This window comes from Gymnoscopelus microlampas (assembly GCF_963454915.1).
Source record: "Gymnoscopelus microlampas genome assembly, chromosome: 11".
Taxonomy (NCBI): domain Eukaryota; kingdom Metazoa; phylum Chordata; class Actinopteri; order Myctophiformes; family Myctophidae; genus Gymnoscopelus; species Gymnoscopelus microlampas.
Window position 1 is genome coordinate 46,575,648 of NC_139948.1, and position 72,089 is coordinate 46,647,736.

At 40.6% G+C, this 72,089-nt stretch overlaps 3 protein-coding genes across 6 annotated transcripts; 2 read left to right on the forward strand and 1 right to left on the reverse strand.

The window, feature by feature from the left end:
• Positions 1 to 16,666: 16,666 nt before the first annotated feature.
• On the forward strand, positions 16,667 to 37,943 carry zbedx (zinc finger BED-type containing X). 4 transcript variants are annotated; one of them, XM_084071404.1, is made up of 11 exons: positions 16,667 to 17,005; positions 18,592 to 18,639; positions 20,252 to 20,392; positions 21,144 to 21,287; positions 24,124 to 24,505; positions 25,719 to 25,900; positions 28,281 to 28,325; positions 29,101 to 29,334; positions 31,192 to 31,346; positions 33,683 to 34,001; positions 36,687 to 37,943. In XM_084071404.1, the coding sequence occupies exons 1-11, from the start codon at positions 16,796 to 16,798 to the stop codon at positions 36,882 to 36,884; spliced, it is 2,058 nt and encodes a 685-aa protein (XP_083927530.1). In that variant the 5' UTR covers positions 16,667 to 16,795; the 3' UTR covers positions 36,885 to 37,943. The 4 variants fall into 4 exon arrangements, with proteins under 4 accessions (XP_083927530.1, XP_083927531.1, XP_083927532.1 ...); XM_084071405.1 differs by having other exon boundaries at positions 20,252 to 20,389; XM_084071406.1 differs by lacking the exon at positions 28,281 to 28,325.
• A 13,723-nt stretch (positions 37,944 to 51,666) lies between these two features.
• On the forward strand, positions 51,667 to 56,845 carry LOC311054800 (transmembrane protein 272-like; the record flags this gene model as incomplete). Its single annotated transcript, XM_084070803.1, has 4 exons — positions 51,667 to 51,688; positions 51,789 to 51,839; positions 55,034 to 55,213; positions 56,667 to 56,845. The coding sequence occupies 4 exons, from the start codon at positions 51,667 to 51,669 to the stop codon at positions 56,843 to 56,845; spliced, it is 432 nt and encodes a 143-aa protein (XP_083926929.1).
• Positions 56,846 to 58,683: 1,838 nt separating this feature from the next.
• aimp2 (aminoacyl tRNA synthetase complex interacting multifunctional protein 2) lies at positions 58,684 to 65,092 on the reverse strand. Its single transcript, XM_084073061.1, has 5 exons — positions 64,847 to 65,092; positions 63,154 to 63,393; positions 62,499 to 62,733; positions 60,849 to 61,130; positions 58,684 to 60,142 (listed from the first exon to the last, which is right to left on the reverse strand). Exons 1-5 carry the CDS (start codon positions 64,958 to 64,960, stop codon positions 60,027 to 60,029), a joined length of 987 nt encoding a protein of 328 aa, XP_083929187.1. The 5' UTR covers positions 64,961 to 65,092; the 3' UTR covers positions 58,684 to 60,026.
• Between the last annotated feature and the right edge of the window lie 6,997 nt (positions 65,093 to 72,089).

Genomic DNA, 72,089 nt, shown 5'->3' on the forward strand with positions numbered 1-72,089 from the left:
CTTTTCCATACAAGTCAACCATGAGGACTCCAAATCTGACACAATTTTAATTGTAAGACCTTGTTTTGACTCCGAAATTCAAGATGGCCGACATCCAGTAGAGTAAAAACTTATACCCAGGGGGCAAAGGGGGGTATGCTGCATTTGCCCTGCCATAAAAGGTTGGCCACCAGAAATAATATCTATGACCCAGTAGGATCACAACCTATATGGACAACCCGGTCACCTTGCTGCTGGAAATCCAATATGGCCGCCTCAATATTATCAGAAAGTAGCTTTGGCAATAACTTTTGAACCAGATGGGCTAGAAATAAAAACTTGGTGTCTATTTCATGGTTTCAGAGCATGAGAAACTCAATGGAATACTTATCTTTATGATTGGGTGTGTCTGGACCTTTCATTTGCATATTTCCAAGATGGACGCCACGCGAAAATGAGTTTTACTATGACTTTTACAGTGACAGCTGACTGTTATGGCAACAAGTCTGCTTTTTAAGCAATATGAACACATTTGGTCAGTTTGAGCTTTAATTTATATGTTGTCAATATGGCAGACCCACACCATGAGTCTGGTCAGAGTCGTGTAATCCGGGACACAGAGATGGTAGTCAAGGTCATGGCAGCAGTGGAGACTAACCCATGATCAACATATCTACAGGACAGTGTGCTGATTCCACAGTCAAGGACGACTTGATGAGTGTGAAAGAACTGGGAGGCACTGAAGGCACTGTGTGAGTCACTGTCCAGTGAACAGAAGAAGACAAGCATAATGAAGATTAACACTTTCTACACTCAAAACACATCATCTAAAATATCTAAGGGGAAAACCTCAGCACCTGGCAAGAGCAATGAAATTACTGCCCTCCTGCGCATGACCCAAATCATAGCCAGTGGTGGAGAACTCAACCTTGTCTTTATAGGCAACCACGAGTGCAGTGACTTCCCCCCTTCCCTCTTCCAGGAAGATGGCAGGATGAGAACAGGTACCAAGGCAAGCCTTGTTAAGGTCCTGAAAGAGGAGACCAAAGTTGCATGCATCCCTGACCTGCCTACAGAAGACATAAAAACAGCAGTAGTTATTGATGCCATGTATGCCATGCGCCATTGGTCGTTCCTGAAAGGTGAAGCATTTGGAACAATTGCTGAACGATACCAACGTCTGCTGTTGAATGATGTGCCTGCTGGCACAGAGATCATTCACTTCTGTTTTGACCGGTACAGTGGACCTAGTCTGAAGACAGCTGAGCAAGAACACAGATATGCTTGACCAAAACCTGCCAAAGAATATGAAGTCAGTATGCATTACACAGCTCCAGATCCTCAGGAGTTTTTTGCTGTGTCAGCTAACAAGGCAAACCTATTGAGTTTCCTCTGTGACGAATGGTGTGAAAATGAGAAACTTAAGGCGGCCCTTGGTCCAACACATCTTTACCTGGGTGGGGGGGTTAAAGAAGAGACAAGGAGTGTGGTGATCAATGAGGGGTCTATTGAAGATGTCCCTGCACTAGAATCCACACAACAGGAGGCTGATACAAGAATAATACTCCACACCCTGTACAGCGTCCAGAATGACAAAGTTGACAGAGTTCTCATCCATGCCAATGACACAGACAACATCATCATGTGCCTTTACTATGCAGCAACCCATCTCAGATGCCTTCCAGAGCTGTGGGTGAGAACAGAGCAAAATTCATACCTTCCTCTCCATCAAATGGTATCAGCACTGGGGCTCGCACAGTGTCGTGCCCTGCCCTTTATCCATAGTTTAAGTAGCAGAGATACTGTACCACCAGCTATCCCTTCTTCACTGGGAAGAAGGCATGGTTCAAGGCCATCATGCGTCTGGATCTCTGCACTTGAGGAGTTTGGTGAAAACTCTTATGATTCCCTCTCAGATGACGTCCATAAATCCGGCACGAGACCTCACAATTGCTGTATATACATCCAAAGAGGACCACCAGGAGGATTTTGACCTGAGTAAGCTTAGAGTGTACAAGTTCCTCAATAATAGATCAACCCTCTTAAAGCTGCTGCCCCCGACAGAGAATGCCTTTGACCTGCACCTGTCTCTCAGTGCTAGCAATGCAGTCCCCCTTGCATCTACCGAGCCAGCCTGGCCTGTGTCAATGAACAAGGCAATATCATGCAGCTGTATCAAAGGCTGCCAAAAAAAACTGTTCCCGTGCAAAGAAGGCAATTCCATGCTACTTAGGATGCCGTTGCCAGGGACTGGAGACACGATGCAGCAGGATCAGTGCAACACATGACAACAGTGACAGTGAATAGCATTGTACCATAGTATCATTGGCTTTAGAAGCAGGCAAGACAGCACCATAGAGGTCAAAATGAACCTTTTGTAGGCAACCTCAATTCCGCCTTTACTCTATTTGTCACTAAGTAGTCTATCTTTTGTTATGTTACTTGAATGCATACCACTATGTTAATTTGTATAGCCCTAAAGTTGAAGTTTATGGCAAGTCTTGGAGTGTGCATGTGTCGGTTTATATTGTATTTAGTTTATTAAAATGATACATAAGATACGTTGTGGGCTTTTTCTCCGATTCTCTCTGCAATCATCCCCACAACTATAGATCTATAAATCAATAAATCTGAGGGGAAATGTAATACCATACATTATTTATGACTGCAGCCATATTGACAACATATAAATTAAAGCTCAAACTGACCAAATGTGTTCATATTGCTTAAAAAGCAGACTTTTTGCTGTAAAAGTCATAGTAAAACTCATTTTCGAGTGGCGTCCATCTTGGAAATATGCAAATGAAAGGTCCAGACACACCCAATCATAAAGATAAGTATTCCATTGAGTTTCTCATGCTCTGAAACCATGAAATAGACACCAAGTTTTTATTTCTAGCCCATCTGGTTCAAAAGTTATTGCCAAAGCTATTTTCTGATAATATTGAGGCGGCCATATTGGATTTCCAGCAGCAAGGTGACCGGGTTGTCCATATAGGTTGTGATCCTACTGGGTCATAGATATTATTTCTGGTGGCCAACCTTTTATGGCAGGACAAATGCAGCATACCCCCCTTTGCCCCCTGGGTATAAGTTTTTACTGGATGTCGGCCATCTTGAATTTCGGAGTCAAAACAAGGTCTTACAATTAAAATTGTGTCAGATTTGGAATCCTCATGGTTGACTTGTATGGAAAAGTGCCTTCATACATGATTCTAGGTCATTCAGATCAAAAGTTAATTTTTAGAGATGGCGCCGGGCGCCATTTTGAATTTGGCTGTCTAGCAAAAAATGCCAGGATTTTTGGGAGGGACCTGGGGGCTAAATCTTTTCTAAAGGGTCCATAGAGGTCAAATCAATCGTCAAACCTTACTTGCCAAAGGATGGTCACGGAACCTCCATTTTTGACTCTACTATTAGCAATGCTGGACACAGCTTACTTTAAGTTAATTATGTATTGGTATCACAATGAGAACTCAGTGTGTTCAAGTGATTAGAGCAGCAGTGGTGTCTGAACTGTCCTAACGGAGCAATATTTGAAAATATGAAAATACTGTAGGGCCGACTGTCATACTGTATGAATGAATGAATGAATGACTTATTTAATTACTCTTGTCATAAGACCCATCCCTTACGGCAGAGGTTCTCAACCTGTGGGTCAAATGATTTTGGGGGGTCCAACCGAGTCAAACTAAATGTAATGCCTCAACTCCAATTCCAAGTGCATGTCAGGTTGGGGGGATCCCCGGTTCACATAATATGTGAATAATAGGCCGTAACCCCCCAAAATAATAATATTATGATTATTTTGGGGGGTTACGGCCTGAAAAGGTTGAAATCAATGTCTTACGGGACTATAAGGAACCAAAATAAAAATGAAAATATTTGGTTAATACCCACAAACAAAATAAATATAGATATCACATATTCTGTCTCCGTTTGTCCAATGCTTTCTCTAAATATTCTGCAAGTTCAAGTACCTTCTTTTCAATAGTCTCTCTGCGTCGCTTAAACATATATCAAATCTAGGTTGTTACACCTATTACATAATGTTTGACACATCTCATGATATAAAAAAATGTAACTCATTCCCAATATCATTCATGTGCTGGGCCTCATGGCACTATATTAATATAACTGTTCTTTAAAAGGCCATTTGGCTCCTTATGGTTCCATATGGTTCCATATGGTTCCAGATGCCAGTGGTTCTCAAACCTTTTTTTTTCTTTCAAGGACCCCCAGTTTGATATACATTAGTGTCAGAAACTGCAAGGTTAATTTCCCCTCCGCTCCACAAGGAGACACCACAATGGGATTCAGACTGGTACCTGTGGTGGTGACCTCACTTCCTCCCACTATAAAAGCAGGACTGGATTCCCATTTTACCCCTTGTCCATTGTTTCCAAACACATGCAGCCGGCCTGTGTTTGCCGTGTGCTGCTGATGTACCACTGATGTTTGCCATGCGTCTGTTAAGCCTGGTATAATGTAAGTTCCAGTGTTTTACTTCTAGTGATATGATTATATTGAAGAATTGATGAACTTGAGTTATATGGATATTTAGATGTTTAATATTATGTAAATACTAGTAAATGAAATACTTGGCTTATTATTATTTTGATGATATACCTTAATGTATAATATGATTTAGAGGCCATATTTATGTCTGATATTTTATCTGGCATTATATTATAATTTGTTTTTTTGTGTCTTTGTTTAGAACCATGGCATCATCATGAAAACCTATGGTCATACTATTCATCAGTATCCGCCTAAATAAACTGGATGTTTGATTGCAACCTTGTTTCCTGGTGGTTTGTGGCTCCAGTATGAACTTTAAATCCTAACAATTAGCCTGCAGACCCCAACACTTTTTATCTCTAAATCCAATCTAAATGTTTAAGTGTTCATTTAACTCTGATACAGACCAGTGTCTGTTTGGTTCCTATATAAATCCTTTAGCTGGGGACACCTGGAATGCCCTCAACGACCGGACCCCACTTTGAGAACCACTGCCACATGGTTCCGTAATGGAATTATGGTTGCAGCTTTATGTCCAACATCTTGAAAGTGAAAATGATTCATATAAAACCCCAAAAATAAATGTATTGATTGCAGCATGGAATTCACTGTTCATCCACCAGGTGGCTTGGCCGAAGTCATTTTTGGAGGAATATTATATTTTTGCCTATCTTTGGCCTATCTCCCTAGAGTGACTGCATTTTTTTGGGCCTAAATCACATGGTTTTGTGACTTAGGCCAAAATAAATTGTAAGGTTTAATCCTATTTAAACCTTTTTAAATGTTACATAACTGACAGACAGGTTTATTTTTATGTTAATAGTCATAATTTGTTATAAACGTTTTGGGTGAAATATTTAAGAAATATCATAGTTTTGTTTTGGATCAGTTTTTTTGTTTTGTTTCTGAAAAACTTTAATAAAAATGACTTAGTCCATTACTTTAGGAAGGTGACACAATACATTGAAAGGCAAGCTTTGTGTAGAAATGAATACAAGGATATTTCTAACTCTGTTACATGTGTATAGATGTAGATACCCTAGTCTTTTCTTTTGATATATATGTTTTCTTTTCTGTTTCGTTTCTGTTCCTCCTTGCTCTCCCTCTCTTGGCCCCCTGCCCCCCTTTTCTTTCCTTAAAACTACAATTAGATGGAAGATATTTGGAGTACAAGGGGAAAAAATGGAGCGGACCAAGTCGAGACCCCTGGGCTATTTATTATTAACCTAACCTAACCCATTAAAATAAAAGGTTCTTTAAAGCAGTGGTTCCCAAATACTCTGTTACAAGTATACAAGTATATGTGACTTAAGTAAAACTTATTTTAAAAATATTACTCCTTCAGATTTTATTAAAAAAAAAAAGATTTATTTATTTTTTCTTATCAGTTATTTTTTTGCTATGTTGATGACTTGAATACGTAGGACCACAATGGAAACAAGTCCCCAGGACTTTTTTTGTGTTCTTTTATTCCAAATGTCTGACTGTACTTTGTGCTGTTTACATTTCTGTCTATAGTATTCCTGCATACATACCCGTTCAAAGTGCATTCCACAGCCAATATTTGTCTCATTGGCTGAACCAGTACATTTCCCGTTATTCATCTTTGTACAGAAGTGAAGTCAGTTCTTGCTTACAGTCACTGTTCAAGATGTCTGCTGTCTGGTTCACTCTCATCACCATCTCCATTCTCTCCTGCACAGCACTGAGTGACCAAGGTAAGAAGTATTCTACCAAACATCTACTCAAATACTTTCAGTGCAGTGTAAACTAACATTTACTCAAGTACTGTACTTAAGGAACATTTTGAGGTATTTTTTACTTTACTGGAGTATTTCCAATTTTCAATACTTCTACTCCATTACATCTCAGAGGAAAATATTGTACTTTTACTCCGCTACAATTATTTGAAAACTTTAGTTATATTACAATACGTTCATTAACAATTTCAGCCCTATATACATTTTGTTCATTTGAAAACAGCCGATCTACAAGCTCACAATGCGTCGCTGTGCGACTTGTAGATCGGCTATTTTCAGCATGCCAAGCGTAAAATCAGCCATTGCGACGCCATCAAGGCACCGCCAAAATACATTTTAGTCGACTAAATCAACTGTAGATTTAGTCGACTAAAATCTTATATTTAGTCAACTAAAACTAGACTAACAGTAAAACATTTCAGGTGACTAAAATATGACTAAAACTGCATCAAAATTTGCTGTCAAAATCAACACCAGTAGCATCAAAACAGTCATTATCTATTTGTATTAGCAACTTAATAAAAGAGTTTTTAATTGTCATAGCTGTTCCAAAGTGTTCTCTTCTGTAAGAATTGTCCATTTTGTTGTTGTCAGAGTGTAAAGAGTTAAATGAACACTGGATGCATTTATTTCACTGTGAACTATGTCTTCATATATGTGTGTTTCTGTATGTGCCCATCGTTTATCTGTGTTTATTTCCTAACTAAAGGCAGCAGTGGGGTGACATGGAAAACAACTGGAACATCCATCACCATCACCTGTAGCCCCTCCATGGAAGAAGACCCTTTGAATTTGGAGGGCGTAAGTTTGAGGAAAGGTCTGGAGAAAGAGGTAGAGGTTGTCTCTTTGGACAAGTCAGGCAACGTTTCAATTAAACAGGACCTACAGACCAGAGTGAACACCAACGGCCAGATGAACCAGTTTAATGTGACCATCACCAATCTGACCAGAGCAGACACAGGACTGTACCAGTGTGTTTACGACAAACTGGATGAAAACGTCACTTCCATACAGACAGAAGGCAGCAGCCCTGTCCTCTTGGTAGTTGAAGGTGAGTTTTACGGGAGTACAAATTCTGCATAATATTTTTTAACTTTGAGAACCAGTATAATTGTGATACTTTAGATTAAACGTTTTCCATATTGGGTCGAGGTAAATACGTTTCAAAGACATATGGAAGTACAAAGGAAAAGTTAAAAAATAAAGTGCCTTTATAAACCCATTTGCGTTATGAAATAAAATAAAATAGCCTATTTACAAGCTCACAGCGTGTGAGGAACCCAGACCCTGAGATCTGGATAGAACTCGGGGTAAATACCATCTCCTGCAGCAGAGCCCAAATTAGTCTCTGAGAAGTGGTGGATTATTTACTTAAATAATAATAAAACTTAAGTAAAAGTACCAATACTGCAATGTAGAAATACATTGCAGTATTGGAATTCTAAATTCACTTGAGTAAAAGTACAAAAGTGTTGGTATCAAAATGTATTGAAAGTACCAAAAGTAAAGTACTCATTATGGCCTGGTTTGATGAAGACATACCGGACAGTTTTGTACAGGTGGAAGGGTTTTCACATATACGCTCTGATAGTGAGGATAGCTCTGAGAAGCTAACAGGAGGAGGTCTCTGTGTGTATGTTCATCAGAGATAATATACTGTATGTAACCCTGATTTGGAGCAGTTTTGTATCACGTTAAGACCACATTATTCACCGTGGGAGTTGTGTTGTGTATGTACCACCTGATGCGAGGGCAGCCAGTGCAGCTAGCCATATCACAGACTGTGTGTACACCGGGAGGCTTGATGTTACCAATGCACTTGTCCAGTATGTTGTTATTCCTTGTAGCACACTTCACATATTGTTGGAAGCCTGGCAGATATTTGTCAAGAGGACAGTGCATTGGTAACATCAAGGAGGCCTATACAGCCAGAGCCAGGCCGCCACTAGCCACCTCTGACCATAAGGCTGTCCATCTCACCCCCATATAGGTTGGTGTGGTGTTTAAGTCTAACAAACCAGTCACCAAGACAATACGTGTGTGGTCTAGTGATGCTGTGGAGGAGCTGAAAGGATGCTTTCAGTAGCCATACAACTGGAGTGGACAGGTTTGTAGGATGGTGTGATAAACATCACTTCCACGCCCCCCATCACCCCCCAGGTCATGTTTGAGCAGTCCACCATATTGGGCAGGCTAAGAGAATTGTGTCTGACCCCTCATGTATTATACCCTGAGTATGAGGCACAGGTTCCATGCATGGAGCTGTACAAGTACTCTTTTGTCCCTCTGTCAATTGCACTCCTCCATGAATAAAGGCAGACAGCGGGGTAGAAGGTTTTGAGGTGGTGCTAAGGTGTTTCTCTTGTTGCACTGGGTATGTTGGTTGGGGTCTTTTATTTATTATGCTGGAGGGTTATGCATAGGCCTAAATAGGTTGTATGTGTCACTGTGTGCCTTGTTGTTTTTGTTTTTGTACTGTATGGTATTGTATTTTGTATGTATGCTGCTGTTCCATGTCTCCAAGACAAATGTCTCCACAGGGACACAGACTAAAGTAAACCTTGAACCTTGGTCTCAAGGCAAGGCAGTATTGTTTGTACAGCACACACAAGGCAATTCAATGTGCTTTACACAGAACATTAAGCAAAGGAAACTCAATTATAAAATTATAAAATGACATTAGGATGCATAGCACAAAATAAGTAAAAGTTAATAGAACTTTTTCTCTTTGCACGGACGGCCAGTTTGACACAGCCTGCAGACCCCCACTTCACATAAGCCTTTATCTCTGGAAATCCAGTCTACACTGTAAACTGTTAATTTATTTATTTGTATTATGTATTTATTTATTTACCAGGGACAGTGCACATTTGTTTTCACATCCATGTAAATGAGCCAGAGTTAGAAGCTAATAGATATCTTAGATTTTTCTTTTGATTTGTTTTCTTTTCTGTTTCTCTCCTCGCGCTCCCTCTCTTTCTGATTATTTTGGGGGGTCCCCAGTTCAAATATGATTATTTTGGGGGGTCGCGGCCTAAAGGTTTGGGAACCCTTGCTTTAAAGACCTTTAGTCTGACCATTTTTATTTCTGGAGCCAAAAAAGGTTCTTCTATGGCATGGCATCACTCTCATTTGACACCTTTATTTTTCTGTGTGTGTGTGTGTGTGTATAGGCACCGTGACGGCTGTCCCTCTGCTGAGCAGAAGCTGGAGCGCGGGAACTGTCCAACGTTCTGGTTCAGCTTCAAAGGTCGCTGCTACAAGCACACACCTGCAGAGCTGAGCTGGCATGACGCAAAGCGGAACTGCCAGTCTGAACATGCCAACCTGGTGTCCATCCACAGCAACGAGGAGCAGACCTTTCTCCGAACCCTGATCCAGAACTCTGACCCACGGCAGCCATACACCTGGATTGGACTGAATGACCTCTACTTCGAGGGTAGATGGATGTGGTCTGATGGCTCCAATGTGAACTACAGCAGGTGGTATAGTGGTGAGCCAAATGGTGATACAGGTGAAAACTGTGTGCTAAATGGTGGTACAGGTGAACACTGTCCGACTGGGTGGTGTGACTATCCATGTTCTTGGGAATATCCTTCTGTTTGTGTACTTCGTACATGAACATGTCCTTGTCGAGTGGAATGTTTGATTCAACCCATTGACTTGTACTGGGTCTCCACAATAAAAGGGCATGAAATATAATCCATGTGTTTACTGGTGCCATCATTTCAGTGTGTCTCACACTGAAAGATCACAGTGAAGTGACAATTTTAAGGACTTTTAAGACCTTTTTACTACCTCGAAAAAAAGAGCATTACTGCATCAAAAGTAAACAACAAACTATACCATAAAAACTGGTTAAACATTGGCCAAATTGTCAAATAATATAAAATGCACACTCCTACAATTCCAAGTGTTCATCAGGGAGGGGGGTCCCCAGTTCAAATATGATTATTTTGGGGGGTCACGGCCTGAAAAGATTGAGAACCACTGCTATAGAGTAATGATTGTACAATAAGTCTCATTTTAATCCTGCTACATGCATGATACAGAGCTACTGGGAAATGCCCTCTGTCAATCAACTGTTTGTGTTGTCATGGTTACAGGCAGTGGTGGACAAAGTACTCAACTCCAGTACTTCAGTAAAAGTACTGGAGTATAAGTGTATGAATATAAGTGTAGAGTCTATATCACTGGTTCCCAAACCTTTCAGCTCGTAACCCAGAAGAGAGATTTGATGTCTCCCTGGAACCTGCTATTGATCTGCTATTTTCGTCAAATGTTCCCCCATAAATAGGCTTGCTGGGTATTAGTCAGGGAATATTATGAGAAAAATGGCCAATCCTGGAATATTCTACAAATGTCTTCTAAATCCCAACAATTTTCTGAAAAACTTGTGTTTCTATATCAGTGGTGCTCAATCTTTTTCATGTCAAGGACCCCCAAAATGATGTGTATTTGGCCGCGGACCCCCATCTCAAAATATTTTGTTCCAGGGACCCCCAGAAGCAAAGATTTGAGTTAACACTTTTCGCTTTAAAAGAATGTATATATTCAAAGATTTGCTCACATTTTCCTGATTTTTCAAAGATAGCAGATCTACAAGCTCGTAGCACGGCACTCGGTGCCGCGCTACGAGCTTGTATATCTGCTATTTTTGAATAGCCAAACTGTAAAAATGTCTCAGCAATCACGGTCACCTGGATGGCCTGGTACCGTCCGGAGGCTTCCCTCAGAGTGTAGCAGGGCTAGGGTCCACCTCAGGAGGGTGGAGCTAGTGGGCCGGTGCGAGAGTGTCTGTGTGTGTTTATGTTTGTGTGTGTGCGCGAATGCGTGCATGCTCACAATCTTGTAGATCAGCTATTTTCATTTTTGTATGATGAAGTAGGGCATTAATTTACAAAAGAAACAGTTGAAATATAGACAGGTTTCTGCCTGACAGTAATGCTATACAGTAGCCAGCTATCCAAGAGGATGTTTATTTATTCAACTGGACAGTTACTCACACACAAGCCACACATAACATATTAAATAGTTAACATTTATTAAATGTATTACAGTTTTTCCACAATTGTTAACACACGTTTCTCAAAACAATAACGGCTTTCTCAAAACTGCACGTACAAAACTGAAACCCTCACACACAAAATGCTAAACCCTACACTCCCTTCGCAAGATGACTCTTTGCCATCAAATCTCTTAACTGTTCACAAAATGGAACTCGTGTTTTCATTTGGTACACACAGCCATATTTTCAAATGACACACACATATCATTCATTACAGTACACCCAACTAAGCATGTGCTGCACACTACCAAGAATTTACAGCACACTGCAGGGCAAAATTTTAAACACAATCATATAAATGGAACGCACCATATGAATGACAATGACTCTGGAGAATGAGCCATTTCTCCTTTTGTAAAATGACTCAGTGTAGGCCTACTTTTTTCATAGTCAAACATAAAACAAAACACAAATCATGCCTCCGGTTCATGTCTGGCCAGAGGGCCTCATCCACATCATAGGCAATGTTCTCCCTGTCCAAGCAGCGTTGGAAGAAACGCCTCAAGTGGTGCATGAAGCCCTGACAGACCTCAAAACAGTGACTAGGGCTGGAATAGATTTTCATGATTTTTGTATAATGACATTTTTCGATTTTGAATTGGAAAAAAACATATTTTACTAATCGAGAATCGTTTGTTTTGAAAAAATCGGAAAAGAATCGGAATCGTGCCCCAGGAATCGGAATCGAATTGAATCGAATCGTGAGATAGCAGAAGATTCACACCCTAACAGTGACGTCGCCACAAGCCTCCACCATGGCCTGGAGCAGTGGGACCCGGCTCTGTGGGTTCCGTTCATTTACCTTCCACCTCCAAGCTCAAAAGAACTCCTTAATGGGATTCAGGAAAGGAGAATAAGGTCGAAGGTACAGAACGGAACGCAAAAATTCTATTTACATAGTCAAACATGTATTCAAACCATGTGAATTATGAAATGTTTTGATGTGTTATTGACATAACTTGTTATATGTATCCATTAAAAAATGTATTCTTCAAAAGCATCATATCACCCCCCCCCCACCCTTTGTCTCTCTGTGTGTGTGTGTGTGTGTGTGTGTGTGTGTGTGTGTGTGTGTGTGTGTGTGTGTGTGTGTGTGTGTGTGTGTGTGTGTGTGTGTGTGTGTGTGTGTGTGTGTGTGCGTGCGTGCGTGCGCGCGGGCGGGCGGGCGGGCGGGCGGGCGGGCGGGCGGGCGTGCGTGCAGAAAAAGGTGAAAGGTGGTCAAATGTATATGTGAACACCACAGCTGTTAGGGTTAGGGTCATGACCAATGAAATGATGCCAGCTGTGAAGACGCCCTCGTGTGGAGCAGATAAGAAGACACACACAGTCAGCAACACACACCCTTCAAGAAGACCCCGACCCAGGCTCCACGTACACACACCCTTCTAGAAGACCCCGACCCAGGCTCCACGTACACACACCCTTCGAGAAGACCCTGACCCAGGCTCCACAGACACACACCCTTCTATAAGACCCCGACCCAGGCTCCACAGACACACACCCTTCTATAAGACCCCGACCCAGGCTCCACAGACACACACCCTTCTAGAAGACCCCGACCCAGGCTCCACGTACACACACCCTTCTAGAAGACCCCGACCCAGGCTCCACGTACACACACCCTTCTATAAGACCCTGACCCAGGCTCCACAGACACACACCCTTCTAGAAGACCCTGACCCAGGCTCCACGGACACAGAGACCTCAGGCTGACATGCTGCTGATTCCTCAACTCCTGTGCTTGCTGGGCCTCATGGCACTAGGTATATTAATATAACTGTTCTTTTATTGTTCCATATGGTTCCATGCAGTTTCATTTACTCACTCAACAGTAAACAAACCAGTATACAGGATCATTGTATACAGGGTTATCTGCACATTTTTTAAGTTACAATTTAAGGATGTTTAACACTTACATTTTTTCCGACATAACTCATAGGAAGGAATTTCACACCACTTCAAACCTGTGATGTGACAATAGAACTAATTCTGATTCCACAAAGAACCATTTAATTTAATGAATGGTTCTTCATGTTCCTCATATATGTGGTTCTACAGAAACCTTGTTTTAGTTTTTTTTAAACCAGAAATGGTTCCTCAAAGAACACATTTCTGATGGCACGTTTAATCACTTAAACCTTAGCATCCTAATTCTGGACATGTCTTAATAGGTGAACATTTGCCAAAAATAGCACATTTACAAGCTCACAAGGTGTTGCATCGTGAGCTTGTAGATCTGCAATTTTCGACAAAGATATGTATTGGTGTAGAGTGAAAAAGGAGTGGACTAAGTATAGCCCACTGGGAGACACCGGTCGATGAAGTATCTACCGCCGAAGGCATGGTGGAGAGTATGTTTTCGTTCCGTTTTTCGCTGTGTGTCCAAGCTAACATTGGTCAAGCTTCACGTGACACGTGACAATATGTTGAAAGGGTGTGCTTTGATTGGCTAGCGAGACGCATGACGAAATACATACCTATAAATAGGTGAGTCACTTCGAAACATTGCAAGTTTCCTGACTAAATGTTAGCCAAGCTAACATTTAGTCAGGAGATATTGGCAGAAAAAGTTCCAATCTTGGAATAAATTCCTTACCAAAAATCCTGCTGCTGGCGGAGACTTGTGCTCCGAGGAGCACATTTTCTAGTTTTTAATATTTTTTTGGGAAAATGAAAAAAATTAAATACAATAAAAAGATTAAATAAAATAAATGAAAAAAGTTATCGAAAAAACACGGCCCCCTCGCGTATTAGGAGGGCAGGGTGAGTCACCAGAACCAAGGACGGGTGTTTTTGATTAATCTAACATGTTAAAAATGTTGTTTGAAGTTACAATGGGCTTGTATAGGAAGGGGGCGTGTCTGATAAAATGAATATCAAATGTCTAAATAGTGAATCAAGCAACTTAAAAACGGTCTGGGGGGCTCACAAAAGCCTGAGAAGATGATAAAATGACCCAAAGTTTTTTTGAAAGTGAAATATCCCTTTAATGTGCAACATTGTTTTCTCCCTCAACAGTAAACAAACCAACATACAGTATAAGTGTTTAGGCTACAGGGTATCTGCACATTTCTAAAGTGATAATTGAAGGACTTTTAAGACCTTTTTAATACCGCTAAAATAAACTAATAAGACCATTGCTATGTCAAAAGTAACCATAAACATTTACTATAAAGATTTTGGCCAAATGTTCCTAATATTACCTAAGAAAGAAACAAAAATTGTGAAAATAGCCGAGCTTGTATACAAGTTCAGCTCTTGACACCAATAATAATAATATCTGCTGGGATTTTTCCTAATCGCATGTGTAGACCTATATCTGTTATAAATATATCTTTTATGTAGGGGTCTTTGACATGAAAAGGTTTGCGATCCACTTTTTAATGTTAAAAACAACATTATTTTAAACATTAACCCCCTGACAAGCACTTGGACTTGTAGGAGTTGAGGCATTCAATTTTGTTTGACTCGGTTCCACAGATAAATATTGTGAAAATAGCCGATCTACAAGCTCACAACGCCTCATATTGCCAGGCGTTGTGAGCTTGTAGATCGGCTATTTTCAAAATGTTTGCCTCTTTCTTAATTTTTTTACAATTTGGCCAATGTTTGACCATTTTTATCTTATAGTTTGTTGATTACTTTTGATGCAGTAATGTTATTTTTTCTTTCTTTCTTTCTTTTTTTTATTAAAAAGGCCTTAAAAGTCATTAAATTGTCACGCAACTGTCATTTGGGGACCCCCCCCCCAAAAAAAAAAAATCATGTGTGGACCCCCCTGGGGGTTCCAACCCACAGGTTGAGAACCACTGCTGTAAGCAACTGCTTGTTGCAAACATCCACATTTAAAGCCACTCAACAACCACTAGTTAACATTCCTGGGGCTGTATCTTAATCTGCCCTCTGGGTGGCGCCCAATCCCAGTTTTGCAGAGCCTCAAAGAAGAAGGAAGGCAGAGGAGGAAATGGAAATCCGACTGGCGGCGCGAAAGATCCTTAAAAAAAACTCCAAGGTAAAGTCGATGACGTCACTACGCCATCCATGCTTTCATACGCAGACACTCGCTGTGCGCATGCCCAGACGGGGCACAGACGTCATCGTTTTATCCTTATTGGACTCCTCGCCCCGCCCAAAAGATCCTAACAAATAGTGTTGCCATGTCGGCTTATTCTAAGCGACTTTTGCGTTTTCTGTAAGGTTGCTTATTTGGGCTTCCTTTCCTTCCTAATGTTGTTTAAACCAGTGGTTCAGAACCACTGGTTTAAACAACATTAGGAAGGAAAGAACCACTGGTTCTTAAACGTTTTCATGTCAAGGACCACCTAAATTATCATATATTTGTCAGGGAACCCCCAAAATATGTTGCACCACCACCCAGGGACCTCTATACAGTGCAAACTTATGTTGTTAAAATGTTTTTAAAATATTCCAGATATAATCATATTTCCCATTTTCTTGTTGTTGAAAACAGAAGTCGCACGCGACGCGTTGTGAGCTTGTAGATCTGCTTTTTTCAAATTGTGGTAAAAAAAAAATGTTATATATTTTGGGCCTTGTTTTCTTTAGACCCGACCGACCCGGGGCTTGTTTCTCTCTCTCTTTAACTAAACTTGGCAACGCCGCCTAAACAAAGACCTGCCCCCTTTTACCACGAAAAAGACTTTTAAAAAATCGTTTTACCTCCATGACGCGTTACATTACCTACTTATAGATTACTACGTCGAATCGGGGTACTATTCTCTCGTTTTGCGGTATATTAATACCTAATATTATTATGGCGGACATAGAGGTGGAGCACGGCGGCTCGGCGGGAACAGTGTGTAGGTCGGCATGGTCGATGTGCGCATGCCCAGACCGGGCATGGACGTCATTGTGTCATCCTTGTTGGACTCCTCGCCCTCCCCGCAAAAATCCCAACAAACAGTGTTGCCACGTCTGCTTATTCTAAGCGTCTTTGGGCTTGTTATCTGTTGAGTAGTAGTTGTGGGTTTTTGGGGCTTGTTTCCAAAGTGTAGTCTAAACCAGTGGTTCTTAAACATTTCCATGCCAAGGACCCCCTAAATGAACATGTATTTGTCCGGGGACACCCAACTGAAAATATGTTGCACCACCAGGCACCCCCATACAGTACAAGACTTGTGTTGAAATGTTTGTAAAACATTTCCCCTTTTTTTTCAACCCTCCACGTGAATAGGGTTCAAGTGGGGAAAAACACAACTATTCGTTTCTTTATGGGGCTAGTTTTCTTAAGACCCGACCGATGGGGGGCTTGTTTCTCTCACGAGACCTGGCAACGCCGCCTGAACAAAGGCCTGCCCCCTTTTAACCACGACGAAAAAAGAGTAAAAAAATCCTTTTACCGTCACGACGCGTTACATTACCTACTTGTAGATTACTACGTCGAATTGCGGTACTTTTCGCTCGTTTTGCGCCACATTATCCACAATATTAAACTCACATTTAATATATGGCGGGCATAGAGGTGGACGCGGCGGCGGACGCGTCCGGGAACAGTGAGTGTAGGTCGGCGTGGCACGCGTGGAGGTACCGCCACCATTTCTCGTACAAGGCGGACCAGGGCAAAAATATCATCGTGCAATGTAATCTGTGTTTACCCAAGGTTAACCTGCTGTCCTCGTCCAAAGCCTCCACGTCCAACCTCAAGAAGCACTTGGACGTGAGTTTATTTAAGTAGATGCATTATTTTTTATTACATTTTATTATGTAAAAGGAGCCGTGGTTTGGTATGTGGGTGATGGACGCTGGGGCTTAATGATTGAAGAATGGCTACCTACCCTCCTACCTACCGCGTTACATTTTTTTTTCTAACTACATATTAATCGTCGACTCGTCTCGTCTCGTCGCCCACCAGTTTTCGGTTAATCGGGCGGTATAAATAAAGACGGGTGTCTTTTATGTATGCCGTCCGATTAACCTAACACTGTAATATATTTGTAGCATAAAAGCATTAAAGAGACAAAAAAACAACAATAAATAAATACAATTTAAACAAAATCTAAAATATGACTGCAGTCTCTTTAGAGACTACAGTTATTTTTCATTTTTTTTAATTGTTTATTATTTATTTTATTGTAATTGCACTGTGACAATGGGTGATTGTTCGGGCTGCAGCCCAGCTCTGGTTCCATAGCGTTAGAGAAGGAGTTCTTCCTTGACGCCATGTTACTTACGAGCCGTTGCCCGGTAGCGCCGCGGCCGCAGCCTCTCGTCTTCAGTAAAAAATACAAAATACACTTTCGATACTCACCAAAACAAAGACGGGTTTAAGATGTTGAAAGCCTACTCTCCTTGGTGGGGGCACTCTGAGCCCCCTGCCTCACGTCTAAAACACACCTTTTGAATAGAAAAGAAAATATTTCACCGGAAGGAAATATTACTCCACTGCGCCCCCTACAGATCTGGTCAATGGAATTTTTCTATTGACCAGATTTTTCCTTCCGGGGAAATATTTTATGTTCTGGCCAAAAAGTGTGTTTTAGACGTGAGGTGGGGGGCTCAGAGTGCCCCCACTAAGGAAAGTAGGCTTTCGACATCTTAAAACCGTCTTTGTTTTGGTGAGTAGCGAAAGCGTATGTTTGTATTTTTACTAAAGACGAGAGGCTGCGCTGCTGGGGCTGTGCGGGCAACGGCTCTAGAGTAGCATAGCGTTAAGCAGAACCCCTTCTGCTATGGAACACAGACAGCTAAATTGCACCGTGACAATGGGTGATTGTCAGGGTTGCAGCTATCGATCCATCTTGGCGATTATTATGCAATCGATTGCTTTTTAGATCCATCGACACGCGTTTTTAATAAGCCTATATATATATATAATATATATATATCTATATGGAGGAAAACATCGTTGTACAGCCAGTAGGGGATATGTGCCTTTTGTTTTGTTTTGTTCTGTCGGTGTCTATATTGTATATTATCAGCAATACCAGTAACCAGTGTATAACAAATGTGCTTTTTGAATATTGTAACTATGTCTGAAAAGGTGTCTTATAATCCCATGAGGGATGGGCCACGAGATGGCATGACAAATAAAATAATTCATTCATTCATTCATATATATTTATTATTTTTTCTACAATATTTTATTTGTAAACCAATGAATTGATTAACCCTTTAAGCTCTATGTATAACATTGTCGCACAATGGTGTCTGCAAAGAATTTGAAAATAGCAGATCTTACAAGCTTCAGAACGTGAGATTGGCTATTTTCATTATTTTTTGAACAATTTCTTTTGAACTTTTTAGAAACTTCACAAAGGACAATATCAGTCACCAGAACCAGGGACATATGATGTAAGTTACAATGGGCTTATAGGAGGGGGGGCGTGTCTGAAAACAAATATGATCAAATATAATTGAATCAAGCAACTTAAAAAATGTGGAAAAATGGTGGGCAAATGTTTTACTTAAGTAAAAGTATCAATACTGCAATGCAGAAATACTCTGTTACAAGTAAAAGACTTAGTAAAAGTACAAAGGTATTGGTATCAAAATGTACTTAAAGTACCAAAAGTAGAAAGTACTAATTATGCTGAATATCCCATTTCACAAGTTTTCAAATGTGTAAAATTCTTTTGAAAATAGCAGATCTAAGATGCGACGCATTGTGAGCTTGTAGATCGGCTATTTTCAAATAGCCGAAATGTATATAGGGCTGAAGTGCTTAATGTATGTTTTGTAATAATAAACAAAATCTACAAAGTAACTGATAACCAAAGTATTCAAATAATTGTAGTGGAGTAAAAAGTGCAATATTTGCATGTAAAATACCTCAAAATTGTACTGAAGCACAGTAAATCTACTCATTTACTTCACACCACTGTCTAGGGGTGCACCCAGAAGCCTGAGTAGACGTTGAAATGACCCCAGACTAGGCCAGTCACAATTATTACATGATGATCGCCTAATTGCAATTATTTGAGGTAATCGCAATTAATTTTGCATAGTCGTCATAATCCTTACTTTCCATGTTGTCAAATGTTCATACACTTTCAAAAAGTTGTGGAAATCACAGATCTACAAGCTCTTTGTGACAGCCATATACTGTATGTATATCCCAGATGTGATTTAAAATGAAATACCTCTTTTTTTAAACGGATAGTTCACCCAAAAAAATCACTTTATTTCTATCGATTAGTCACCCATTTGTTTTGTTCTTGTCGCATTCCTACCTAAGCCAATCATTTGACGGGGTGACTAATCGATTGGAAAAAAAGTCATTTTGAGGGGTGAACTATCCCCTTAAATATCTGCAACGGTAGCTTGAAGAGCAACCGTCGCTGTCGGGTGGAAACCTTGTATGTCCAAAACCTGTTACTTTTCAACAAATGAAAAAAAATACCCTGTGTTCCCATGGATCTAGTGTTACTGTATTATTTAGTCACAAAGCCCCTTTTAAAGGCATTTGAAATATGGAGTCACAAGGTTTGTAGCGCGACAGCAACGATTGGCTGATTGTACCTCTGTCATTTTTTGCGAACTGTTAATAAAGTATTCAGTGTCAAGTTATACAATAATGCTAACAGGATAAGACAAAAAGCCCTGAGGGCGTGTTTCCATTGCTTCCAATATTATTATTCTTATGGGGTGGCCATATCTGAATGAATAGAAAGGCCGCCTGGGAAACGGAAGGTCCCAGGTTCGAGTCCCGGCACCGGCAATGTGCCGAGGTGTCCCTGACCAAGACACTTTAGTCCTAAGTGCCCCCCCCCCCCCCCCCCCCCCCCCATGCGCTCAAGTCTGGAACGCTTGAGCAGCAATCAGCTGGGTGAAGCTGAAAACAGAATTTCCCCTGTAGGATCAAATAGGTCTAATTATTATTATTATTATCATCATCATTATTATTGTTATTATTATTATTATTATTATTAATAGTGTTTATTTATTTGTGTTTATTTCCTTGCAGAGGAAACATTTCGGCGCTGAAGCGGGCAAAGAGGTGACCACCAACCGAGGCCGTAAGAAGGCGGAGAATGGCGAGAACAGCGGACACCTGGCGCTCAAGAAGATCAAAGCGGAGATCATCTCCAAGTGCATGACCCAGGTAGTGGTGGACAGTAATTTAACCCATTCAATCCGTCAACGCATCTCTGTCATTTTAGATGTCTTTGGCTAATCAAAAATAGCAGATCTACAAGCTCATAGCGCGGCGCCGAGTAGATCTGCCATTTTTGAAAAATCATGAAAATGTGTGCAAATATATATATATTTTTTTAAAGCGGACATTTGTCTTTGCTTCTGGATGTCCCTGGAACTACATATTTGACTAATGTTCGCTTTAAAAACTACATATTCAGAGATTTTTCACGATTCACGATTTTTCAAAAATAGCAGATCTACAAGCTCATAGCGTGGCACTCGGTGCTGTGCTATGAGCTTGTATGTCTGCTATTTTTTTTGAATAGCCAAATAAATCTAAAAATGAATGCGTTCCTGGTCTCTAAAAGGATAACCCCAAAAAAGTGTTGAAGACTTGTTTCCATTGAGGTCCTGTGGTCCTATGGACAGTAATTTAACTACATATATAGCCCTATGGACAGTCATTTAATTACATACTGTATATGGTCCCATGGCCAGTAATTTAACTACATATATGGCCCTATGGACAGTAATTTAACTACATATATGGCCCTATGGACAGTAATTGAACTACATATATGGTCCTATGGACAGTAATTTAACTACATATATTCTAACCATGCACTGGGATGCAAGCTAAAGTGGGACAACCTGGTATTTCGTATACTTTTGAATACTTTGAGTATTTACTTGGGTATATGTACTTTTTTTTTGTCCAGACCAAAGTGGACAACCTGGTGTACAGCTACATCGTGGCGGACTGCCAGTCCTTCTACCTGCTGGAGCAGCCCGGCTTCAAGAAGATGATCGAGGGTCTGAGCGATGGAAGACCACCCATGGACAGGCCCACCCTGTTCGCCAAGGTGCGTTCTCCTCCATTCTCTTGGAACGATGTTTTTTTTGCACCAGTGTTGATTTTGACAGCAAATTTTGATTTAGTTTTAGTCATAGTCTTTTGAATGAAATTCCATTTAGTTTTTGTCATATTTTAGTAATTTGAAATGTTTTAGTTTTTGTCACATTTTAGTCTACTAAATATCATAAGATTATAGTCGACTAAATCTACAGTTGAATTAGGCGACAAAAATGTATCTCGGCAGTGCCTTGATGGCGTCGTAATGGCTGATTTTACACTTGGTTGCATGCTGAGAATAGCCGATCTACACGCTCACAACGCGTCGCAGCGCGACGCGTTGTGAGCTTGTAGATCGGCTATGTTCAGCGCGCAACACCCGAGTGCAACCAAACATAAAATTACTTGTCTTTTAGTTCTACTGGATCTCTTCTCCACTTTAGTCCCTCACTAACATTTCTACTTTTTATTTGTTGACAAAAGTTGTCAATATATTTAGTTGTAGTTTTAGTCATCGTAGCTTAGTCTTTATTTAGTTTTCGTCAGTGAAAAAAGGTAGTCGACGAACATTTTAGTCAATGAAATCAACACTGTTTTGCACCAGTGGTTCTCAAAAGGTTTCATGTCAAGGAACCCTAAATTCAAAAAGCAGACATACAAGCTCATAGATCTGCTAGTTTTAGTCGATTTATGTGTACGTGTATGTATTTCGCAGGTTGATAAACTTATTTGATGCTGGGAACCCCCTCTTGGACCCCTGGGGGGTCCCCAGACTGCACCTTTACTCAAGTAAATTTTGAATCCCGGACTTTCACTTGTAACAGAGTATTGATATTTTTACTTAAAGGGGAATTTTGGACCATGTTTTTTTTTACCTTTTTCTATGATGTTATGATATCTTAGGATGAATGGTAGCCTACAGTAGAAAAAAACTCCATCCAACAACAAAAAAAAAAGAAGTCTCGTTAGACGAGATTGAAATCTCAAGATTTCAATCTCGTCTAGCGAGACCTTTTTTTTCTGGTTGCATAGTGTTCTGTCACTATGAACGTCAGATCTAAAAAAAATAAAAAAAAATAAACGCAAGGCCTATTGGCGCACGTTTTAAGCTGTGGCGGACCCGGGATGGAGTTATGACATTTTTCTACTGTACCTTTAGTACCTAAGATATCATAACGTCATAGAAAAGGTAAGAAAACCGTGGTCCAAAATTCCCCTTTAAGTAAGACATTTGAGGTCTTTTTCCACCACTGCTAAAAAGGTACCACTACCAACGGGTGCATTTCGCCTTTCCGACATGTCGCCTTTCCGACGTTAACGAACCCTATACCTAACCCTAACCCTAACCGCACGCGGAAGCCACTAGTCGGAGTGGCGAGATGTCGGAATGGAAGGAGCACCCCACTACCAACATGATTGAATGTCTCTCTTGTAATTGACTTTTGTTCTCACTTGCAACCTTTCCTCTTCCCTCATGCAATGTGCATAATGGTTCAAATGTCTACTGAAGGGGTTCAAATGACTACTGAAGGCTACATGTGTATAAGTGTCGTTCCTCTGGGGTTTAACACACTGCTGCTACAGTATGCACCATGTAGCTGTCAAACCCTCTACAGCCTACAGTAATAGTTTTAAGATAATGAGTGTTTGAATTGGCCATACTAGCAATAGAATTCAGCAGAACTTCAGAAGCTGCTTCTATAAAATTTCACAACGTTTCACAAATCACATATTCAGGACATGGTCTGAATATCATTATCAGTCTTGGGCTTGTTTTTGGCTTTAATCCCTGCACATACAGTACATACATAAAAACAAGCGCTCCACTATCTTGCCCTAGACTAATGACCTTCTATAGGCGAACCTTTTTCTAATAGACATGCTTTTGTCTGCTGCTTAAAAGACCTCAGATTGGTTGTCAGTTTGACACTGGTTTCGAGGCAGTTCCACTTTGTGGCTTCTATGTAAGTAAATGATCCCTGGCCAACTGTGTTTTTAAAAGCAGGATGGCTCACATGTTCTGCTCTGGTGAGGACATGTGTATGATTAACTTATTATTATAGCATACACCTTTACAGTACAGTAAACATTTACATGTAAAGTGTCTTGTCCGGCTTGTACAGTGTTTTTGTTTTCTGTTAGTTTTTTTTCTCTCCATTTTGATTGTTTTACCTTTTTTCTTACTTTTGTAAAAAGGTAGGCGTAGTAAGCTATGGCTTCAGCCCTTTCGGTGCCCAAAGGTTATTTAACCCAATGTGGTTATTTAACCCATTAAGACCGGGAACGAATCTGTGTAATTCTTTAGATTTCTTTGGCTATTCAAAAATAGCAGATCTACAAGCTCATAGCGTGGAACTTAATGCTATGAGCTTGTATATCTGCTAAAAGAAATGATTGCATGAAAATCTTTCTTTTTTCAAACGAACATCTTTAACTTAAATATTTGCTTCTGGGGGGGTCCCTGGAACAAAATATGTTCAGATGGGGGTCCGCGGCCAAATACAATTTTGGGGATCCTTGACATGAAAAAGTTTGAGCACCACTGATATATAGCAACATACATTTTTTACCAAAAACTGTGAAGCAAAGATTCGAGTTACTAAATGTTCGCCTTAAAAAGTATATTTTAAAAGATTTGCAAAATTTGTATGTTTGCTATTTTTGAATAGCCAAATAAATCTTAAAATGACACAGATGCCTTCCCGGTCTTAATGGGTTTAAAAAAATGAATAAAAAGGTGTTACCATTGAAATCTAAACTTTATGCTACTACAAATAAATGTACCAAACTAAACTATGTACACGTTTTTTTCCCCCCATTTTTTTCCTCTCGTTTTCCTTCCCCAGGTGGACCACGCCTTCGCCGCCATGCGTGACGAGCTGGTGGTGAAGCTGAACGCCGTGCAGTACGTGTGCACCACCGCCGACATCTGGACGGCCAACAACCGCAGCTTCTTCGGCATGACGTGCCACTGGATCGACGTGGACTCCCTGGAGCGCAAGTCGGCGGCGCTGGGCTTCGCCCGGCTGCAGGGCCGCCGCACCTACGACAACATCGCCGGCCGCATCCACGACATCCACGTGGCGTACAACATCGAGAGCAAGGTGCAGACCACCGTCACGGACAACGGCAGCCCCTTCATCAGCGTGTTCAAGGAGTTCTCGCTGGACAACCAGGACACGGACGACGACGTGGGCTTCTTCGAGAACGTGGGCCACATCCTCGAAGGCGAGTAATCCCCCCCCCCCCACCCCCCAATCTGAAAATGGTTTGTGCCACCAGGGACACCCTCAGAAGAGTGGGTTTGTGGGGGCTCCCGCTGGCCTAGCGGTCCAGGCGCAGACCACATATAGGCAGGCTGGTAATCCAGTCTGACAGCAGGTTCGACTCCCAATCCCGACGACCTTTGCTGCGTGTCACCCCCCCCCCCCATTACATTACATTACAGTCATTTAGCAGACGCTTTTATCCAAAGCGACTTACAATATGTGCATTCAACATAGGTAGGGAACAAAAACTACTTATCACCAGAAGTCTTAAGTGCATTTTCTGCAAAAACAAGCAACCAAGAGTATACCTAGCGCTAAGGTAAAAGTGCAATATATCAGCTACCTACTTTCTTAAACAGATGAGACAAAATAGCAAAATCAAATGAGCAGGAGCTAAAACATCTCTCTCTCCCCATTTCAGCCTACTTTCCTCTAAAAAATAAAGGTAGAAAAAAGCCACAAAAATATATTTAAAAAAAAAGAAGGGAAGGTTTGTGTAAAAAAAAAATGCAAAAAAAAGAATATTCAAAATCTTCCAAAAGTTTTTGTGATTTTTCAAAACAATTTCACGAATAACTGATGTACAAGCTCGCTGTGCGGCACGAAGTGACGCGCTGTGAACTTGTAGATCTACAATCTTTTTAATAGCCAACTTATAAATGGATAAAGTCGTTTGTTCCAGGGACCCCCAGAAGAGAAGATTTGTGTTTAAAAATAAATTAAAAAAAAGGCAAATTATTCCAAACATTTTTGAGATGTTTCTAAAAACTTTCAAAAATATCAGATGTACCACTGTGAACTTTTTGAACTGTTTAGTGTTTATAAAACCCACAGCAACACCAAACAACTTTCATTTTCAAGTTAAAAATATCTTAAAAATAGCATCACAATGCGTAAGCCGTTTTTTGCTATTTTACCACCAAGTAGTGCATTAATTTACGAAAAACACAGCAACAAAAAAAACATTAAAAGTGCAAATACAGAGTTACAAGGTGTCTGCCCGACGGTGGCGATAAATAAAAGAAAAAAAAATGTTTTGGGTTTATTTGGGAAAAAGTTACACAGTTTGACTTTTAATCGCAATAATAATATCATTAATCTCAATTTCGTTTTGGTCACAATAATCCTAACATGAGCTTTTTTTCCCCCCTCTCTGGTGCTGCCACCTGCAGGCGAGTCTGAGCAGGACATGCTGCTGTTCCTGCCGTCGCTGCAGCGCTGTGCGTCTCACACGCTCATCCACATCGTGGCCGAGGACCTGTGGCAGGCCGTGTCCCAGGGCCCCATGTGTCAGCTCCACTACAGCACCATGGCCAAGGTCTACTCCATGTGGAACAAGTCACACCTGCTGCAGGTGAGAGCTTGGACGTCTGATATCTTCACTATTTTCTATGTTTTTATTACATTTTATTCCCCCCCCCCCCCTGTAATACTCATGCATTAAAGTTCTCAGTCGCCACGACATGATTTCAGTCGTTTGGATTCCATTATAGAAGCCAGCATGTCTTCTATGGAAGCATGTTGCACAGCGAAAATAGACGATTTACAAGCTTGTAGATCGGCTATTTTCGGTTATTCTTTTGAACCCTTTAAGACGGGGAAAACATCATCATCATTTTTAGATATCTTTGGCTATTCAAAAATAGATGATATACAAGCTCATAGCGCGGCAGATCTGCTATTTTTGAAAATGTGTGCATATCTTTGAATGGGCTATATATATTTTTAAAGCGAACATTTGTAATTCAGATCCTTGCTTCTGGGGATTCTACAATAGTCTTCTAAATCCTGACTTTTTTCATGTCAAGGGCCCCTAAAATGATATGTATTTGGCCCGGACCCCCATCTCAAAATATGTTGTTCCAGGGACCCCCATGAAGCAAAGATTTGAGTTAAAAATCTTTGCACACATTTTCACACATTTGCACACAAAAATACCAAGCTTGTAGATCTGCTATTTTTGACTATCCAAATAAATCTAAAATGACACAGATGTGTTAAAGATATTAGAGCATTTGAAGTGCTCAAACTAGAAATGTGTTTAAAGGCATTTTTCAGAAAACCCTAATGGTCTGGGATATTTCATAAAAGCAATGGTTAAAGCCTCAGTCTGTGATTTTTTTTTTCTCACCTGTATGTCAGCATGTAGAAAACAGCAGGAACAATATTAACTAGAACATCTTCATTTTAAATATTGTGTTAATTGTTTAGAAAACAGCGTGAAGGGGGGGGTGCTCCTTTCACACTTGTTTGACAAATCGCATAATAGGACATGGCCATACAAATTCCTTTCGGTCGTGAGGTTTTATTTTTTCCTTTTTAATCCATGAAAACGTTTGAAGAATGTTTGTTTGATTTTCTTTTCTGAAAAAGAAATATTTTCTCTCTAAAAAACTCTAAAATGTTTGGAAAATCTTTTGAAATACAATACAAAATTCCAAATAAATTGGCTCAATGTGTCAGCTACACCACAGCACCATGGCCAAGGTTTACACCTTGTGGAACAGGTCACACCTGCTTCAGGTGAGTGCTGCAACGAACGCGTACTCCACACTGGAGTACAGCTGTCATGTGGAAGCATTGAATAGTATCATGTATCTTTTTAGGTTGCTGCTTCCAGACAGCCGGACATATCTTGCCCAATGTGAAGTGTGTATAAGAATGGGACAATAATCATTATTATCGTGATTAAAAAAAAAAACGCTCACAGTGATTGTATGGATTGGAGAAATTCTTCAAAGTGAATACTCTGAATGTGACCATGGCTGATCGTGCCACAGACACGGCTCTACAGGGAGTGAGGACCATAAGAAATAAAGCCAAATCAGTGAACACAGTAATAATTATACATCCAATTTATAAAAAGCTTTTCTTGGTCCTCAAAGTCACTTTACAACAGAACTTTAACCCATTAAGACTGGGGAATGCATCTGTGTCATTTTATACTTTGGCTATTCAAAAATAGCAGATATATATGAGCTTGTAGATCTGCTATTTTAAAAAAAATATTGAAAAGTTGTGCAAATCTTTGAATATATATATATATTTTTAAGCAAACTTTCTTTTTCAAATCTTTGCTTCTAGGGGTCCCTGGAACTAAATATGTTGAGATGGGGGACCGCAGCCAAATACATAGCATTTTGGGGGTCCTTGACATGAAAAAGTTTGATAACCTCTGATATTATAGCAGCAACATAAGTGTTTCAGAAAACTGTTTGGATTTTAGAAGACATTTGTAGAATCCCCCAGAAGCAAAGATTTGAGTTACACATGTTTGCTTTAAAAAAATATATGTATATATATTCAAAGATTTGCACACATTTTCACGATATATTTGGAAATCATAGCACGGCACTCGGTGCCACGCTATGAGCTTGTATATCTGCTTTTTTTGAATAGCCAAAGAAATCTAAAAATGACACAGATTCTTTCCACCAGTTGAAAAGACTGTGAAAGAAAATTTGGAAAGGAATGGAATTTGGGTTCACGTTTTTAACAGGGATTCATCTGCTTCTACCTATTTATTGATTGATTGATTGAATACTTTATATTAACAGTTTGCCAAAAAAAAGTACAAGAGGTACAGTTATACAATAATGCTAAAAAGGATAACACAAAAAGAAGCCCTGAGGAGGAGGGCTTTTTGTTTCCATTGTGGTCCTGTGTATTCAATTCATCAATAATGTTATTCAATTCATCGAGAATTCCACTATTCCACTGTGCCTTGTTTGTAGAGAGAAGCAAAAGAAAGAAAGAAAGGAAGAAAAGGAAAAAAAGAAGTAAGTTAGTTTAATTTAGAAGTTTAAGTTTAGTTTAGTTTGGTGTGCCCTGACAGAAAAAGTAATAATAAGTCGGGGAAACACTGTCTTAATTAACCACTTAACCCGTTTAGACCGGGGGAAGAATCGGTGCCATTTTTAGATTTCTTTGGCTATAAAAAAAATAGCAGATCTACAAGCTCAGAGCGCGGCACCGAGTGCCGCGCTACGAGCTTGTAGATCTGCTATTTTTATTTTTATTGTGAAAATATGTGCAAATCTTTGAATATATATATTTTTAAAGTTAACATTTGTAACTCAAATCTTTGCTTCTGGGGGATTCTACAAATGTCTTCTAAATTCTACAGTTTTTTGAAAAACGTATGTTTCTATGTCAGTGGTTCTCAAACGTTTTCATGTCACGGAACCCCCAAAATTATATGTATTTGGCCGCGGAACCCCCATCTCAAAATATGTTGTTCCAGGGCCCCCCCAGAAGCAAAGATTTGAGTTACAAATGTTCCCTTTAAATATTTATATATTCAAAGATATCGAAAATAGCCAAAGGAATCTTAAAATGACACACAGATGCGTTCCCGGTCTAAATGGGTTAACCACTTAATTTCATACTTTGTTGTACAATAATGTCACAATCAATTATCTTATCCTATCTTAAATTAGAATCGATTGGTTATTTTTTCTTTCCATAATCGGATCAAATGGATTAGTTTTCCGTTAACCGTTCCACCCCCCCCCCCCCCCCCCCCCCCTGCTCTCTCCCCCACCCTCCACCCAGGTGGCCATGGACGCGGCCGAGGACATCGCCAAGATGCCGCTGGTGGTGCCGGCGGTGATCCGCTGGAACGTGGAGTACTGCGCGGTGCAGAAGATCGTGTCGCTCACGGAGACGGAGCTGACGGAGCTGTGCGCCCGCCTGGAGGTGCCGCGGCTGCAGCCCGAGGAGACGGCCTTCCTCAAGGAGTACTCCACCGTCTTCAACCCGCTGGCCTTCGCCCTCGAGCTCTTCCAGGTACACTTTGAGCTAAAAAGCATTATTTTACCCATTGGCTATTCAAAAATAGCAGATATACAAGCTCGTAGAGTGCCGCGCTACAAGCTTGTATATCTGCTATTTTTGAAACATTGTGAAAATGTGTGCAAATATTTGAATATATGTATTTTTTAAAGCAAACATTTTTTTACTCAAATCTTTTGAGATGGGGGTCCGCGGCAAAATACATATAACTTTGGGGGTCCTTGACATGAAAAAGATTGAGCACCACTGACATAGAAACATACGTTTTTCAGAATACTGTTGGGACATGTAGAATCGGCTTCAGATCTTAGTGGGTTAATTGTCACACAAATAATTGCGATTTAAGATTGTATTGTGTGTTTGGCCATTGAACATTGGAACGTATGAAAAATGAAGAAAACAAATCTGAAATTGCAGGACAGATATGACAAATAACTATTAATTATTTACATATTTAATATTGTTATACATGTAAAAAATAGCATAAATAGCTGATCTACAAAGTCACAAAGTGACGTGTTGTAAGCTTGTAGATCTGCTATTTCTGCTTTTTTTTAAATATTTGAAAATGTGTGAAAATGTTTCAACATGGAAACGATTATGACGATTATGCAAAAATAATTGAGATTATCTCAAAAACGTTTGATTAGACGATTATGTAAAAATTATGACAGGCCTACCCATCGTGAAATATTAGTTGACGGTGAACCACTTGAACCCCCCAGTGTCCATATTCTGGGGGAAACTTTAGCCAATAATAGCCGATATACGAGCTATTTTTGGCGAAGAGATTTGGTGCATAACTGGCGAAAACGGGGAAAAAAGGAGCACTTATCCATATCGTCATATAATTGGTCCTCACTAATACTCATTATAAGATGGCACCATTTCTGTCTGCTCACTCCCTGGCTCTCTTAGATTTTTGTTGCCAGACCCAAGGGGTCGGGCTTACATGAGGCTTTGTATCTGTTTTCTCCATACATGGGCATGGTCACTTTGTCCCCCGGCCCAGGCCAAAAAAAGTCTGTCCCCCTTTCGTCATAGAAGGGACACACGTCATGTGAAGCCCGGCCATTCAGATTTCAACCACTAGGGGTCCGGCAGTACCAGGTCTCCTGGTTCCCTTGTTCTTTAACCTGTTTATCTCAGAAACAGGTTAACGTTTTCTCCTTGCTCTCCCACGCGTTATTGTGGATCCCACCACAGTTCTAGGCAAAACCTGCTGTGATTGGCCAGTAGTCGCTGTGATTGACAGTTCTTGTTTTTGCAACTACAGTGGTAGCCAGCTGAGAACCTCACCTTAGGTACCTAAGAAATCAGTACCCGGGGGGTACTGATATGAAACCACACCCCTCTGTGGGTGTGGTTTTGCCTTGGAGGGTGGAGTTTAGCATTATTTTTTCCCCACTGTGCAATACAGTAGCTGGACAGTAGGTGGCAGAGCCGAGCAACTATTGGTTTGGTTGGTTTACCTACTAGTCTACTTGGTGGGGAATTCAAATGTGTCTGAGAATCTGGGGGAGTGGCCGACAGAGGTACCCAAGGGACAAATCAGTACCTATGAGTACTGATTTGAAAATCGTGAGGTTCTCAGCTGGCTACGACTGTATGCCTAAACCTAACCTTAACCCTAACCTTAACCTCAGTAAAACTATGCCGGCCAGGGAGCCAATCAGACACAGATAAGGCGTGTCTATCCCATAACGTTGGTGGAGTTCATAATCACGCCTCTCCCACCCCCCTATACACAATGGAGCTCGCACTAAAACAGAATGTCACCCACTTCTTTACACCTGTAAACCTGTGATGATCATGTGACAATAACACTGATTCTGATGAACCTTCTTCCAGGCGGAGCAGAAATGTTACCTGGGTCTGGTCATTCCCACCATCCTCAGTCTGAAGAATAAACTCAACGAACAGAAGGCGGTGGCGCGTTACTTCGGTGACGTCATCACCACCGTCGTAACGGCCATCGAAGTCCGCTTCCAGGACCTCTTCACCAGGTCAGTAACCGTCCCATTGTTGTCTCCGCCAGAGGTGGAGAGTATGTTTTCGTCTCCGTCCTTCCGTTTGTCCGTCCGTCTCAGCCAAGCTAACATTGGTCAAGCTTCACGTGACACGTGACAATATGTTGTCACCAATGCTTTTGATTGGCTAGCGTGACGCATGATGACATAAAAATCTATAAATAGCAAATGTGCTTCAAAAAATCATTTATATCTTTTGAAGCTAAGCTAACATTGGTCAAGTGACACGTGACGATATGTAATTTAAATAGGTAAGACAGGATTAATCAGGAACAGTACTGGCGGAGACCTGTGCTCCGAGGAGCACATTTTCTAGTTTTTATTTTATTTGTTTCTGAACAAACACTCGTATAAGCGATGGTTGCTACCGGAATATCGAGCTATTTAAAGGACGAACGGCGGCGGTAAGTGTTGGAAAGCGCCTGTTGCCGAAATTCTGCTGTTGAATGGGCGGTGGGTCACGTCGGGTCACAAGTTATAAGGAAGCGTCGAAAGCCGACCAAGCGATTTCAACCGTCGGACAGCAGCGGTTTTGTTGTTGAAAAAGACATCAAGCCATATGCTATTTTTAGCACCCTATTAGCTGTCTGTCAGTGTCGGCTCTCAGGTGCATTCAGCAGCTTTTTTTCACGCCTTCCAACCGACTGATCTCCCAACCTTTTTTAACCAGATTGGTTTCCTCTACAGAAACAGCTCCTGTTTTTCTTTTGCCAGCAGAAAGACTCTTTTGACTATGGTGATGTGCTGTACATGCATGCTTCACTCTCCACACTGACGCCTCTTGAAGCAGTCTACCACAGTGCCCTATGTTTTATTACTGCCGATGATTATCACACCCATGACTGTAGTTTACATGATAAAGTGGGTTGGCCATCTCTCGCAGTTCGTATAGAGCAACAAACCTTTTATTTATTTATAAGGCCTTGTGTGGTAAGCTTCCTTTGTACCTATCCTCGCTTTTAGAACCAAAGGTTATTGGACATTCAACACATTCACAAACACACATTAGATATACCAGTCCTCGTAAGAGCAGTGAACAAGGAAAGACTGCTTTCATTTTATTATGCTCCACACAAATGGAACAAATTTCAGGACTCTCTGAAACTGGAGCAATTGGTCTCAATACAGACATTTAGGGTGCTTCTTGAGGACACTACATAGAGACTGCACCTGCTTCATGTAACACTATGACGTTGTAATGTGATTCAAATGTTTGTTATTGTTTTTCATTATTTATGTGTTATCAGGGCGTCCTTGAAAAAGAGAGCTTGCTCTCAATGGGCTTCCCTGAATAAATAAAGGAAATAGAAAGACAGAAAATACTTTATTCGACTGCCAATCTGTAGTAATCTGTAGTAGTCTGTTTGCTGAAGAGCTACCGTAACCCATTCAATCCGGGAACACATCTGTGTTTTTAGATGTCTTTGGCTTTTCAAAAATAGCAGATGTACAAGCTTGAGCTTGTATATCTGAAAAATCGTGAACATTTGTGCAAATCTTTTGAATATATATATTTTTTTTTTTAAAGCGAACATTTGTATCTCAAATCTTTGCTTCTGGGGATTCTACAAAATGTCTTCTAAATCCTTGAAAAAAGCTTATGTTGCTATAATCAGTGGTTCTCAAACTTTTTCATGTCAAGGACCCCCAAAATGTATTTGGCCGCGGACCCCCATCTCAAAATATGTTGTTCCAGGGACCCCCCAGAAGCAAAGATTTGTGTTAAAAATGTTTGTTTTACAAAATATATATATTCAAAGATTTGCACAAATTTACCATGATTTTTCAAAAATAGCAGATCTACAAGCTCATAGCGCGCCAATGAGCTTGTAGATCTGCTATTTTTGAATAGCCAAAGAAATCTAAAATGACACAGATGCGCTCCCGGATTGAATGGGTTAACATTAGGGTTGTCCGATATTGTCTTTTTTACCGATAACCGATATACCGATATTGTCCAACTCTTAATTACCGATACCGATATCAACCGATACCGATATATGCGGGGATTATTGTGATTAGGGTAAGCTCAAATTTCATATCACACACACCATATACAGTAAGAACTCCTGTAACTTATTTATAAAGCAAAAAAAAAAAAAAAAAAAATATCGGTCTCCCGATAATATCGGGAGACCGATAAAATCGGACATCCCTAGTTAACATGTATTTTAACCAAAAAAACTAAAACAAAAAAAGACACTTACTGAACCTTTTTTAAGTTATTGATTATTTTTCGTTTGTATATTTTTTATATAATCGATTTCATAGATAATTAACTCTTCACCCCCCTCCGTCCTTTTCGTCGCCAGCGTGGAAGCCAAGATCGCGACGGCCACCACCCCCCAGTTCCGCCTGTGGTGGATCTCTGCGTCGGAGCGCGACGACATGGCCTCTCTGCTGGTGACCGAGGCGTCCCAGCTGATGGAGCCGTGCCTGGAGACGGAGGCGGTCCCGGCCCCCGGCCCCAACCCCAGCGCCAGCAACACGTCCGCCATCGAGTCCGAGGACGACTTCTTCAGCTACGGCACCGTGGTGAAGACGGTCGGCGCCACGGCCCAGAAGCGCGGCGTGAAGGACGAGATCCGGAAGTACCTGGACGGCACGGGGAAGAGCCTGGAGTGTCTGCAGGTGAGGGGATGCGAATCGTTAAACCCTTTAGGAACTGGTAACCTGGGTCGTGGAATTCTAGATCAATCAGCAATCGATGAGGCACGTAGGAGTCGAGACTATTCTGTTCTTAACTCAATTCCTGCCAATCACGCATAAATGCGATCTATTAAATAGCGCACTTGGCCGCCAAGATCGCATAAATGCGTTCTATTGAAAAATTAAAAAAATTGAAAAAAAATTGAAAAATATATATATATTTTTTTTCAATTTGACCCAAAGACCAAGGAGATATGATTTTTCGAAGATTTAGACTCCCATCCACTTCCTTGTTAACTCAAAACTTAAAAATTCTGTATCTCGGCTCCTGAGTACTTTTTTAATTTCGATGAAAAATCTCTGGCAGACAACAGCAAAAAATCTGAAATAACTCTGGCAGGTGAAGTGTTAAGTATGACGTTATTTTGTAGTCAGACGTCACGTCCGGGTCCAAAAGGCACCAGCGCCGTCCACTCTTCATTGTAAACAAACATGTTGGAACCCGTACATCTTTTTACAATAACCTCCTTTTTCAGAAATGAACCATTGAGGGTTAATAAGGGTCTTAATGCTAATATCATAGACAGTAAAAAGAAGGCTAATATATATATTTATATTTGTATTTATTTATTATTAAAATTATAATATATATTTTTTTATATTTATTTATATATATATGTATATAAAAAACGATTTCCTCTTCTTTTTGTCGTTGCCAGGAAAGCGGTAGAATGACACTTTAGTCGTTATTTTAGTCTCGGATCTGTTAAAACAGCGGGGGGGACAGCACTGCACATATTGGGAAAATACACACTTGGACCCGGAAGTTATTCTAGCGGGGCGCAACGTCACGTCTTAACAACCGAATGTTGTAGGTGGTGGTGGTTATGCTTTATGTACATGATATCATGGTCAGAAGTACATTAACACTCATGTCAGTGGTACGGTAGTTCTGCCTCGAGCACAGGGTCAGATATCATAGTTATGCTGTAGCTGCTTCAAGGACAAACTGAACCATAACAAGATAGGCTGTACCAAAACAACAGCTATTAGGCCTAGTGGAGACATTTAGGCTCTTACAAGCTGTCAAATATCATAATGTATTGTAGACGTATTATAAGTGATGGTATACTATAAGGTTAGATATAAGCAGCCATATAACTTCTTCCTCACCTGGAACTGGTTAATACTAACGGAATCCTTCCAAGTCGGCCATCCCACCCATGACGACCCAAAATTGCGTTAGAAAACAAAATGCCAGAGGACTGATCATTTCTTATTATTTATACATGTCAGTCAGGACAACTTCATGAGTGGATTAAAATAATTGTAATGTATATAAAATGAGCAAAACATTTAGTTTGGTTTGGCAATGACTGGATCTGCTTCTAGGCATCAATAGAGGGTGTGCAGCAAGCTTTAAAAGCAGCAGTAGGCTGCAGCAAACAGCAAGCAAGGAATGTGATTGTTTGCAAATAGAAGTGTGGAGCTGACACCGACCAATGGACGGTAAGCAGTAACTGCTCTGAGTTTCCTAACAGAATTTGCTCTGCGCACGTACCATGCGCGACGGTCATTTCTTTTGGTTCAAAGGTACTTTTTGTTGCCTCTAAAGATCGAGGCTTTAATTACCGTAATTACCATGTTTACCGTTTACACTTGTGAGATTTTATTTTATGCTTTAATCCAGTGGTTCTCAACCAGTGGTCCTTGAGGGGGTTCCAGGTGGTCTCCAGCTAAATGATGGAGAGTTGGTAACCAAATGGACCCTATCTATCTTTAACTCTTGAGAGCGTAAAATGAAACCAAATGGACCCTAAGGGTCCATTTGGTTTCATTTTACGCTCTCAAGTGTTCAATTATTGTTGGTACCAACAAAATGGACCAAGTGGACAAAATCGTATCCCACGATGACAAAATATTCAACGTTTTGGGTCTGAGAGTCTAAATCTCATCAAACAGTGGTTCCGTGGCTCAAATGCCCAATAAATAATGGACCTTGATATGAAAAGGGTTGAAAACCCACTGCTTTAATCCATGCAGCATAACCAAGGGGCCAGCTTGAGATTTTTTACATTGACTCCAATACGGAAGAGACTGTTCATATGAATGGCCTGTAGTTTCGCTGTTTTACCCCTGCAGGTGTCAGAAAGAATTTATTTAATACAAGCGTATGGGTATTTGACAAAATTTAGACTCGATTTTCTTACCTTAATAAAAATGGTCATAAATTCTATATGCTTCCAGTCGCTAGTTTAAAGTCTCCTTTCAATCATCATGATATGCGTTTTGCTAAATTATGGTCACATTTATTTTGAAATTGACGATAAAGTAGGCTATTCTCTAGGAGGGGCGGGATGATTTGATTGACAAGCTACACAACCAATAGCATTCATTCCCCGCCCCCGCTCTTGATTGACAAGCTACCTAACCAATAGCATTCTTTGGGGATTGCTTTCCGGTTCCTGTTCCCGACGTGCTTTTGGGCTTATATTAGAGATGGCGGATTTCAAATTCCTGAACAATCGGCTTCATTTTCGGTCTGTAGAAACCAGCAGTCTGGCTTTGTCCATCTCTTTTATACAGTCTATGGGCATAACAGTCAGTTTTTTTCTTTAATCCCTGTGCGTGAGCCGTGCATCATCCATCTCCTCTTTATCTCTGCAGGACTTCCCGCGGGTCAAGCAGCTCTTCTTGAAGTACAACACCACGCTTCCGTCCACGGCGCCCGTCCACCGCCTGTTCAGCCACAAGGGCAACCTGGTGACGTCGCAGAGCAACAGCATCACCGACGACTACTTCGAACGCATCCAGCTCCTCCGATACAACAGCGCCGTCTGCTCCGCGAGCACACCGGCGGAGTGAACGCAGCGAACGCAGCCTTGTTTGATTTTTTTTCTTCGATTATTGTTTAATCGAAAACTTATACGGAAGCGTTTATAAGCCTCATTTATGCTCCGTCGCGCGATGGGCGTCGCCGCGCTGATGACGGCTGAATAGCAGACCTACGAGTTCACGACGTGTCCGCTGTGATCTTGTAAGTCTGCTATTTTCGGCGCGAGACGCCGTTGCGTGACGAGGTATGAATCGGGCTTATTGCTGCCGCGTTTTGTGCACGAAACCCACAGGACGCACAAGCATAAACACACAGACACTGTTTTTTTTTTGTTGTTCTGCTCGATGTTAATGAATAATAGTTCTTACTGGCCGCGCAAGGATGCTCGAATCGTGTACATGAAGACTTTTGTTTGTTTGTTTGTTTTATTGCTCTGGGCGAAAAAAAAAACGTGTGTCTGCAACACGTGTATTCTCATAGAAATACATTGTACTCCTACCAGATGTCCAGCTTGTTTGGTTGGGAATCCGGGATTGGCGAGAACACCCTTTTTTTTTATGGGTTTTGTCTTTTGTGCGTTGGGGAGAAAATAAATTCTGTTTTTAACGAGTTATGTATCACAATTTTTTTTTTTATACAGATTTTAACAAGACACATAATCACATTAGTTGGTACCTTGTTACGTTATATGATGTGATACCAGATGTATTTTTATTTTTATTTTATTTTATTTTAGGGAGACCACACGTCCCGGTTTGGCCGGCATCGGCGAGAACAGTGCGCAGACGCTTTTTTTGTTGTTGGTGGGTTTCGTGCATTTTGGAGGAAAAAAATATTCTGGTTTTAGCGAGTTATGGATCACTTTATTACGAGATACTTATCTCGTTAAAACCAGACAATTTATTTTCTTTTTTTTTTCCTGGCATGGCAGCAATACGCTTCCGACCTCCGTAGAAATTAGAGCCCGGCTGATTTGAGATTTGTAAACGGTGACTTAAAATGCTGAGCCCGATTTTTGGAGAGTACTAGCACACCAATTACCAATGTTTTGACCCATATTTTCTAAAAAAAAAAAAAAAAAAAATAAAGGGAAAAAAATAAAAGGTGCTACATTTTCTAACCAATTTGGAAAAACTTGCAGATCTGCTATTTTATAGGCCTATAATGATGTGCCCAAAATAGGGGCGTCAGATTGAAATTGGTAAAAAAAATCGGGACACAGTGGCTGCATAATTGCTGATACAGATATAAAAAAAAAGAGAGAAAGAAAAAAAAGAATGGCCAATATATCGGTCAGACCAATATATCGGTCGGGCTCTAGAACGCCGCCTTTTCTTTTTTTTTTTGTATTATTATTTAATCGTAATCGTCACAGAATGGAATTCTGGTGTATTAAAATGTGTTTATGTCCTTTTGGAATTTAAACTTGACCAGTGTCTAATTTCCAGCAGTGTAATCCATGTTTATGTACCAGTTTTGATAGATGTTAGTTTAAAAAAAAAAAAAAGCTGTCTGCCTGTAACCATCACTTATGTTTTTTACTGAGAGCAAGACTTGTGCCTCTTAATTGTTGTTGTTTTTTTTTGTTTTCGTTCTTTTGCATATCGTCGCTGTCGGGTGGAAACCCTGCATGTCCAAAACCGTAAAGTTTCCGGAAATGTGGAAAAAATAAGCCGTAATGTAGTTATTTTGTTATCAATTTTAAAGGAGTAGTTCGCCCAAAAAGAAATCTAATTTTCTATCAATCACACACCTCATGAAGCCTGGAATTAATCGAGTTTTTTGGGGGGCGTTTTGTCGGATTCCTAAGCCAATCATTTGATGACCAGCGGAGTCTCCGGTAGTGTAGTCTCCTGACCAGAATATTCTCCTACTGAGCAGCCCACCCGGTCATTGAATTAGGCTCAGGAATGTGACAAAAAAAAAAAAAATCTCCATGAATTCAAGGCTTCGGGTTGTGTAACTGATAGAAAATGTGATTTTTTTTTGGGGGGTGAACTTCTCCTTTAATACGTTTCATTGGTTTCATGTTCATAAATTCCACAGAAGTACTTTGAACCTGGCATCCCTATTTTGGGCATGTCATTAGGTGAACATAAAAAAAAGAAGATTCTAACAGCGAATATAGGCGATCTATGAGCTTATAGATCTGCTTTTCTTTTTTTGGGCTACTTTTCCATGACACCACGACTGAATATAAAACGGGGCATTAATTAACGGGAAAAATACATAAAAAAATATGAAAAATTGGGGATACAAGGTTTGTGCCCGTCAGTGACTTATGTGTTGCTTTTTTTTTTGTTGCTTTCTCGTCGATACTTAAAAATCTTCTTGTCTTGAACCGAAGTGTCACGCTGAGGACTGAAATGATCTTCTCTTTTTTTTTATATACGTTTTATTGTGATTTTACGTAACTTTGGGGGGGGGGGGGTACGGGGGGGTACAAACAAAGCGATTCCGTCTATGAGGTAGAAGCTAGTTTGTGTATTATATGCTGTTATTGACAGAATACACACATCATTATATGTACTGTATGTTCTTTGGTATTTTACTTTGAAAAGAAAAAACAAACAAAGGAATGACATTGTTCTCTCTGTGTCTTGGCCTTTTTTTTCTCTTTTTAAAAGAAATAACTGTTATGGGCAGGGGGTGGTGGGGGGGTGTCTGGAGCCCAGAAGTAATCAGATTACTCTTAAGGTATGGGGGAGGAATGGCTCCCATGAATGCCTGTTTGCATGCTGCCCTGAGTACATCGATTTGGTGACGAGCATGTGTGTGTGTTTGTATTACTACACTTGTGAGGGCTAGTATAGTAATGATAATATCTAGACTGTATATAGTGAATTTCTAAGTATTCAAAGACGCTATACAAATGTGTGTGGGAGCCGGGGGGGGGGTAACAACTTTATTAGGAAAAAACTCAAAAAAGATGGGGTGGGGGGGGGGGTGTCAGGGCGGTATTTAACACATTCCCTGCCATTTACGGAGATATCCGTCATTTAAAAATATATATATATACATTTTTTTCCACACAGAACCAGGAGATAACGTGATCCAAAGATTTACTGCTCCATTCACTTCCTGGTTAAAGTATTTGGGAAATCTTCTGTATCTCGGCTCCTGTGTTTTACTATGTATTTTTGGCGAGACATGCTATTTTCAGCGGCGTGTAAAGAGCGAACGGGAGGTCGGGGTGACATTTTTCTTTTGGAAGCACGGTGAAACCCTCAGTGATTAGCATCCATCAGGGGATCGATCATACTGGAGATACATATTCTGTGGTTCTCGAAAGATTAGTCAGAATGCTTAAAAATGCTGGAAGAAGCTACGGCCTGTTTTAGAAAACCCCTGGCAGTGAATGTGTCGTTAAGGTATTCACCTGTTTCCTAGGCTGTGTGTTTTCCACTTCCTGTCGGATTTCATTGGATATCATTAGTCATCTGACCAGTTTCATTGGATTTCATTGGATCAAATCGACAGGAAGTGGAACACACAGGAAGTGAAAAGTCTAGGAAACCGGTGAATAGGTACTCTGATATGTTTGGGGAGTGCATTCCAGAGGGAGCGGAGCGGCCACAGAGAAGTGCCCTGTCGCCCCGGGTTCGGAGCCTGGTCTTGGGGACCTCCAGGAGCCTGGTCTTCTTGGGGACTTCCAGGAGCCTGGTCTTGGGGACCTCCAGGAGCCTGGTCTTCTTGGGGACCACCAGGAGCCTGGTCTTCTTGGGGACCACTAGGAGCCTGGTCTTCTTGGGGACCACCAGAAGGCCGGCATCACTGGACCTGAGGGAACGGTACGGGACGTGTGGCTTGAGGAGATAAGAGCAGAGGTAAGGGGGAGAGCCAGGTTGTGGTGGTGGTTTATAGGTGATAACCCAAAATGACTTTTTTCTATGGATTAGTCACCCCATGGAGACTTGAATTCATGGATAGTTTTTAGTTTTTGTCGGATTCCTAAGACAAGAATTTGATGATCAGTGGACCGGTAGGGAGCGAGACACAGGTTTGAGACACAAAGGAGACTCTTTGTGTCTCAAATTATTGTCTTAGGAATGCGACAAAAACTAAAAAATATCCATGAATTCAAGTTTCCATGGGGTGACTAATCCATAGAAAAAAGGCATTTTGGGGTGAACTATGACGTTAAAGTTGGTTCTTTGTTTGACAGGCAGCCAGTAGTAATACTAACGTGTGTGTGTGTGTGTGTGTGTGTGTGTGTGTGTGTGTGTGTGTGTGTGTGTGTGTGTGTGTGTGTGTGTGTTTGTTCGTGTGTGTGCCTGCGCCTGCGTGCGTGCGTGTGTGAGAGAGCAAACGCAACAGCATCTTTCAGTGATGCAATGTGTTCAGTTCCATGTGTATTGTGTGCCACTGCTCCTGTGTGTGTGTGTGTGTGTGTGTGTGTGTGTGTGTGTGTGTGTGTGTGTGTATCATGGGTCTAGCTGTCGGAGGAGACCATTAGTGTTGTCAGCTGCTTGCAGACTGCTGGGAGTTTGGCAGTGGTGGAAATGTATGGGGCTGAAGTGGTTAATGTATGTTTTGTAATACTAATCTAAATCTACAAAGTAACTAGTAACTAAGGTTTTCAAATAATTGCAGTGGAGTAAAAAGTATAATATTTTCCCCTAAGATGTATAGTGGAGTAGAAGTAAAAGTACTGAACATTGGAAACACTCTAGTAAAGTAAAACTACCTTAAAATTGCACTTAAGTACAGTACTTGAGTAAATGTACTTAGTTACTTTACACCGCTGGAGTTTGGTTCAAATGTTCCCCGCTGCTCTTGACAGCATAGAATGTCGTTGTTGTCAGGCAGAAACCTCTTATCTCCATACTTTAACTATTTGTGTTTTTCATGATATATTTTTGCCTGAACTCATCTCTTCATGACACTGGCCCTCTGGTAAAATCCCTTATATCCTTATTGAAAGGATCATGCTGTTCACACCCCAGTAGTGTGTGTGGCCATTTTATGGCCTATATAAGTCAGTGGTTCTCAACCTGTGGGTCACATGATTTTAGGGGGTCCCCAGATGACAGTAAAGTGAACATTCAAGGACTGTTAATACCAAAAGAAAACGACCATCTGACCAATCAAGAGTAATCAAAAGTAATCAACACATATTTCAAATAGTTCAAATATTTGAAATATGTAGATTATATGTAGATTATATATAGATTATTTTGGGGGGTCGCGGCCTGAAAAGGTTGAGAACCACTGGTTCACAAAGACGATGTGGCTTAAGCAACAAAAAAAAAAGGTTTTAGTCTGGAGTAAGTCACTTACTCCATGAATAATTTGGCCTAAAGTCAGGTTTACAATTGCCTAAGTCAAAACACAGATTGACCTCACTCATTTAATCCTCTCATGTCACATAACTGACAGTGTTATTTATATGTCAATAGTCATGTTGCTATGAACATTCTGGGTGAAATTATTCAGAAATATCATATAGTTTGTTTTGGTTCTGTTTTTTTTTTTTGTTTTCTGAAAGACTACATAATGAAATATAGGCCATTATTTTAGCAAGGTGACGATATTGAGTGGGTTTGAACATCCTAAGTCATTATTAGATAGAGGAAAACAATTAGAGTAATGCACAAGGACAGTAACCTTGTCTATGCTGTAGGCTACATGTACAGTATATACTATTCTTGCATAAATGTTGCTTTATATGTGAATCCTACTGAATCACACTGGTTTCACCACAGTGGACATTTGTGCTCATTGTTGTAGAAACAAGTTGTTGTACATTTATGAAACTCATGCAGAGCACATGATTGGCTGACATGATTACTGCCGATTGCAGCCCAAGTACAGAGTCAAAGATCAAGTAATTTATAGAGGGTTTTATTGGTTAAATGTCTGACAATACACATTAACATGAATCCAACACTGATGATAGTGCTGTTAAACAAGTCTATGAAACCATCTATGAAATCTATGGAAAAGTTTAATCTGCAACACAGTTTTATGCAATATGTAGTGGGGAGGTCCCTGCTTCATCTCTCTCTCAGGTAGGGGGTCCTTGGCCTGAAACACATTGAAGACCCCTGGGCTAAAGCAATACTGAATACCTGTTTATTTTAGATATTCTTGTTTGATTTTTAAATCGTTCATTTCATGTTGAGTTTGCTTTTCCTGCCCCCTGGTGGACAAAGTGCCACATTTCAAAAGAGAATCAGCTTAGTTGTGAGTATCATCTTTGGAAAACAGAGACACATTTACAAAATAAAACGAACTTTGGAAGTCTTTGCAACAAATTTGCAATTTGGTGCATTCTGGCCATGATTTTTATCAGGGCTGAAGAATGACTCAAAGAAGATTTATTGCAATATGAACTACTGCAATTTCCAAATCACAGAGGCTGCGATTAATTGAATAAAGTATTAGGAGACCCAAATGGACTTCTAAAGTAGGTATGGCAGTGTTTTAGGTATTAATTGGTCCAAACTACAAAACAAGTACAATATTCATTTAACCCTTAAATGTATACTAAATGTATACTACTACTACTACTATGAAAAGGAGTAAAGGTTTTTGCATGTTTAGCTCACTGTCTAGAAGGCATATACTGTATACTTTACATTAGCTACTGCTGACAATTCCAAGTTTTCTTGACATCCCAAGTGACCATTGGTTCAGTTTGGTATATGAACATTGTAGTCATTGGGCTAAACATGCAATAACATCAGTATGGTTATACAGTAAACAGAGTTGAAGCAAGCCTGAGTATATTTAAAATGACCCCAAACATGTTTGAAAGTGAAATATCCCTCATGGAGGTTTCAGAAGAGGTGTATCACTTCAACATGAGCTGTTACTTGCCTACAGACAGCCTACAAGTGTGACGTGTGGGTAACCCAAGCCCTAGCTAATCAAATCAATAATGGGTGTGAACGGGTATAGATCTTCTCTTTGCAGGAGAGGTTGCTTTTTTGAAATGTTTATTTACCATGGACAGTGCATATTAATCAACATGTCAGTTTTTTTTCACATCCATGTAAATGAGTCAGAGTTAGAAGAAAGCTCATTTCCACCTGTAGTCCCTGAGCAGGCTGTTAAAAGTAGTGATATAACTATCCATACAAAAAACAGACAATCAATACAGTACAAGACAAGACAAGTACCAGTAAACACAGTACAGGTGAGAAATGAAACGGGTGACAAATAGAGCTGATAACCATGATTACAAGTTTGGTTTGCTTAAGCCAACTCTTAAGGTTGAATTTGAGGGTCAAATAGTTGGTGGTCTCTCTTACTTTGGTAGGGAGACTATTCCAGTGATGGGAGGCTCTAACAGAGAAGACACTATGTCTGAATGGTCCTCTCTGGTATGCCCTTGATGCTCTGCCATCACTTTCCCTAGGCTTTACTCTATGAACTGTTTCAGTTGAGGAGGTGCAAGCCCATTTAAAACCTTAAAAATGAGACAAACATCTGCTAAATGTTTACATTTTAAACATTTAGCAGGTGTTTGTCTCATTTCATTTTGATAACTTTAAACGTTAAAGCTATCAAAATGAAATACCACCAGATGTCCATGCTAATATTGTCCCTGCTAATACTGTTAAAGTATTGTCCAAATGCTGAAAGGTGTAGCCTACTTGTTTGGAGAGTAAAACTAGCATACACAGACTCACCCCTACGGCCCACACACACGCACGCACGCACGCACGCACGCACACACACATGCATGTGCGCATGCACAAAGATTATGTGATAACATTTATTTTAAGTCACATGATTTAAAGGAAAACGGAGCTATCGCTTTCTCCATAATAAAACCTTAAACCATATAACATTTAATCATTAAACCAGCATGACATGTGGCTTGAGGAGGTCAGGAGCCAGGTTGTTGTGGTTGTTTATAGGTGATGACCCAAAATGACCTTTTTGCTATTGATTAGTCACCCCATGGAGACTTGAATTCATGGATAGTTTTTAGTTTTTGTCGCATTCCTAAGCCAATAATTTGATGACCAGCGGACCGGTAGGCAGCGAGACACAGGTTTGAGCTACAAAGGACACTCTTTGTGTCTCAAATTATTGTCTTAGGGATGTGACAAACTGAAAAATATCCATGAATTCTCCATGGGGTGACTAATCGATAGGAAAAAAAAAACATTTTGGGGGTGAACTATGACTTTAAAGTTGGTTCTTTGTTTGACAGGCTGTGTGTGTGTGTGTGTGTGTGTGTGTGTGTGTGTGTGTGTGTGTGTGTGTGTGTGTGTGTGTGTGTGTGTGTGTGTGTGTGTGTGTGTGTGTGTGTGTGTGTGTGTGTGTGTGTGTGTGTGTGTGTGCGTGCGTCATGGGTCCAGCTGTCAGAGGAGACCATTAATGATGTCAGCTGCTTGCAGACTGCTGGGAGTTTGGCAGTGGTGGAAATGTATATGGGGCTGAAGTGGTTAATGTATGTTTTGTAATACTAATCTAAATCTACAAAGTAAACTAGTAACTAAGGTTTTCAAATAATTGCAGCGGAGTTACCGTAGTAGAAGTAAAAGTACTAAAAATTGGAAACACGCCAGTAAAGTAAAACTACCTTAAAATTGCACTTAAGTACAGTACTTGAGTAAATGTACTTAGTTACTTTACACCACTGGAGTTTGGTTCAAATGTTCCCCGCTGCTCTTGACAGCATAGATAGATAGATAGATAGATTTTTATTATAGTGTCCTGCACCACATGATGCCCAGCCCGCACGGGCTTATAAGACACTCACACAATGTACATATACACCAAGATACACCACAGACAGAATACATAAACATTTTGATTGTTAGGGGTACATCGTCCTCCATCTCAACTGCCATGCTTTCTCTATGAATTTTCCTAAAACAAAAACTTCCTTATTGAACAGCCAACTTAATATATAACATTCATACATCCAAAACAAATCTGGATTCTTATCCTGCATTTTTTCAAATAAAGAATTTCGTACATCATGTACAGTGGACAGTGAAAAACAAAATGAACCTCATCCTCCACAACTCCCAGGTCACACAGAACACACAATCGCTGCTCCTCAGGAATGCCAGTATATCTACCCACCTCAACTGCCAGAGGCAATGCACCAGATCTTAACTGGGCACAGAGAGACCTCTGTCCTCTCTTTAGATTGAATGCAACATAAGGTTCAGTGATATAATTCTCTTTATATTGAACATAATTTCTTAACTTTGCTTTTTTCCAAATGTCCACCCTCCATTGCTCCTGATGTAATATTGATAATTTATGTTTGACAGTATTTATGTTACAATGAAGGTTGTTCATAAAATATGCATTTAAATCAGAGAGTGAAAATATTGAAGAGACCTCTCTTGTCCATGGATGATTACATCTTCTATTCCAATTAAATATACTTTTCGTAAGCCTCTCTTCTGGCAGTTGGGTAAGGCGGTTCCACAGTCTAATCATTTCACATCTCTGCCTTATGAGGCAGCTTTCCCAACCTGTGTCACCTTCAATGGCCAACTTAGTGGTATACTTGTGCACCCCGAGAAAACACCTTAAAGCTCTACTCTGAATATTTTTACATTCGGTGGCCTCCTCAAAGCCCCATACACCTGCTGCATAAAATAAAATGGAAGAAACCATAGAGTCAAAAAGCTTGGTAAATTTAGCAAAACCTAAATCAGGGCACATTTTCACTTTACTTAATATGGCACCTAATGCTCTACCTGCTGAGTCAGCCAATACTTTCCTCCCCTCAGAAAAACTCATAAATTCATGAAAAACAAAACCTAAGTATTTATATGAGGGGACATAACTCAAAGACATTGACCCAAAAGTAAAACTATGGTTACTCTGCTGTTCAGCTTTCCTTCTAAAATGTATAATCTGAGTTTTCTCTCTGTTAATGGCAAGTCTCCATATAGAATGTCGTTGTTGTCAGGCAGAAACCTCTTATCTCCGTATTTTAACTATTTGTGTTTTTTATGATATATTTTTGCCTAAACTCATCTCTTTGTGACGCTGGCCCTCTGGTAAAATCGCATATATCCTTATTGAAAGGATCATGCTGTTCCCCAGTAGTGTGTGTTCATGTTATGGCCTATAAGTCAGTGGTTCTCAACCTGTAGGTCACATGATTTTAGGGGGGTCCCCAGATGACAGTAAAGTGAACATTTAAGGACTGTTAATACCAAAAGAAAACGAACATCTGACCAATCAAGAGTAATCAAAAGTAATCAACCAATTATGCTATAAAAACTGGTTAAACCTTGGCCAAATTGTCAAATAATATAAGAAAGATGCAATAGTTGTGGTTGCGGAGGTGTTGTGAGCTTGTAGATCTGCTATTTTCACAATATTTATCTGTGGAACAGATACATGTAATGCCTCAATGTCTACATTTCAAGTGCTTGTCAGGGTGTGGGGTCCCCAGTTCAAACATGATGATTTTGGGGGGTCCCAAGTTCAAACATGATGATTTTGGGGGGTCCCCAGTTCAAATATGATTATTTTTGGGGGTCCCAAGTTCAAACATGATGATTTTGGGGGGTCCCCAGTTCAAACATGATGATTTTGGGGGTCCCCAGTTCAAATAGTATTATTTTGGGGGGTCGCGGCCTGAAAAGGTTGAGAACCACTGGTTCACAAAGACAATATGGCTTAAGCAAAAAAAAAAAGGTTTTAGTCTGGAGTAAGTCACTTACTCCATGAATAATTTGGTCAAGTCAGGTTTACAATTGCCTAAGTCAAAACACAGATTGACCTCACTCATTTAATCCTCTCATGTTAAATAACTGACTGTGCTATTTATATATGGCAATAGTCATGTTGCTATGAACATTCTGGGTGAAATTATTCAGAAATATCATATAGTTTGTTTTGGTTCTGTTTTTTTTCTGTTTTCTGAAAGACTACATAATGAAATATAGGCCATTATTTTAGCAAGGTGACGATATTGAGTGGGTTTGAACAGTCTAAGTAATTATTAAATAGAGGAAAACAATTAGAGTAATGCACAAGGACAGTAACCTTGTCTTTGCTGTAGGCTACATGTACAGTATATAATATTCTTTGCATACATGTTGCTTTGTATGTGAATCCTACTGAATCACACTGGTTTCACCACAGTGGACATTTGTGCTCATTGTTGTGGAAACAAGTTGTTTCATTTATGAAACTCAATGCAAGAGCACATGATCTATGAAATCTATGAAAAAGTTTAATCTGCAACACAGTTTTATGCAATATGTAGTGGGGAGGTCCCTGCTTCATCTCTCTCTCAGGTAGGGGGTCCTTGGCCTGAAACACGTTGAAGACCCCTGGGCTAAAGCAATGCTGAATACCTGTTTATTGTCTCCGCCAGGCCGAAGGCATGGCGAGAGAGTATGTTTTACCCTCCGTCCGTCCGTGTGTGTGTCCGTGTGTGTGTGTCCTGTCTGTGTGTTAGCAGCTAATCTCTGGCACCGTTGGCCCGGTCGCTGCGAAACTGTGCACACACACTCCTTGGATGCCAGTTCAGAACCTCTGCCTCAAATTTTTCACATGGGCCTGTTATAGCGCCACCTGGAGGCCGATTTGTGCAAAACCCATTTTTTTTACATTACTCCTACAGATTTTATCCAAACGTCATGCAAATCGGTACACAGCATCTCTATAGTCATGTGATCAACACGGATCTGTCCGATTTCCCATATTCCATCCTCATTGGCTAAGGTTTGCTTCCAAAATGTGCAGGATTGGTCCGTTTTGAACAAAATGCCTCAAATCATGAACGCAGCTTGCGATTTCCGTGAAATTTCACACACACATTCCCACTAGGCCAAGGAAGAAATGCCACCCTTTTTCACATTGGCCTGTTATAGCGCCACCAGCAGGTCTAATTTAGCAAAACACATTTTTGGAACAAAATGCCTCAAATCATGAATGCAGTGTCCGATTGAAGAATGAATGGCACCCTTTTCACATTGGCCTATTATAGCGCCACCAGGAGGCCACAACATCGTACCTGACCTGGCGGAGACCTGTGCTCCGAGGAGCACTTTCTCTAGTTTTAAATATATTTCTTGTTTGATTTTTAAATCATTAATTTCATGTTGAGTGCTTTTCTTGTCCCCTGGTGGACAAAGTGCCACATTTCAAAAGAGAATCAGCTTAGTTGTGTGATCATCTTTGGAAAACAAAAGCACATTTACAAACAAACTTAGGAAGTCTTTGCAACATATTTGCAATTTGGTGCATTCTGGCCATGATTTTTATCAGGGCTGAATAATTACTCAAAGAAGATTTATTGCAATATGAACTACTGCAATTTCCAAATCACAAAGGCTGCGATTAAGTGCATAAACTATAGGGAGTCAGACCCAAATGGACTTCTAAAGTAGGTATGGCAGTGTTTTAGGTATTAATTGGTCCAAACTACAAAATAGGTACAATATTAATTTAACCCTTAAATGTATAGTAAATGTATACTACTACTACTATTAAAAGGAGTTAAGTTTTTGCATGTTTAGCTTATTGTCTAGAAGTCATATACTGTATACTTTACATCAGCTACTGCTGACAATTCCCAGTTTTCTTGTCATTCCAAGTGGCCATTGATCTTTCATTTCAGTTTGGTATATGAACATTGTAGTCAATGAATGGGCTAAACATTTACAGCAGTATGGTCCTTTAAATATCAATTTATGTTGACATTATATAATGTTGTAGTGTAAACAGTAAACAGAGTTGAAGCAAGCCTGAGTAGACGTTAAAATGACCCCAAACATGTTTGAAAGTGAAATATCCCTTTATGGAAGTTTCAGTAGAGGTGTATCACTTCAACATATGCTGTTACTTGCCTACAGACAGCCTACAAGTGTGACGTGTGGGTAACCCACCGCCCTAGCAAATCAAATCAATGGGTGTGATATGGGTATAAATCAATAATGGGTGTCAACGGGTGCAAATCAATAATGGGTATAGATCTTCCCTTTGCAGGAGAAGTTGCTTTTTTTATTTTTTTTATTTACCATGGACAGTGCACATTAATCAACATGTGAGTTTTCTTTTCACATCCATGTAAATGAGTCAGTTAGCCAAAAGCTATTTTCCATCTGTAGTCCCTGAGCAGGCTGTTAAAAGTAGTGATATAACTATCCATACAAAAAACAGACATATCAATACAGTACAAGAGAAGTACCAGTAAACACAGTACAGGAGACAGAACTGAGAGAGTAAAATATGAGAAATGACACCAGTGACAAATACAGCTGATAATTACTCATGATTACAAGTTTAGTTTGCTTTAAGCCAACTCTTAAGGTTGAATTTAAAGGTCAAATAGTTGGTGGTCTCTCTTACTTCAGAAGGGAGACTATTCCAGTGATGGGAGGCTCTAACAGAGTAGACACTATGTCTGAATAGTCCTCTCTGGTATGCCCTTGATGCTCTGCCATCACTTTCTCTAGGCTTTGCTCTATGAACTGTTTCAGTGGAGGAGGTGCAAGCCCATTTACAACCTTAAAAATGAGACAAACATCTGCTAAATGTTTAAACTTTAAACATTTAGCAGATGTTTGTCTCATTTCATTTTGATATCTTTAAACTTTAAAGCTATTAAAATGAAAAAACACCAGATGTCCCTGCTAAATACTGTTAAAGTATTGTCCAGAAGCTGAAAGGTGTAGCCTACTTGTTTGGAGAGTAAAACTAGCTAGCATACACAGACTCACCCCTACGGCCCACACACACACACACACACACACACACACACACACACACACACACACACACACACACACACACACACACACACACACACACACACACACACACACACACACACACACACACACACACAGCACACGGCACACGCACGCACACACGCATGCATGTGCGCATGCACAAAGATTATGTGATAACATTTCTTCAAAGTCACATGATTTAATACAACATTTAACCATTAAATCAGCAGTAAGTTAGTATTAGTTTCGTTTATCGGTGGTACTTAAATACGCCACACTTGAGTGCACCTTCACATGCAGAACCAGGCAACCAACTGTCAACATCACTTAAGGTAAGAACAATCTTGATGCACTTCTGTCATCCACACTGACTTTGTTTTGTTTTTACGGGGCCAGAGCTCAGCTCTGGACCTGTTTTATTATTGGCATTATTCTGTCACTTCTTCTTCTTCTTCTTCTTCTGCCACTTTTCGCAGTTCTGGCTGAATCGTGCAGTCGCTTTTTACGAAACTCGGCCATATGGTAGATGGTCATGAAAAACGATCAAGAAATAATTCTCACACTCATTCGTCAAAAGGTGGCGCTATAGCACTCAATTGAAAATGCCAACCTTGAACAGGTACAACTCATGCCCTGTTTGACCTACAGCCATGAAACTTGGATACACATATGCGTCTCCTCATGCTGAACAACTTTCACCCTCTGACTTTTGACCTCTGACCTTTAGATCTCCCACCATTTTGAATTATATGAAAAATAGTCATTGGCTCCTAACTTCTGCATTTTTTCACTTAGAAAAAATGCGCTCGCATCATTATGTCGGCAGAGGTCCAAAGTTCATGTGTAAAGAATTTTGTGCAAAGTACTCAAAAATCCCAGGAGGAGATAGATTTTAACTATTGCAGTTTTATGAAAATTATTCATCTGCCCCTAACTCTCTCTCTCTCTCTCTCTCTCTCTCCAGTTTCCATGTCTCTCTCTCTCTCTCTCTCTCTCTCTCTCTCTCTCTCTCTCTCTCTCTCTCTCTCCAGTTTCCATGTCTGGCCCTGTATTATCGCTGCTTGCAGCTATATTTATTATTATTATTATTATTATTATTATTATATTCTTCTTTAGGTTTCATTCACTTCTTAAAATGCCATCGCAAAGCACAACAGGTGAGAAGGCCGTCCTGCCTTTAAAAGTTAACCATGCAATTAACACTATTTCTGTTTGGTTGACTTTGTACAAATGTGTCGTCTATCTGTCTTCCCTTAGGATGTGCCTTAGTGCTCCCCGTGATGTACTACATTGCCCACATTGCAATTGGTGAGTAGATGGATAGTGTATTCTATTTTATGTTTGTACGACTCTTTAGTTTAGTAAACAGCATTTTGGTGAAAATAGCAGATTCATAAGCTCACGTAAACAAACTTATACAAGTATAAAGATAATCAAACATTTTACTTGAGTGCAGAACTCAAGTAAATGAACTTACTGTCCAGCACTGCCCACCAGACCCAGAGCTATGTATTTACATATCTACATAATGAATGTCCAATAAAAAGAGCTCAACGCTGACATGCTGACAGTAGAAATAAGCTCTAATGTCACGCAAACAATCACGAGCGACGTGCAAAAAATGCCATACGCTCCTCAAAACACCTGCACTACCCGTTACATTATGCATAGGTGTGGTTTGGCCATTACAATAATAAAACCAATCACCGTGCAAGAGAAGAGAAGACTGCGCAAGCCATTGTCCCCAATGCAATCTTCGTGTGCTCTCTCCCTCTCTGCCAGTGTTGCCAGGTCTGCTTATTATAAGCCACATTGGGTTTGTTTTTCTGTAAAGTTACTTGTAAATAATAGTAGTTGCGGGTTGTGGTTGTGAGCTTGTAGATCGGCTATTGTCAAATAGCCGATAACAATATGCACATTGTTTAATAGCTGACATATATAGGTTTGAAGTGCACATGTGGCCTATAGTCACTTCTTGTGGGCTTGTTTTCATAGACACGGTTGCTTTTCATACCGTGGGTTGCAAATTCTGGCAACACTGCTCATGTTCCGACATGAACTCTGCTACCGCACTGAGGCACCGTAACATTGGACACCATATGCCCGACGTTTACTTCATAGGCTAGCCTTTTATTGCCTTTCAATAAACCCATATTTGATAGACATAAGTATCACCTACATGTTACTAAGGGATGCACATTTTCTGTGGCTAGCTGAAACAATAAGAGAACCGTACATCTTTGACGAGAAATGGCGTGTTCACATGGAGCTGCATGAGAAGGATACATACAATTGACTTATTGTCTTGCATTATTTGAAATAGGGGTCTATAATAATAATGAAAAGGCAGTGGCTAAATAGATCTCATGAAATATATATATATATATATATATAAATATATATATATATATATATATATATATATATAATTGCGAACGCGGAAGGCCAAGTGGAGCATACTATGACACTCGGCTCGGCTTGTGTGTCTGTCTGTGTGCAGTATGTGTGCAGCCGCGCCCCCATGTCACTCACGCTCTCATTGGCTGCCCCCATGTGAGTCACGCTCTCATTGCCTGCATGCACTACAGTGTGGCTGAAATTCGCCTGTGCCCCTGGGTGACTCATTACACTCCTCTGAGAAAAATATAGCAGCGACAGTCAAAAATAACACATCTACAAGCATCTACACGAGTTCATCTATTGGGATATCTAAGATGGCAAGTAATTGCTCATTCCTTTCTATTCTTCTTATTGTTATTTTCGAGCTGCGTTCGCTTCCAGCGTTCGCGCGTCTTACTTGTGTATACACACACGCACGCACGCACGCACACACACACACACACACACACACACACACACACACACACACACACACACACACACACACACACACACACACACACACACACACACACACACACACACAGGCTGTGACAAAAATAAAACATTAATCACAAAATGTCCGTCACAAGCTGGCATGATGACGACCCCACTAGTTTTAGTAGTGGTATTCCATAGATAATTATACACGTAGATACCCTGTACCGCACTGGCGGCTGCTGTTCTTTTAGAGTGATGTGTCAACGAGACCACTTCTCCAGTCGACCCCCTTGCTTTGTTAGGACACTGACACAGGTCCTTAGTTAATCATTACCATATTGCTGAGAAATGCTGTTAAAATAGGACCAGATCCAAGGGGAAGGCAGCTCTGGGGTGGTTAAGCTGGACGTATACTTCGTCGTACGACATCCTCACATACTGAAAATGTCTGATTTACAGGCTCACAATCTGTAGCAGAAGTGATGTGTTGTGAGCTTGTATATCGTCTATTTTCGATGACAAGAAGTTATCGAAGCAGAATCGAACAGTTACCACATGGCACTCGACCCCCTTGTTAAGCCTTTCTTTTACACTTCTTAGAAAAATAAATATATTTGATGTCAACCTCGTAAGCATACTAGTTCAATGTTTCTGTATTATTACATCTTGTATGGGTGTATAGGAGTACACTTATTTAGTTCTGGTTCCTCAGTAATTTCTATGTTTTTTTTTTAGGTGTTTCTGCAGGCTTTTGTATAATGTAGTGGTTCAACAAGCACATCAGTGCATGCATTGCAGGTGGTTTCAGAGAGTTACTTCTCTGAAACAAAAGTTACAAGGTTCTATAAATTCATTGTGAAAACATTACAGCAATTCATTGATATAAAAATGTAGAAAATTACCCCAACTTTTACTTTTACTTGTACCTTAAGTATTTTTAAAAGCATGTACTTTTGAACACGTAGCAGATCTACAAGCGACGCCTTGTGAGCTTGTAGATCTGCTATTTTCACTACTTCTTAAACATTTGTTTTCTAATTTATAGGATTTCTTAGATTTCTTTTGTATGTATTTTAAAATAATTTAATTTGTTTTTAATTCATGAAAATATTAGCATTGTTGGGGATTTTTCTTGGTAACAAATTTTTTTTTTTCTGTCCAGAAAATATTTTGAATTAATAATAATTAAAACAAAATCTAGGAAACAAAAAATAAAGCAGAACAGCAGAACATTTGAGGATCCAATGGAGTTAGCTGGTTTTGTCAGAAGCACTTTTTAATGCTTTTCATTGGTGCAATATTTTTTTACCAACACACAGACGTAAAGGGTATTCAATGGCCCTGATTTATGGGAAAAAATGCAAAAGCGTCAAAATGGTTTCTGCCGGACAGCAACGATATATAATAAATGCAGTCCATTCACCATGTTTTTACCACCGCTATAGACTCACCCATGTCGCTCTGTCAGGTGGAAACCTAATATTACGAAAAAATAAATGTTACTTTTCAGGGTTAAGTAGTATCAAAAGTATACAAGCTGGAGCTTGTAGATATGCTACTTTTGATGCTTTTGTGTGACGCTATAGTTATGATCAATTAGGGCATTAATTTCTGAAAAAACACAAAAAAGTTAAAATATGGAGGTTTCTGCCCGACAACAACGATAATAATGTCTTCCACAGGTGCGGTGTACCTGGACCAGTGCCCCAGTCAGCCATACATTCCCATCTACCTGCTGGTGCTGGGATGTTTCTGCCTGGTGCAAAATGTGCTTTCTTGCTGCCTGCATGGGATGCAATACAACATCGCCACTATTTGGAATTCTGTGACAGGTCTTTTCATCTTCTGCTGGTTCATCACTGGTGAGTTTTTAAAGCCTGGTTGGTTCCTCCACAGCCTAAGAAAACAAACACACATTCCACATCGCTGTGCTGGCGAACAGAAACCTCTGTGTTCATTAGTGGTTAAGTGTGTCTGTGGGTTTTATAAATATTGAACCAATGAAAAGTATTAACAAGAGCTTGAGACTAAATAATAACTACATTGAATCCATTGGAACACAGGTTATTCTTTTTATTTATTTATTTTATTTTCTGAAAAGTACTATTTTTGGACAAACCGAGTTTTCACCCAACAGCAAATGATGTAATGTCGTATCTGATGGACTGTGGGTTACCAGGTCTAGCTGCTTGGAATAAAGTGGAGAAGACGTCTGGACCATTTGGATCATGATTCGGTTTATTCAGCAACAAGTAACAGCATGAGAATCAGGGAGCCCTCTCCTCGCAGCCCTTCGGCTGGGGAGTGGGCACAGTAACAAGTCACATTTCAGTTAAATTCTTATAGCTTCACATTAGAATAAGAAGGAGGTTCCATGTGTGTGTGTCAGCGAGAGCCCCAAAATGTGAGACCCCCCCACCAGTCGAGCCCTTTGAACATCTGCTTACGATTTGCAACCGCATGAGGAAGGAGGGAGTGAAGACAAAGGCCTAGACCTGATGTTTTTGAGGTTAACAATGGAGATGCAAATCACATTACTTCACACCAAGCTTCAAGCTAGCAGACGCCTCTCTTCAAACAGTGGGTTAAGATTAGCATCAGACCTATGCCACATGTCTTGTGGTGGATAAGATTCATATAACAGTCATTGTGGTATTGATAAATTGAATGTATTGGTAGATGCACCAATCATCACCTGTTCTTGTCAAACTCCTCTCCTAGATAAACTCCTTACAGACAGCCGACTCTTGCAAACCTATTTCAAACATGCCGACTAAGTGTGAGTCAACTATAGAATAAAGCCCATGTAAGGAAGGAGTGACCATCTGTTGTTACCTTGTGTACTTCTCCTGACAGTATTGTATAAATGTGGGTAAGACATTGATGTGGGGGGTGATGGGGGAAGCTCTGGAGGGAGACACTAGTCTCTCTCTGCTGTGATGAGATCTACAATAAAGTATGGAGTTTGGTTCCTGACGACTGAGTCCTGCATCTTCCTGATCTGTTTATTTTACATAAAGTAACATGTAAAAGCTGCCATTATAGTCTGTATGCAAACGTGGATTTTTTGTGAATTCATCTGGTTTAGATTTGCTTGTGATGTCCATAAATTATAAGTAATAAGGTCCAATATAAGACAGTAACCACTCACATGTAAGGTGTAAATGACAATCTGCACAGTGCTGGTATGCACTCTTCTGAGCGTAATCTTTCAAGTTTATTATATTAAGATTGCAATCGTATTAAGAAACGTGTAAAAACCATCACATTGCCAATAACATTCTAAAATACCCCCCCCCCCCTCATTTATTCTAGGTAACGTGTGGATCTACTCCATCTATGAGCCCAACTACGATAAGACGCTGCTGGAATATTGCGACAAGACCGTCTACCTGTTTGCTTTCTGGACCACCAATCTGAACTACATCTCGATGGCTCTCTCCATGTTAGGTTATGGCTGTTTCTACATTTTTGGCAGCCATGATGATGTGTAACCCTGACATATCCGCTGAAAATATGGGTGCTGAGTGTGCGGCCGCACCCCCATGAGGAAGTGGTATAAAAGAAAATAGGCCTATTTTAGAAAATACATGATCTTAAACTACAGCTTTTTTTGCATATTGTTTTTAATCTGAACTTCACTTTGAGTATGTGAACTTAGTTTAGTTAACATAAAAAACATACTCCAGACAGCTAAGCTAATGACTTGATAAATATTCAAATTAAATTTCAATTAAAACTAAGATTTACTTTTCATGACAATGGTCTTATTAGTGTGAAACACATACCTATGTATGAAAAACTGCCCTGCAGTTTATTAACCTCAGCATAAATGTATCCTTCTGCAAAATGGTAAATTAATTGTGAAGCAGCAGCGAGAAATATAAATAATGATTAACTGTTTTGGAGTGTTATTTGTTCTCTGTGGACATTAATACAAATTGTGAATGCACTGACGTCTGTCTGTGACTAATACAAATATTATGTTCTGTTAGTGTTATGCAGTGGTGGAGAGTATCTACTGCAATTACATTCACTCAAGTACTGTACTTATGTAAAATAAGTATTTCCAATTATCAGTAGGCCTACTTTTACTTCTACTCCACTACATCTCAGAGGCAAATGTTGTACATTTACTCCAGTACAATTGTTTTTTATTGTTAATTATTACAAAACGTACAGGTACATTAACCACTTCAGCCCTACTGTACATTTCGGCCATTTGAAAATAGCCGATCTTCAAGCTATGTTATGAGCTTGTAGATCTGCTATTTTCAAAAAATAATTAATACATTTTAGACATAATATAATATGAAATGTCTATGTTAAAGGGATTCTAGGCAACATTAAGCCTACATTTTAAAAATATTTATATATATATATAGCATTTTTTCCCCTCTATCAGCCACTATATAATGATGCTGGGGTGTTTTCCTGCATTGAAACACAGTCCTCTTTCTGAAATCCGTATTTTCCCTACAGTTTGTTTGTCCGGGACGTAAATGAACGCACGCATGTGCACGTCCGTATCCGTGTGAACTGTTCGAGTGAAACAGAATGGAACCGAGTGCAGCCAACAAACATGGAACGAGCCGCCATTGTTTTCTGTTGCACTGTTTTTACTTCTTACTTTCGGTTTTAAAACAACCCCCACAACGCGTCACGTTGTGAGCTTGTAGATCAGCGATTTTCGCTATTTTAAAATGTTTAAAAATTATTTTAAAAAAGGAACGTTTTTGGACGTACAAGGTTTACATTCAAACGACAGCAACGATGTGCTGTTCCTTTCTCATACAGACAGCTTGCAAGTGTGAAGTGAGTCAAATTGAACAGTAATTGAGGCCACGAATACCTAACAGGCCAGTAACCCACTCCCAAGCTTATCAAATCAATAATGGGTGAGTTCGATTTAGGTCTGGGTGTGTCCGGAGCCACAGCAGACAACAGGTGTGTCAGTACACACTGACCACAAATCTAACACACCCATTATTAATATGATGATTAGTTGCAGCTGTGTTCCTTAAGGTCAGTACTATGCAGCCTGCCATGTGTTCACCCTGCTGTCATTTTACTCTAAACTGGAAAACAAACTTACAGGTCAGCCCAGGGTCTTTACCCCTCTTTTTGAAATTGAACATTGTTCAATTTGGTGTGTGTGCATGTGTATAGGACATTATTGTCAAAATATGATACTGTGAGCTTGTTGGGTATGCCTATCCTGCCCCCTAGTGGACACAGTGTGACACTTCAAACGAGAATAAGCTTAGTATAACTATAACCTTTAGAAAACAGTGGCACATTTACAAAATAAAACGACACATACTTCAAAAAGTTCCAACCTGGAAATGTTAATTTATTAGGAAATAAATTGCTACAAAGTTATTCATTTGTTTCCATACTGCACATTAAGTAGCTTCTACTGAGGCACAAGGTGGGTGGGAGATGTACAGTGTTTTGTGTTCATGTGTACAGTGTTTGTACACACAGGTGATTCAACAGCATTTGTACTAACAGATACCAGTGGTGGACAGTTGACAAAGTACATTTACTTGAGGCATGTTGTAGATTGAGCTATTTTCACTGTTGAAATTCACTAAGAAAAATGTACTTTCTAATTTGTACTTCTGCACACTTAAGAGTATTTCTTTTAAAGCATATGTGCTTTTGAATACTTTTAAATGCCAGTACTCCAGCACTTTAACTCGAGAACAAATTTGAGTATTTGACTGAGCAACTCTCACTTAATCGACTACAAGTGAATCTATTCTTTGAGTACATTGTTGTCCACCACTGACACATCTACACCCTGCCATCCACACAACAGTTGCCTAGGTTCCCTTTTCTTAACAGGAGCAGCAGGGTGGCAACACACACGACGACACACATCACTTGAACCCTGCACTGTTACGGTTGTCACCTGACGTTTAAAATGTTAACACTTTCCTTATGTGTTAACCAGTTGAAATCCTACAGTATATACTTTACTCTGTATAGCCTGATCCACAAGTTCACAACGCGTCGTGGGCCGTGTTTGCGAGCTCGTAGATTGGCTATTTTGCACAATTCTTGAAAATATTAGAACTTTTTCACACATTTCTGAACTTAACTGGTATGGGGCTCTGTGCCCAACTGTAGTCCCAGGTTTTTCCCAGAAGATGGCGTTAGCTTTTTTTGACAAAGATCAAGATGCTTGATTTAGGACGAAACGACCACCCCATGCTTCGTCAGATCTCGCGAACATCCTATGATCACTGTTGCTAGATCTCACCAGAGTACGATGCTGGGACAGAGAAGAGATAGGTCGATAACAAAGTAGTTCTTCTCCCGATTTGTCTCTCTGAAAAATGCCATTTTAGTGTCTGAATGCTCAGAGAATTAACAGGAAACGGGTACGCCACCTTCTTTAAAAAACAACAACCTGGGACTACAGCTATGCACAGAGCCTATATTCTGAACTCAATTCACTTGGAACTGAATTCTGGACTGAATTGACTGAACTGTCAGTTATTATTATTGTCATTATTTAGTTATTCTAATGCCCTCTCTGACTCTCTGCAACGCAGAGCTCCATGGGGGGGAGGGGGGGACAGCACTCGGATGGGAGGCAGGAGGAGGAGGAGGAGTCCGGTCCGGTGGTCTCGGCAGAGGGCGGCGGGGGGGTGTGGGGGGGTCCGGTCACTGCAGCAGCAGTTTGATGCCATCGAAGTGACCCAGGTTGTCACAGGCCTTCAGCCACCTCAGGACGTTGGCAGGGGATGCGGTCATATCAACTCTGTCGCTCTGCAGGGCGGCTGTAAACGTCACAGAAGTTTAGTTGAACATTGGGAACATAATTATGAATAAAACATTGCATTTATTTTTTATTATGATAAATAACATACATAATACTAAGCCTAGTGAAATATACAAAGAGATGACTTGCCAATAATCAAAATAAATACTGTAAATATGGCCAAATATTGTAAATATCATAACATTATACATTTTATATTTCCAAATACATTTTTAAACAGTGGAAACGGCCGATCTACAAGCTTGTAGATCGGCTATTTACCATTCTAATGTTTGACGATTCAGAATCTATTCTCATTTTCCAGTATTTCTGTATAATTCGATTTTTGAGAAGTGGCAAGTTCTGGGCTGGCAGATAGCCTAAGCCTACCAATTGTATTTATGTTACAGCAGTTGTATTACTTTAACTTATTGTTCTGGTAACTGGGAAGTAACAGAACAGAGAGTGTCAGACTCTGAAGTTTTGTACAATTTAAAATGTGTGCAAGCATGAATAAATTAGACATGTTGTCTTGGATTTACATTATTATCAGTTGATAAAACCTTTACAATTACAAAAGCTACTGCTTTCATGCCAGCAGACTGGAGTAGATCCTGAAATCCTATGTTTTGAATCGGAAAAAATCAGAAACCGTGACCCCAAGAATCGGAATCGAATTGTGAGATAGCAGACGATTCACAGCCCTAGCGGTGACGGTCCCTTACCGCTCTGCACGGTGCAGCAGTAGCAGGCGATGTCCGCCAGCGTGAGCTCGGGCCCGCACAGCCAGGCGTGGCGTCCCAGCGCGGCGGTGAGGGCGCGGCGGTCCTTGACGCTGCCCTGGGCCAGCTGGAAGAAGGCCGTGTCCACCCAGCTGTCCACCAGCGTGGCCGTGCCCGGGTCCGAGGGGTACGGCGTCAGCAGGCGGTACAGGAAGCGCGCCACGGTGGCCTCGCCCTCGATGGCACACATGTTCTGCACGCTGAACTTCATCTGGAGCTTGGGCACTGTTTGGATCGGGCAGAGCAAGAGTTAAGGGACACGGACAGTTAAATCAAAGTAATTGATTTTAATACAAAATACATTTGGAGGATGCCTGAAGGTCTATGTGACCGAAACGTCGCTCGATTTAAATCGATACGTACTGTAGCAAGAATGCGATATTATATAATATATAACGTGTCTTTTATTGTTTATCCGGGCATGGTAATCTTTAAAAAATATATTTTTTAGTCCTTTTTCTCAATTTAGTCGTTATGCCAATAGGCTCTATGCACAGCAGCCATATTGTGAAGATATTCACAGGTGTTACCAATGATACTAATGAAGGCTCTGTTCCATTCTGGTCAAACAGAGTCAGGGTGCTGATATTGTACATGTTTGTTGGCTCACCGGAAACACTCTGCTACACCAAGTGGCTCTAAAATTGGGGTCCAGGGACCCTCATGGTTCCTTAAGGGGGTTCCAAATGGCCCCTTACGAGTGTGTAACTCTGAGAGTGTACAAATGGAACCAAATGGACCCGTAAGGGTCCATTTGGTTCCATTTGTACACTCTCAGAGTTATGGGGGTCGTGGAAATTGAACAATCTGAGAACCACTGTGCTACACTAAATGGAACAGAGCCTTCATTAGCATCATTGGTAACACCTGTGAATAATGTCTTCACAATATGGCTGCTGTGCATAGAGCCTATTGATTCCTCCCCGCACACATTTCTGTGTGTATTGTCACTGCTGTTGTAGAGCCTTGGTTCTACTCCTACCGCCCAACACTCCCTGCTGACAGGTGCTGTAGGAGTGTGTGCGGTGACAATTATCACCCTCCCCGCCCAGCTAAACCCCCCCCACCCTCCCCCCGACCAAGGGCCAATGGTGTTTCGTATAGACGGGTTTCCTGTTAGTAAACATGAGAGGAATATGACCGCGCAGAGGAGGGGGAAGCCTATGGGTGCGTTTGGAAATTACGCACCGGAGCACACTCGCCTATTAGTTTGTATTGGCCAGTGCGCTCACTGCCGCTCAGGGCTGTATTTTCGAACGCGCCTTTCACCCGGGCATGCGCAGATTGCGCATTCTGCTCTGTGATGACGTCGCGCGGAAATCCGTCTATAGACGCTTGACAAAGCGGTGTATTCAAAACCCCTGACCCATGCATCTACAAGCTTACTACAAGCATCTACAAGCATCTACAAGCATACAACGGGTCACTTCGTGACGTGTTGTAAGCTTGTAGATCTGCTATTTCTATATTTATGACGATTATGCAAACACAATTGCGTTTATGTAAAATGATTTTGATTAGAGGATTATGTAATAATTGTGTCGCTATGCAATGTGGGCGCGTACTCGTGTTCCTCGTATAAGCCTTGTTTACCGTCTTTCCATATGAGCGTGAAGCCCAGCTGGAAGCGCTGGCGGTCGTAGCTGTCTTTGTGTGGCGGTCCCAGGCAGGACAGCAGCCTCTGGGGGACGCCGGACACGGAGGAGTGGACGTGCACGGTGGACAGCACCCTGTAGCGCTGGCACAGCAGGGAGTGCAGCACCAGCAGGGTGAGGGGGGGCTGCGCCGGGTTGGCGTTGATCACGATGTCACGCAGGGCGCCCATGTCCTGTGGCACAGAAACATAACGGGTGTTAATAGTGAAGGAGGAGGAACCGTGTGAATCGATAAAACCTGCATCTAGGGATGGGACGATAATCGTTTAATATTGTTCATTGTGATAAAAGAAAACGTTCACAATAATCGTATCGCAGAGATTTAAATGTATCGTGAAATTGTCCTCCGTCAAGGATGAATTAGATTTTGTTGAGCTGCAAATTCACTACCACTTAAACCCTCTATACTTGTAAAGAGCCTTTTGCTTATTTCACTGTACACAAATCGATTCGCCAAAAATTGCCGATCTACTATCTACTTGTAGATCTGCTATTTTTGAATAGCCAAAAGAAATCTAAAGTGACACAGATGCGTTCCAGGTCTTAATGGGTTGATGCCTAACTTCTAAATTGTACTATATTCTGTTTCCCACCTTGCCCAGTAGTGCGTCGAGGTCTGCGGTGCCTCTGAAGGAGGTGTTGACGGAGGAGGAGGAGGAGGAGGAGCCGGGGCTGTGAGCGCCACCGGACAGGCTGCTGCTGTCCAGGTCGGCGTCGGGCGTGGCCACCGTCTTGGCCAGTCCGTCCACGGCCGCCCTCAGCTCGTACAGCTTCCTCATGATGTCGTCCTGGCGCGTTTCCAGGGCTCTGATGGCCGGGTCAACCTCGCCATTCTGACAGGAGGAGAGGAGAGGAGAGAGAAAGGCTCATGACATCTGATTGAAGAAGGTATGATGACTGTTTTTGTGTCTTTTTTTCTGTTTTGAGTGTACAGTTAATAGTACAATAATGCTAAAAGGAGAACACAAAAAGCCCTGACCATTGTGGTCCTATCTATTCAATTCATCAAGACATATAAAGCAATACTATACAAACATCTATGAGCAATTTTTCTTAACAAAGGAGCACATTACCCATTTTCAGCCCTGTATAATTTTTTTTAAGTCTTTATGTATAAGTCTTTGTATAATTGGTCCTGATTAATGTTCACTATAAGGAGGCACCATTTCTGTCTCAGCTGTGGACAGTTCAGAAACCTGCCTACCAATGAATGACATCATCATCGATGGGGATCCAAAGTTAATAGAAACTACAGCCTCTCTCTTCCTGGAAATGCATGTGTAGCATGTGCTGGAATAGAAGCCAGGTTTCTTTCTGCACTGTCCACACACAGCCCTCCTCTGACTGAGACACTGAGTGAGTGGACAGAAATTGTGCCATTTTGTAATGAGCATTAAACAGATATAGGTCTTTAAGTGGTTTAACATCCCCCCCTGGAATCCCCTGGGTGTCCCGGGACCCCACTTTCAGAACCACTGGTGGTATTTTATACATAAACATCATAAACTGATGACTCAACTCATCAATGTACTGTACTTATTTTGAGCTCTGGTGGGAGCCCACAGTCCCACCCACACCCACACACACACACACACACACACACACACACACACACACACACACACACACACACGTCAAACTCAAAGCAATGCATCATGCAAGCACAACAACAACAACAACAAAAAGGTATGATTGTTGCTATTAAGTGTCATTGTCAATCAAACTAGCCTTGGATCAAGACTTTCATAGATGTATTTTATAGAGTCTGACTTTTACTTTCGTATCTATGATCATAGATATCACATGCAAATGTCAAAATCGACAAAATACATCTATGATTAGTCTTGATCCAAAGCTACAATCAAACATATTGTCACACTACTTGACATGACTGATGAAGAAGATGATTGCATCATCCAGATAGACACTACACTAAATCTCCATGACTAGATGACAAGATCTCCAGGCTAACAACAAGCTTGTAGATCAGCTCTTTTGAGGGGCAAACGACAACAACTTACTGCTCTACTATGAGCCACAATAAGCAACTTAGATGATCTCCATCTTGCATTATAACATGATCTAAGTTGCTTGAAGCTACCATAGAGTTGGAGGCGAAAGTGAGCTAACGAGGCTAACAGAAGCCATTATAGTTCAGGGGGCTTGATCACCTTTAAAAAACACATAATTAACTAAAGTATGATATTTAAACTGTGCCACTGGCTCTGCGGATGATCGATCAGCCATAATGATCAGCTTATTAATGGTTATTTGGTGTTTAATTACCTGAAGCAGCGCGTGTTGTTGCTGTGTGTCTCCATGGTGTATGTTGCTCAGTGTGTACATGCACGTGGGTAAGTCTGCCTTTATGTCCCCCAGCACGGGCTTTACCTGGTACATGGTGTGGGTTTGGCTGAGGTGGAATTATAATAAAAAAAACTATATAAATACGTTAAATGTAAAAGTCTGCTCTAAGCTGTCTTTCTCCTGGTGACAGACAGCAGCAGCAGGCGGTGAAGCACCGAGGAGGAGCCGAACTGGAAAGGAAGGACACCAGGCCGCGTTCCCTGTGACGTCACGTCCGGTAATATTTTGTTGTTTTTTTTTACAAATTGATTGGTTGATGTACTTTATTTAGTAAGACATGAGAACAACAGTACATGGAAGTACAAATTCACAATACATACTAAACTGGAAGACTCATTAAGCACTGAGTTGTTTAAAAGATCCCCATGCACACAAATCATGATGACATATAAGAGACAGATATAGATATACACACTACTATACAGAATGTCATACAATCAGCTTACAGGTTACTGGTATGAAGAGTGAAACATGTACATGAGAAGAAAAAGGGGAGGGGGGGGGGGGGGTAGGTTAAGACTTGGACAGGGGCCATTTTCGAATTGCAGCCTGCTGAATGTGTATCTTTAGGGCAGTTTTGAAAGTGGGTAGGGTTTTACTCCTTTTGATAGGGCATTCCACATTTTTGATGAATAGCATGAGAACGAGTTCATTCCCTTTGTTGAGCCAAATCTGGGTTGAACATGATTCGTGGAGCTGTTATGATATGAAATGCTTAATCACTAGTTATTTCAAGATTAAAGAAAAAAATAGCAGATATAGTAGATGTACAAGGTGTGAGCTTGTAGATCTGTAGTTTTTGAAGAGCCAACGCTAAAATAAAAAACGACACAGAGCCTTTACCCGCTTTAATGGGTTATATATATATATATATATATATATATATATATATATATATATATATATATATATATATATATATATAAAACTAAACTATAAAACGAAATACAGATCATGCGATTTATGTAAAAACTCATGTGCAGAGCTAAACTCGCGTCACCATGGAGGAACGCCTGCCTGGTATTGGTTCCAAACTGAGCCGGGTGCGTGTGATCCGGTTTAGAAAAAAGGGGGACAAAACTATTGTGTTCCGGTACTGGGTTCCGGTTGGCGTCGCATTGTTTTAGTTCCCCACATAATGCGAATCAATTAGTTTAGTCTCGCTAGACAGTTTTAATGGTTACTATCAGTAAAAACAAATACAATTAAAACTTAAACCAAAGATAAAACTAAAAGGACAAAAACATAAAACGAAATAAAGATAATTTGATGTATGTAACATGTATGTAAACGCATGATTGTTGTGCAGCGCTATATATTTTTGGTGCAGTGTGGCAACAGCCGCACTAGAGGGCGACATAGTATCATATGTCCATTATCTCACGCTGTCTTGTGGTCCAGACTCCAGTCTGTCAGCTTCCTCAAGTGCAGTATATCATGCTGTGCTGTGCTGTGCTGTGCTGTGCTGTGCTGTGCTGTGCTGTGCTGTGCTGTGCTGTGCTGTGCTGTGCTGTGCTGTGCTGTGCTACTTTTAAACGATCTGAAATAGTCTACAGATTATGTTTTCTCCTCATATGCTTACTAAAACAACTATTAACAGCTTAGAAGGGGTGTATACATTTTTGTTCAAATAAGTTTTAAATATCTCTATATTCTGATAGTAATCATTGCTGTAGAGTGTTTGTTCAGTAACAAACACAGAGTTTGTCAATTATACAGTGCAATATTTCACATCCGTGGTGTGCCCTATGGGCGGAACTGCTGTTGGAGGGGCACTCTATATATTAGGCCCCATAAGTTTTCATATTTAAGTCAAAGTACTAAAGTGTTACCATCAAAATATAGTTAAGTACCAAAAGTAAATGTTGCAGAATGTCTATTAAGAAAAATATATAATATTGCTGAATTATAATCATTGATGCATTAATGTGTTCATCACTTTAATATTGCAGCTAATTACACCTATTTCTATATTCCATATGTACATGATGGATCGCTTGTAAATGTCCTTTCCCCCACTGATCAATAGTCTAACAGTATCATAATTTATTTTTATTTTATTTATATTCGTATTCATTCTCTGAATCTGCAAAGCAACTGAATAGGTAAAATAAAAGTAGTGGAGTAAAATATGTAACTCTGAAATTTTGCAAAAGGGTAAATGGTAATACTCGAGTAAAGTACCACAATTGGAATCAACTACAGTACTTGAGTAAATGTACTTAGTTACTTTCCACCACTGTGGTGTAATGCTTGCCTGCATTAGCGCGGCGTATCCAGTGTCCATTATACTGCTATACTTAAGGACAGTGTCACCTGTCTGTCTACGGTGACAATGATGCTGGCTCTTTTTAATGCTGAGCTGTGGCACTGTATGTGCATGAACATGCGTGTGTGTGTGTGTGTGTGTGTGTGTGTGTGTGTGTGTGTGTGTGTGTGTGTGTGTGTGCGTGTGCGTGTGCGTGCGCGCGCTTGTAATTGCTTGTGATTGCCAAAGCTCCGCACAGTATGTGTATTGGTAGTGGAATTTTAGAAATAGACATTTCCTGGTCTTCACAAGATAAATGGTTGTTTTATGGTTGCAAATATATATATATATTGGGGGAGTTAGGTTCACAATTAGTAAAAGATTCAGATTACGGTTATGGTTAGGATTAGACATTTAGAGGTTAGGTTTCGGGGTTGGGATTAAACATTTAGAGGTTAGGTTTAGGGATCAAGGTTAGAGTTTTGCCTGATTTATGCTTAGTTGCATGTCGGTGTCGTGCACCGGGAAATAGTCGATCTGCGCTGTGTTGTGAGCTTGTAGATCGGTTATTTATCGGCTATTTTTCAGCAGTTTCTGGCAATTTTCAATACTGTGCTATAAGTCCTTAAAAGTACATTAATACAAATGTGTGTGTGCGTGCGTGAACCACTCCCTTTCATTCTGACTTACAACAGTGTGGAATTGAACGTGCAAACATTAACAAACACTCCCATCCATCCATCCATCCATCCATCTTCAACCGCTTATCCGGAGTCGGGTCGTGGTTGGAATAACGTGTTCCTTCCACGCGCTACGTCCTACCGGGGGAAACTCCCCCGTGTCAGGTGATAAGAAGCGGCCTGCTCACTCCTCATGCATTGAAGGAAGCATGAGCTCAGTTCGGGGCTCTCCCCAGGCTGGCAGAGGGAGAGTTGCGCCCAGGATTACATCTTAGGCAATTGAAAAAGTACTCAATAAAAAATGTGAGTACCTTTTCCACCACTGGTCAAAGTAAACAGCAGCGTTGTTGCATGGCTGCAGCCCAAGGGACAGGAGCCGTTTGGGCTATAGGAAGTAGTGTAAATCCCATATGCTGGACGGACAGCTCGTTGCTTCCGCTCTTGCCTAAATAGCGTCACAGGTGCGTATCCCCGCCCGTCCTGGGGAACACGACTTAAGGATGCACTCATTAGAAGTATAGGTGGTCAAAGGTCAAGTTCACGTCATGTTTGTCTCAACATGGGGTCAACCTGAAGGTGATATTTCAGGAAGGAACACCTCAAGGCAATTTCATAACATTTGGCACAACACGTCCACTTTGGAGTCAAGGACGAAGTGATTAGGTAAAGGTCAAAGGTCAAGCTCACTGTGACCTCACAAATCGTGTTCATTAAATTCCTTCAAAAGTGTTCATTCACTAGCAGCTGGCCGCTCCAGAATACTTGTTCTTTTAAATCAAAGATAAAAACCTTTAGTTTTTCTTCTGCACTGTAATTTTACTCTTATTATTTACATAGAATTTTTACATTACAGTATAAGTGCATTCAACATAGGAAGGGAACGAAACTACTAATCACCATAAGTCTTAAGTGCATTCTCTTCTAAAACAAGCAACTAAGAGTATACCTAGCGCTAAGGTAAAAGTGCAATATACAGTATCAGCTACCTACTTTGACACAGATGCTTTCCCGGTCTTATTCATAATTCTTTTCATTTTAAAATGTATTTTATTTTTAACTTTTCACTTTTAGTTCTGTTGTTTTCAAATGCCCTCTTTCCGACGTGTTTGTTTGTTTGTTGTGCTCCGTGTCTTGATGTCGTCCGTCTAGACTCCTGAGGGTTTAAGTGGTTAATCCTGACTGAAAGAACAGTCAATCTGTGTTTTTGTCGAGACGCCAACAATCACGAATTAATTCAGTCACAACTGTTACCCAAAAAGTCATTTAATCTTGGAGAGAGAGGGCAACCAAAACCCATGAAGCCCTTGAAGCAGGAAGCACTTTGAGTGCCGGTGGGTGACCCTAAGCCTGATACCAAGCACTTCTGCCTCAAAGTGTCCCCTTGCGTTCAACCTTCCTCGCCCCGTCACCTGGCTGTCACAGGCGGCTAGTACAGGATTAGTAATGCTAGATACACACACCACCACGGGCCCCGTATATCCTCCTCCTCCTCCTCCAGTCTGTCTGTCTGTCCGCCGCGAGGCACGACAGAACGGGACAGAGACCACAACAAGAGAGAGGGAGAGATTTAACGCACTGAGACCGGGAACCCGGGTCTTAACGTAACGTGGGATCTGTGTCATTTTTTGAGCTTTCTTTGAGCTATTCAAAAAATAGCAGATATACAAGCTCATAGCGCGGCACCGAGTGCCGCGCTATGAGCTTGTAGATCTGCTATTTTTTTTTTAAATAGTGAAAATTTGTGCAAATCTTTGAATCTATATATTTTTTAAAGCAAACATTAGAACTCAAATCTTTGCTTCTACAAATGTCTTCTAAATCCTGACTAAGAAAATGGTTCTCAAACTTTTTCATGTCAAGGATCACCCAGTTTCTACAAGTTTTGCCGCACTATGAACTTGTATATCTGCTATTTTTGAACAGCCAAAGAAATAAAAAAAATGACACAGATGCTTTCCCGGTCTCAAAGTGTTAATTAAAACGCACAATTGAGTTTGGTGTTCCGACAGCTTGTTAACCCTGAATAATTCACTGTTTGCTGAGGTATGGGAGAGAGAGAGGCAGGCAGAGAGAGAGAGAGAGAGAGAGAGAGAGAGAGAGAGAATGGTGGCTGGTTACAGGGCCAGCAGTGTTGAGGTAATGGTCGTATCTCATGGCTAGACTAGAACCCTGGGCTAGAAACGGAGACAGGATAGCGCTGTAACCTGACAGTGTGTTCTCTCTGTGTCATCATGTATGTACGATGAGGGGGGGATAAGAGCAGGCAGAGACAGCTTGACTGCCCGGAGGAATGGATGCCGTAATAGACGTATAAGCTACATAATCTCACCGCTGAGTCACCCAGATACACTACACAGCACTCACCGTTTCAATCTGGAGTGGTAATTTAACCCCTTAAAACCGGGAACGCGCCTGTGTCATTTTATTTTTTACATATCGTTGGGCTATTCAAAAATAACAGATATACAAGCTCATAGGGCTGCACAGAGTGCCGCGCTATGAGCTTGTGGATCTGCTATTGATTTTTTTTAAACCGTGAAAAATGTGTGCAAATCTTTTAATATATATATTTTTAAAGCGAACATTTGTAAAAATGTTTTGTTCCAGGGACCTCCCGAAGCAAAGATTTGAGTTGCAAATGTTTGCTTTAAAAATATATATTCAAAGATTTGCACCAATTTTCATGATTTTTCTAAAGTAGCAGATCTACAAGCTCGTATCGCGGCACTCATGTGCCTCGCTATGAGCTTGTATTTCTGCTATTTTTGAATAGCCAAAGAAATCTAAAAATACAGATGCGTTCCCGGCTTTAATGCGTTAACAAATGGTGTAAATTGACCGCTGAGGAGGATTTCTTCTGTGTTAGCCGAAACCCCGGCAGAGGTCAAGGGTGCTTGTCTTGCAGTTAACCTTGAACAAGATTTGTTGAGTGACGTGGGTTTTTATTCTGTTTTGATTTGACGTATAACGTTTAAATATGACTTAGTTTTATGATCACTGTCAGATGGAGGTGTGTGTGTAAAGGCCACTGATGGACAAAGTGCTCAACGCCCAGCACTAGAGTCAAAGTATAGATCAGGGGTATAGGCAACCTTAGGCACGGGAGCCAACATTGGCACAGGGGAGCGTGATCACTGGCACGTTGGCAGAAGTATGAGAGAGAGGTTTTTCCTTTTGAAATTAAATATCGAAAACTGACTGACTGGGGAGGGAGTCTGGGAGATAGGTGGGTTATTGCTGAGACTAATGATCATTACATCCTGATGTGAAAGAAACATTTAAAAAGAAATAAAGGTTGTTTTGTATAGCCCAGGGGTGGGCAACTTTGATGATGGAGAGGGCCACTATTATTTCCACACTCACTCCAGAGGGCCACATTGCATATAGTGTCTCTCCATATTGTAACTTTTTTCGCCATTCTATGTCACACAAAAGTAGCAAAAATAGCCGATCTACAAGCTCAAAACGTGTCGCAGTGTGACACGTTTTGAGCTATTTTTTTTGCTATTTTTGAATTGGAATCCTGAAAAGTATTTTTTTTATTTAATTTCAAATGCATTTAGTTATACTTATGTTAACTTTATGAACTTAAATACAAATACATTAGACATAAAAAAGACGATGAAAACTTGGCACTTCATGTCAAAAAGGTTGCTGACCCCTGGTATAGATACTCCTGGTCAAACACTACTCAACTATAAGCGAAAATTGCTCTGTCAAATTTGTGTTTGAGTTAAAGTATTATTGTTCTTGCATTTAATAGTAGCCTACTTCAATATTCAAAAGTGAATGCTTTTTAAAAGAGAATAGTATTCAAAAGCACAAATTGCAAAATTGTTGCATTGAAATTTAGAACATTTCCAAAACAAATGCAAACATTTGATATAAATGTTGTGATCTGAACATATATCTGCTATTTACCCTTTTTTTTTAAACTAGGGCTGAAGTGGTTTATTCGTAATGTACTTTATTCCCTTCCTAGGAATGCAGAAGAGTCAAAAGTACAATATTTGTAACTCAAACATTGTACTCTACTCAAGCACAGTACTCGAGTAAATGTACTGTGTTACTGTCCACTGCAGTACGGTGTTATTTAAACTTGAACTCAGTGGTTGGGGTTAAGGATGTATACCACTACTTTACTTAAATATTTAGTTGTACGGGGTGTGTGCGTGAGCACACACACACACACACACACACACACACACACACACACACACACACACACACACAC

Coding starts and splice junctions, on each gene's coding strand:
- zbedx (XM_084071404.1), top strand. CDS start 16,796: ATGGCGGGCATAGAGGTGGACGCGGCGGCGGACGCGTCCGGGAACAGT. Junction 20,393..21,143: donor CCAAGTGCATGACCCAGGTA/GTGGTGGACAGT, acceptor TTTTTTGTCCAG/ACCAAAGTGGACAACCTGGT. Junction 28,326..29,100: donor GAAGAAAAGGAAAAAAAGAA/GTAAGTTAGTTT, acceptor CCCTCCACCCAG/GTGGCCATGGACGCGGCCGA.
- aimp2 (XM_084073061.1), bottom strand. CDS start 64,960: ATGTACCAGGTAAAGCCCGTGCTGGGGGACATAAAGGCAGACTTACCC. Junction 61,131..62,498: donor CACGCTCATATGGAAAGACG/GTAAACAAGGCT, acceptor CGATCCAAACAG/TGCCCAAGCTCCAGATGAAG. Junction 60,143..60,848: donor CTGCTGCACCGTGCAGAGCG/GTAAGGGACCGT, acceptor TGACGTTTACAG/CCGCCCTGCAGAGCGACAGA.